Source organism: Hyla sarda, chromosome 9, assembly GCF_029499605.1.
Source record: "Hyla sarda isolate aHylSar1 chromosome 9, aHylSar1.hap1, whole genome shotgun sequence".
Lineage (NCBI taxonomy): Eukaryota > Metazoa > Chordata > Amphibia > Anura > Hylidae > Hyla > Hyla sarda.
The window spans coordinates 84,134,261-84,206,349 of record NC_079197.1 but is presented as its reverse complement, the minus strand read 5'-3'; positions in this window follow the sequence as shown (position 1 = coordinate 84,206,349).

Genomic DNA, 72,089 nt, shown 5'->3' with positions numbered 1-72,089 from the left:
TTCAGATTTTCTCTCAAGCTGAGGTTTTAAAACAACGCTTTATACAAAAGGGCTATCCTAAATCGCTTCTTACTAAGGCATATATGAAGGTGAAAGATAAAAAACAATCTGATTTGGTTACATCTATTTCTAAAAAATCCAGTTCTGATCAGCTTCATAACCCCTTTAGATACAATTTTGTTACGAATTTCAATATTGAGGCATCTAATATCAGAAAAATATTAACTAAAAATTGGCCCATTATTCAAAATGATAAAATTCTAAACCAATTAATTCCCCCCGTCCCTAATGTCACCTACAGACGTTCCAAAAATCTCAGCAATTTATTAGCCCCCAGCAGATTTTCCGAATATCGTACACCACAGAATTCCTGTTCTATTAAACCATATTGTTTTCCTTGTAAAAAAAAGTCGCTGCCTCTGTTGTGAATGGATTATCCAAACTGATACTTTTTCTTCCTTTTTTACACAACAAACATTTAAAATTAAGGATTCACTAAATTGTGACACCACTTTTGCTATCTATTTATTAACCTGTGGTTGCGATCGCCAATACGTTGGCCGTACCACACAAACGGTGCACTCCAGGATGAACAAACACAGATGGAACATAAAACATGGTTTTTTGTTGCATAGTTTTTCCCGTCACTTCACTCTTTATCATCAAAAAAACACTGAAACTTTAAAATTAATTATTTTAGAAACTATCCCCATTCATCTACCCAATAGAATACAAAGACTGAACAATCGCGAATCCTTTTGGATTCACAAACTACATACTTTGCACCCTCAAGGTTTTAATGAATGTATCGATACAGTTAAATAATTTGATAATTTGGGATTTAAAAATTTCCCATCTTTCCATATGGATTAATTTCGAAAATATTGTACCTTGATTTTCTCTTCGTTCCTTCTGTACTGTTCACCCTGGAGCGCCCCACGGTGTATTTGTTTATTCCTTATGTTTTATTATTTAAGTTTTGTTTATTTTTCTTTCTTTTTTACATATAAACACTTTTGTATTTTTAATTTATTCATTTCTGGATTCTTGTACGAATATTCACACCCTGCGTTTTCGCCGGTTGCTGTATTCAATACCGCATTAGTTAATTGAGTTCATCTTATTTTCTAAATAGTGTTCATACATTTCCTTTTTGATCCGTTGCGGTTTGGTTTATCGCACTGTCATTTATTTATTTTTTACTATTTTATTTTTTAATAAGGTAGCGATATACAATTAAATAATAATTTTTCTATCTCTTGAATCAATTGACATAACTCTTTATATCATATATATTTTTTGAAATAATATCTAACTTGTGTTGTTGAATGCCGCACCGGCTATTTAGCGGTGCGACCTCTTGAGTCGCTTGTGGTGTTACATTCACATCACATGCGATAATTATAATTATATTATATATATAATTATATACATATGTTTATAGGATTGCATTGTGCTTTCATATTGCTGTCTTATTACTATTTTTGTGATTTCTGTTTATATTTATTTATATATTTTTTTCATACATTGTCATATGGATATGTAATTCTATGTAACAACTCTTTTCAAAAAGCACTCTAATGGTTAATTCCTGGAGGTATATATACCTGTTACCAGCCTCCCCTTGTCATGCCTGATGAAGCTGCGCATGCGCAGCGAAACGCGTTGCATCTAATAAATCCATTGATTTTACTTGGCTGTCTGATGGTTCCTCTCTGCGCCAGACAAACTCCTGACTCCCTGGTCATTCGCCTTTGATTCTATTATATAAAGGGCACTGTCATTTGAATAAACCTTTGCTATGTCATTCTATAGCAAAAGGTAGGACTCTTTGTAATATGAATATTTAACGATAACTGCTTAGTTATTTATATATATATATATATATATATATATATATATATATATATATATATATATATATATATATATATATATATATATATAAAAAAAAAATAGCTTTATATCCCCACCACTAGGGGGTCACTATTACTATAGTACACTAAATGGTCTTTTTTTTCAGCAGTTTTGATACTGTCCGTAAAGCACAGCTGTACTTATATGATCCTGCAGCTCTGTGCTGACTCTCTCCTGGCACAGTAATATATGCATATTGAGTGCAAGGAGGGAGAGAGGACAGGCTGTCACATTTCTGTGTGTACAACAAAGCTTTGTTAGAGTAATAAGAAGGCAGATTGATGGCTTTACAATGCTAACATATTTATGTTAAAGAAGAAGTCATGTCCAGTATTTTTTTTTCTAATTTTACACTTTACGATCTATATTCTAAATTAATCCAAAAATCTTGGATACTAAGAATCCAAAAGGAATCTCTGAAACACGGGCTGGAAAGTGGCGCTGAACCGGTAGGTGGAAGTGAGTAGTCACAAACCACGGATAAAATAAAAGAAAGTCTCACCGAAAATAAAATCGGACAACACGTTTCGAGAAGTATCCTCTTACCTTCCTCAGGTCAGTATGTTACAATAATGTCAATATACAAATATATACACAGTGATGCCCCAGAAGGTCCACTAGTGGACCTTCCCTCCCTAAAGGAAGACCTCTGGACAGGTCAAATAGAATCCCCAGAACATGTTCCTATTCTAATTTAAAGCACATCTCTTAAAGGGGTACTCCAGTGAAAAAACTATTTTTTTTTAAATCAACTGTTGCCAGAAAGTTAAACAGATTTGTAAATGACATCTATTTAAAAATCCTTCCAGTACTTATCAGCTGCTGAATAGTACAGAGAAAGTTGTGTAGTTCTCTTCTGTCTAACCACAGTACTCTCTGCTGACACCTCTGTCCATGTCAAGAACTGTCCAGAGCAGGATAGGTTTGCTATGGCGATTTGCTCCTGTTATGGACAGTTCCTGACATGGATAGAGGTGTCAGCAGAGAGCACAGTGGTCAGAGTTTTTAAATAGAAATAATTTACAAATCTATTTAACTTTCTGGAGCCAGTTAATTTTAACCCCTTAACGATGAAGGACGTATATTTACGTCCTCCGCCGGCTTCCGCGATATGCCGCGGAGTCACGCGGTGTCACCGCGTCATATCAGGTCGGCCCTGGCGGCCATCAATGGCCGGAACCAGCAGCTAATACTGGACATCACCGGTCACGGTGATGCCCTGTATTAACCCTTCAGATGTGGCGGTCAAAGTTGACCGCCGCGTCTGAAGCGAAAGTGAAAGTATCCTGGCTGCTCAGTCGGGCTGTTCGGGACTGCCGCAGTGAAATCGTGGCATCCCGAACAGCTTACAGGACACGGGGAGGGCCTTTACCTGCCTCCTCGGTGTCCGATCGGCGAATGACTGCTCCATGCCTGACATCCAGGCAGGAGCAGTCAAGCGCCGATAACACTGATCGCAGGTGTGTTAATACACGCCAGTGTGTGCAGTGTTATAGGTCCCTATGGGGGCTATAACGCTGCAAAAATTTTTTAAAAAAAGTGTTAATAAAGATCATTTAACCCCTTCCCCAATAAGTTTGAATCACCCCCTTTTCCCATAAAAAAAATAACAGTGTAAATAAAAATAAACATATGTGGTATCTCCGCGTGCGTAAATGTCCGAACGATAAAAATATATTGTTAATTAAACCGCACGGTCAATGGCGTACACGTAAAAAAATTCCAAAGTCCAAAAAGCGTGATCAAAAAGGACGATCAAAACAAAATTGGTACCAATAAAAACTTCAGATCACAGTGCAAAAAATTAACCCTCATACCGCCCTGTGCGTGGAAAAATTGTCATCTTCTGACCCATATAACTTTTTTAACGTATACATTTTCCTGCATGTAGTTATGATTTTTTCCAGAAGTACGACAAAATGAAACCTATATAAGTAGGGTATCATCTTAATCATATAGACCTACATATAATTTTTTCAGAAATATGCACAGCGTAGAAACGGAAGCCCCCAAAAGTTACAAAATGGTGTTTTTTCTTAGATTTTGTCGCACGTTTTTTTTTCCGTTTCACCGTGGATTTTTGGGTAAAATGACTGTCACTGCAAAGTAGAATTGGTGACGCAAAAAATAAGCCATAATATGAATTTTTGGGTGGAAAATTGAAAGGGTTATGATTTTTAAAAGGTAAGGAGGAAAAAACGATAATGCAAAAACTGAAAAACCCTGTGTCCTTAAGGGGTTAAACAAATTGTTTTCCACCGGAGTACCCCTTTAATGCTGTTAACAGCTCAGGCAAGATGGCTGACTTTATAGTAATGTACTAAAATGAAATTGAAAAAAAAATATCGTAAAATAGAAACAAAACAGAAACATGTTTCAGTATCTGGTTCTGGGTCTTTTTCTGCCTAATGCTTTACACTTCAGTTCTGCTTTTTTTATGTAGGCTGTTGTGAGTGTGTGTTTTACACGGTAAGATTTTAATTGTAATCGTTGAATACAAAGCCAGGAATTGATTTGCAAAGAGAGGTTCCAAGTCTTTTCTTAACTGCACTCCATTTGTGGTAAGTTTCTGGCTTTCTTTTAAATAACTGGAATTGAAAACCTGAATAGGTGAGTTTACATATCTGAAAGCTTATGACATAAGATCACTGCAACAAAAGTGGATGGGGCTTTAACATCTCTAAACTCCTATCCCCACCCAAACTGAAGTTTGCTAATTCCAAATCTATAACATACAGTGGTCTCTCAAGTTACAATATTATATGGTTTCATGGTGACTTTTGTACTTTTTTGGATGACATGGGCACTTTCCAATTCAAAAAAGTTTGTTGTACATCTTGGCTAAACATAAACCTTTTTAAAGGGGTACTCCGGTGGAAAACTTTTATTTTTTTTTTTTTTTAAATCAACTGGTGCCAAAGTTAAACAGATTTGTAAATTACTTCTATTTAAAAAAAAAAATCTTAATCCTTCCGGTACTTAGGTGCTGAATACTACATAGGAAATTATTTTCTTTTTGGAACACTGAGCTCTCTGCTGATAGCATGAGCACAGTGCTCTCTGCTGGCATCTCTGTCCATTTTAAGAACTGTCCAGAGTAGAAGAAAATCCCCATAGCAAACATATGCTGCTCTGGACAGTTCCTAAAATGAACAGAGATGTCAGCAGAGAGCATTATGGTCATGATGTCAGCAGAAAGCACTGTGGTCCAAAAAAAAGAACATTTCCTCTGTAGTATTCAGCAGCTAATAAGTACTGGAAGGATTAAGATTTTTTTAAATAGAATTTACACATCTGTTTAACTTTTGGTCACCAGCGGAGTACCCCTTTAATATACTTAATAAAAAATCTATTTCATTTTAATAGATATCATGCTGTACGGCTGCAGCATCAGCTAAATCACAAGCAAGGACAAAATCCAGTGAGGGTGGGGATTGGCACTCCTCTGTGCTCACTCCTGTCGTGTCAGACACAGAGGTGGGGAGGTTAAAGAGCAGCCTGCAGTGCTTGGATGAAGAGACACAGCACAGCAGACTCAGGAAGGAAGATGAGTCATGCAGCGTGAGGACACGCCTCCTGCAAAGCACAGGATTACAAACTAAGTGAGCAACAGAAAGAAGATATTTGTGAGAGAAATGTAGATGCTAGACACACAATGAACAGGATTACAGTAGGTATTGGGTAACATAACATATATTTTTTTTTTTTTTTTTTTGTGGGATATGACAGGTACTTAAATAAAAACAAGTAGATAACTATTACAGATAAAGCAAGCCCTTACATTTAAAAGTAAGAAAGTTGTTGGAAGCTGTAAATCACTGTCTATTTAGAGGACAGGAGATTCTGTACTGTACACAAAGGCCTGGATTTATCAAAATGTGTGAGGGAAAAACTGGAGAGATTTTGCCTATAGCAACCAATCACAGCTCAGCTTTCCCTTTACCAGACCTTGTTAATATATGAAAGCTGAGCTGTGATTGTTTGCTGTGGGCAAAATCTCTCCAGTTTTTCTCCCACACATTTTTATAAATCAGGGCCACAATTTCCCAAAAAAGTAAAATGGAGCTGCTGTCACCTGGTGTCCAAAGGAGAAGTTAACCCTGACAAAGGTATAGAATAGTACAGAATATGTAGTACCCGATTGTTCTGTAGGGAGGCGTTACAGCCAGTGAGTACATGCACATTGGTAATACAGTGGGGCAAAATAAGTATTTTGTCAGCCACCAATTGTGCAAGTTTTCCCACTTAAAAAGATGAGGCCTGTATTTTTCATCATAGGTACACTTCAACTATGAGAGACAGTATGAGAAAAAAAATCCATAAAATCACACTGTCTGATTTTTAAAGAATTTATTTGCTAAGTATGGTGGAAAATAAGTATTTGGTCAATAACAAAAGATCATCTCAATACTTTGTTATACACCTTTGTTGGCAATGACAGAGGTCAAACATCTTCTGTAAGTCTTCACAAGGTTTTTACACACAGTTGCTGGTATTTTGGCCCATTCCTCCATGCAGATCTCCTCTAGAGCAGTGATGTTTTGGGCCATCCCTGGGCAACACAGACATTCAACTCCCTCCAAAGGTTTTCTATGGGGTTGAGATCTGGAGACTGGCTAGGCCACTCCAGGACCTTGAAATGCTTCTTACGAAGTCACTCCGTCATTGCCCGTGAGGTGTGTTTGGGATCATTGTCATGCTGAAAGACCCAGCCACGTTTCATTTTCAATGCCCTTGCTGATGGAAGGAGGTTTTTACTCAAAATCTCACGATACATGGCCCCATTCATTCTTTCCCTTACACGGATCAGTTGTCCTGGTCCCTTAGCAGAAAAACAGCCCCAAAGCATGATGTTTCCACCCCCAGGTATGGTGTTCTTTGGATACAACTCAGCATTCTTTCTCCTCCAAACACAACGAGTTGTTTTTACCAAAAAGTTCTACTTTGGTTTCATCTGACCATATGGCATTCTCTCATTCCTCCTCTGGATCATCCAAATGCTCTCTAGCAAACTTCAGACGGGCCCAGACATGTACTGGCTTAAGCAGGTGGACATGTCAGGCATTGCATGATTTGAGTCCCTGGCGGTGTAGTATGTTACTGATGGTAGCCTTTGTTACTTTGGTCTTAGCTCTCTGCAGGTCATTCACTAGGTCCCCCCATTTTCTAATACTTGCTCCCACAGTTGATTTGTTCTGTTTATTGCAGATTCAGTCTTCCCAGCCTGGTGCAGGTCCACGATTTTGTTTCTGGTGTCCTTCGACAGCTCTTTGGTCTTGGCCATATGGGAGTTTGGAGTGTGACTGTTTGAGGTTGTGGACAGGTGTCTTTTATACTGATAACAACAAGTTCAAACAGGTGCTATTAATACAGGTAACAAGTGGAGGACAGAGGAGACTCTTAAAGGAGTTGTTTCAGGTGTGTGAAAGCCAGAAAACTTGCTTGTTTGTAGGTGACCAAATACTTATTTTCCACTATAATTTGCAAATAAATTCTTTAAAATCAGACAATGTGATTTTATAGATTTTTTTTTCTTATTATGTCTCTCATAGTTGAAGTATACCTATGATGAAAATTACAGGCCTCTCATATTTTTAAGTGGGAGAACTTGCACAATTGGTGGCTGACTAAATACTTTTTTGTAAAGCAGATACAGGAGGCACTCACTACTGGATTGCGTGATGCTTAAAATTCTTCTTTATTTTAAGAAATGCAGCAGCAGACAGGACATGTGTGGACGCAGCACACTACAAACAGGTAACCGCTATTTCACAGCCCCTATGGGCGCTTCATCAGGTGTTCTGATGAAGCGCCCATAGGGGGCGCGAAATATTTGTTACCTGTTTGTAGTGTGCTGCGTCCACACATGTCCTGTCTGCTGCTGCATTTCTTAAAATAAAGAAGAATTTTATGCATCACGCAATCCGGTAGTGAGTGCCTCATGTATCTGCTTTACATATTTCCAGTTGAACCTTGCTTGAAGGATTGAGCACCCAAAAACCGGGACGTGTACGAGGTCCAATTGTACTATACCAGCTGTTATCTGCCTATAAACTGTGTGTGCAAGCTGTATGGTCGGAGGAAGTGCACCTGCTGCACGAAACGGAGCTTTGTCGTCTTTGTAACCCCCCCATGTCTGTGCCCTACCCCTATTCATATGTGAGTATTTAAATAAAGCAAGAAGATAAAGAAGATTGGTGAGTGCCAGCTATTTTTCTACACCTCTTGTAACTGAATTTATGGACCCTCTATATGTAGTCAGAGCACCACAGCTTCAACAAGCATTGCCCAGAGAGATCACATAGTTCTCCTTATTTCTACAGTGCCGTACGCAGTTTCTAATACCGAGCAAGCTGTACCTTTGTTGAAGCTGTGCCGGCCCTTCTTGCTTCTTCATTTCTAAATACTTTTTTGCCCCACTGTATGTATTTACCAGTAAAATACCCATTCTAATTGGTCAGTTCTTCCAGCCATTGACACTTTTCACAGATCTGGACTGAACGTAGCATTGTATGTGGAGTCTGGTTTCGAGTTACAATGGTCCAGAAAAGACCATTGTATCTTGAAAAATATTGTAACCTGAGGCAATGTAAGTTGAGGGATCACTGTACTTGCATGTTTCCGCTATAATCCTGCACATGCTGTAAGTGAGTGCTGACCGTGTATACTGGCACATGTTTACAGAGTATATTACAAGGCTTTACCACCTGTGTTGCCATCACTTGTCTGAAGTATGTCTCCTATTACACGAGATGTCACCGCCAAGGAGCAATGATTTTTTTTTGACTGGTCAAAACAACCCTTTTAGCTGAAGAACAAGCGTTTGCTCATTCGTCGGCTGATCGCTGGCCTTATTACGCAGGTCAATATCTGCCTATTCAGCTGATAATTGCCCTGTATGCTAAGACCCTTAGTCCTATATATTGTGGTGCTTCACCCCTTCCCGCCCCAGGACATATGCATACGTCCCAGTTGCCTACATGTAAGCGCAACTGGATGTGTATGCAAATGTCCTGGTGATATCCTGATCAGCACGATGCATTGCAGGATATCCTCAACAGGATCGCGTTGGTTTCGGCAGCATTAACCCCATAGATGCCGTGATCAGTCCTGATCACAGAATCTATGGGGTTGACAGGGGAGAAGGCTCCCCCTGTTCACCAAGGGCGATCCTGGTATTCCGTTGGTTGCTATGGCAGCAGGAGGCCAGCTGATGGCCTCCTGTCTGCCTAGTGCGGCAGCCTGTGAGGTCTAGCCATAGGCTGGATTGCACAGGCTGCATGTCAGTGTAAGGCTTCTTTCACACTGCTGACAGCTGCTGGGAGAGCTGGGCAGAATAGCGGGAGAAAAAATACTGCATGTGCCGTCTTTCTCCTGCTATTCATAACGGCGGCCCCCATAATAATAAATGGGTGCCACTGGGACCTGTTGTTTTCCATTGCTCTCCATCATGAAAATGGACGTTAAAAGTCAGGGGGAAAAAAAAGAAGCTTTGACGGCCGTTCTCTATGGGGAGCAATGGCAGTGTGTTAAGGGGCCTTATACCGACTGTCATAACATGACAGCACAAAAGGGGAACTAAGGAGGAAAGGGAAAAAGAACATAAAGCTATATAAATTGGGTATCACCATGATTGTACTGACCCACAGAATAAAAATAACATAATTTCTACCATACAGTGAATGCCATAAAAACATATTTTTTAAATGCCAGAAATGTTCACATTTTTCACAATATTTTGGAATTTTTCACAAAAAATGCTGCATGAATCAACAAAGATTTACCACTATTATAAAGTAAAATATGTCACGAAAAAACAATATCAGAATTGCATCACTAAGTAAAAGCATATCAGAGTTATTACCACTTAAAGAGACACATGTCCGTTTTGAAAAATTAGGCTCGGTCATTAAAGGGGTGCTCTTTTACGGTAAAAAAATTCTTTTTTTTTTAACTCAACTGGTGCCAGAAGGTTAAACAGATTTGTAGATTAGTTCTTTAAAAAAAAAAATCTTAATCCTTCCAGTACTTATCAGCTACTGTTTGCTCCACATGAAGTTCTTTTCTTTTAACCCCTTAAGGATGCAGCTCATTTTCACCTTAAGGGCGCAGGCCTTTTTTTGCAAATCTGATCACTGTCAATTTAAGCATTAATAACTCTGGGATGCTTTTCCTTTTCATTCTGATTCCGAGATTGTTTTTTTCATGACATATTCTACTTTATGTTAGTGGTAAAATTTTGTCGATACTTTTGTTGCATCTTTTATTGGTGAAAAAATCTCAAATTTGATGAAAAATTAGAAAATTTTTGCATTTTTTTACTTTGAAACTCTCTGCTTATAAGGAAAATGGATATTCCAAATAAATTATACCTTGATTCACATATACAATATGTCTACTTTATGTTGGCATCATGAAGTTGACATGTTTTTACTTTTGGAAGACATCAGAGGGCTTCATAGTATAGCAGCAATTTTCCAATTTTTCACAAGATTTTCAAAACCAGAATTTTTCAGGGACCAGTTCAGTGGATTTGAGGGGCCTTCATATTAGAAATACCCCACAAATGACCCTATTATAAAAATTGCAGCCCTCAAAGTATTCAAAATGACATTCAGTAAGTGTGTTAACCCTTTAGGTCTTTCACAGGAAAAGCAGCAAAGTGAAGGAGAAAATTCAAAATCTTCATTTTTTACACTCGCATGTTCTTGTAGACCCAGTTTTTGAATTTTTACAAGGGGTAAAAGGAGGAAAATCTTACTAAAATTTGTATCCCAATTTCTCTCGAGTAAGGAAATATCTCATGTGTATATCAAGTGTTCTGTGGGTGCACTAGAGGGCTCAGAAGGGAAGGAGGGACAATGGGATTTTGGAGAGTGAGTTTTTCTGAAATGGTTTTTGGGGGGCAGGTCACATTTAGGAAGCCCCTATGGTGCCAGAACAGCAAGAAACCCCCCACATGGCATACTATTTTGGAGACTAGACCCCTCAGGGAACGTAACAAGGGGTCCAGTGAGCCTTAACACCCCACAGGTTTTTGAAGACTTTTCGTTAAAGTTGGACATGTAAATAAAACATTTTTTTCACTAAAATGCATTTTTCCCCCCAAATTTTACATTTTTCCAAGGAGTAATAGGAGAAAATGTCCCCAAAATTTGTAACCCCATCCCTTCTGAGTATGGTAATACCCCATGTGTGGACGTCAAGTGCACTGCGGGCGGACTACAATGCTCAGGAGAGAAGGAGTCACATTTGGCTTTTGGAAAGCACATTTTGCTGAAATGGTTTTTGGGGGCATGTCACATATAGGAAGCCTCTATGGTGCCAGAACATCAAATAAAAAAAGCACATGGCATACTATTTTGTAAACTACACCCCTCGAGGAATGTAACAAGGGATACAGTGAGCCTTAACACCCCACAGGTGTTTGGCGACTTTTAGTTTAAATTGGATGTGTAAATTAATATTTATTTATTTTTTCACTAAAATGCATTTTTTTCCCCAAATTTTACATTTCTACAAGGGGTAATAGGAGAAAATGAGTATGGAAATACCCCATGTGTGGATGTCAAGTGCTCTGCTGGCGCACTACAATGCTCAGAAGAGAAGGAGCGCCATTGAGATTATGGAGAGAGAATTTGGTTGGAATTGAAGTCAAGGGGCCATGTGCATTTACAAAGCCCCCCGTGGTGCCAGAATAGGGGAACCCCCCCCCCCCCCCCACATGTGACCCCATTTTGGAAACTACACCCCCCACAGAATTTAATAAGGGGTGCAGTGAGTATTTACACCCCACTGGCGTTTGACAGATCTTTGGAACAGTGGGCTGTGCAAATGAAAAATTACATTTTTCATTTTCACGGACCACTGTTCCAAAAATCTGTCAGACACCTGTGGGGGTAAATGCTCACTGCACCCCTTATTACATTCAGTGAGGGGTGTAGTTTCCAAAATGGGGTCACATGTGGGGGGGGGACCATTGTTCTGGCACTATAGGGCCTTTGTAAACACACGTGGCCTTCAATTCCGGATACATTTTCTCTTCAAAATCCCAATGGCGCTCCTTCTCTTCTGAGCATTGTAGGTCGCCCACAGAGCACTTTACATCCACATATGGGGTATTTCCATACTAAGGAAAAAAAGACCCCCAAAATTTGAAACCCCATTTCTTCTTTTACCTCTTTTTCATTTTCCCATCCAAATTTAACGAAAATTCGTCAAACATCTGTGGCGTGTTCAGGCTCACTATACCCCTTGTTACGTTTCATGAGGGGGTGTAGTTTCCAAAATGTGGTCACACATGGGTATTAATTTTTTTACGTTTATGTTAGAACCGCTGTAAAATCAGCCACCCCTGTGCAAATCACCAATTGATGCCTCAAATGTACATTGTGCGCTCTCACTCCTGAGCCTTATACACAAAAAGAAAATCGAGTTCAAACAACTCCTTAATTAAAATCATGATTTTATTAGTACAAATTTTAAAAAGCAATGTGAACAGACGCCAATAATTGAAATTGGGATTAGGTTAGGTTCCAGTACAAAAAAGTAGGGCTACTGCCAGCTGCAATGGGCTAACATATAATATGATGTAACAAGTAATTAATATAATATCTCAGTCTGTAAGAGAACTGCACTGCATATCAGTTATTGCTACTAAAGTGCTCTATATACGGTATTCAAAGTATACACTGACCACAATTGTGGGTATAATAGGATATAAATTAGTGCAAACAAATAAAAATAGATTTCAACTCGCATGTGCATATGTATACAAAAATATAATATTGCGCAATGATAGTGTGATAATATAGTGGTAACACAAGCGCTTATCTATGGATCCATGCAGACTGCCAAGAGACACAGAGACTAGTAAGATAAAGTGCATATAGTAAGCTTACCCATGTTAGGCTGCAGAGCCCAGACCCCTACGATCGTTTCGGTTTCCCTTTATCAAGAGGTACTCTAAAGGGAAACCGAAACGATCGTAGGGGTCTGGGCTCTGCAGCCTAACATGGGTAAGCTTACTATATGCACTTTATCTTACTAGTCTCTGTGTCTCTTGGCAGTCTGCATGAATCCATAGATAAGCGCTTGTGTTACCACTATATTATCACACTATCATTGCGCAATATTATATTTTTGTATACATATGCACATGCGAGTTGAAATCTATTTTTATTTGTTTGCACTAATTTATATCCTATTATACCCACAATTGTGGTCAGTGTATACTTTGAATACCGTATATAGAGCACTTTAGTAGCAATAACTGATATGCAGTGCAGTTCTCTTACAGACTGAGATATTATATTAATTACTTGTTACATCATATTATATGTTAGCCCATTGCAGCTGGCAGTAGCCCTACTTTTTTGTACTGGAACCTAACCTAATCCCAATTTCAATTATTGGCGTCTGTTCACATTGCTTTTTAAAATTTGTACTAATAAAATCATGATTTTAATTAAGGAGTTGTTTGAACTCGATTTTCTTTTTGTGTATATGGTATTATGAGTTCTCCTGTGTCCATGCAGGAATTAGTGTGCCCCCGATTGTATGCCATAGAGGCAGGGGGTGATCATGCACGTTTAATGCTAGGACCTGTATTAACACTCCTGAGCCTTGTTGTGCGCCCGCAGAGCATTTTACGCCCATATATGGGGTATTTCCCTATTCAGGAGAAATTGCGTTACAAATTTTGGGGGCACGTTATCGCCGCCACCGGTCAGGTAAGGGCCCTCCACCGCCGCCGGTCATGCTGCAGTTCCCCCGTTCTCCCCAGATTACCGTCAGTGGGCAGGACGGGGGAACCGAACTTAAACCGCCCCCGATCTGCTATTGGTCGTCGCTTCTTGACAACCAATAGCAGGAATAGGAGGGGTGGCACCCCTGCCACCTAACTGCTATCCCTTCAGGGGGACCCCTGATTTTTCGGGTCACCGGACACCGTTCTCAGGACTCCCTGGGCATATGCACGGGATGCCTGCTGATAGATATCTGCAGTCATCCCGGTCCGGTCCCCTACCGGAATTCCCACGGGCATATCCATACGCCCTCCGTCCTTAAGGACTCAGGATGCAGGACGTATGCATATGCCCTGCATCCTAAAGAGGTTAAATGTATTTTCTGTCGACCATAGTGTTCTCTGCTCAGGAACTGTCAACAGCAGGAGCAAATCCCCATAGAAAACCTATCCTGCTCTGGACAGTTCCTGAGACAGAAAGAGGTGTCAGCAGAGAGCGCAGTGGTCAGACAGAAAAGATAGTTAAAAAGAAAAAACTTCCTGTGGAGCATACAGCAGGTGATAAGTACTGGAAGGATTAAGGTTTTTTTTAATAGAATCTACAAATCAGTTTAACTTTCTGGCACCAGTTGATAAAAAAAAAAATTTTCACCAGAGTACCCCTTTAAGATAAAAACTGTCTGTGTCCAAAAAGGGGTATTCCAGGATTTCTTTTTATTTGACTATGCTACAGGGGCTGTAAAGTTAGTGTAGTTCATAATATAGTGTCTGTACCTGTGTGTGCGATAGTGGTGTCACAATTCTTCTGTGATTATCGCCCCAATATTTATTTCTAACATCATACAAAATTACTCATGTCTGGGGATTAACCAGGGTGCTGTGCATCGAGACCTGACATCACTAGTCAGGTGATCAGAGGAAGCCTATCCTGCTTCAATTTTGCAACAGCTGTAGGCCCCTGGTTAGAAAACACTGTTTTAACCCCTTAAGGACGCAGCCTATTTTGACCTTAAGGACGTAGCTGTTTTTTTGCAAATCTGACCACTGTCACTTTAAGCATTAATAACTCTGGGATACTTTAACTTATTTGATTCTGAGATTGTTTTATCATGACATATTCTACTTTATGTTAGTGGAAAATTTTTGTCGATACTTGCATCATTTCTTTGTGAAAAAATCAAAAATTTAGCATTTTTCGAACTCTCTGCTTGTAAGGAAAGTGGACATTCCAAATAAATGATATGTTGATTCACATATACAATATGTCTAGTTTGTGTTTGCATCATAAAGTTGACATGTTTTTACTTTTTGAAGACATTATAGACCTTTTTAGTTTAGCAGCAATTTTCCAATTTTTCATGAAAATTTCAATATCGGATTTTTTCAGGGACCAATTCAGTTTCTAAGTGAATTTGAGGGTCTTTGTTAGAAATACCCTATAATGGACCCGTTTATGAAAACTGCACCCCTTAAAGTATTCAAAATGACATTCAGAAAGTTTGTTAACCCTTTAGGTGTTTCACAGGAATAGCAGCAATGTGGAGGAGAAAATTCAAAATCTTTTTTTATTACACTAACATGTTCTTGTAAACCCATTTTTCTTCATTTTACAAGGGGTAATAGGTAAAAATGTCCACCAAAATATGTAGCCCCATTTCTTTCGAGTAAGAAAATACCTCATGTGTGGATGTAAAGTGCTCTGTGGGTGCACTAGAGGGCTCAGAAGCCAAGGAGCGACAATGGGATTTTGGAGAGCGAATTTTGCTGAAATTGTTTTTGCGGGGCTTGTCACATTTAGGAAGCCCCCATGGGGCCATAATAGCAACAAAAAAAACACATGGCTCACTATTTTGGAAACTACACCCCTCAAGGAACGTAACAAGGGGTATAGTGAGCCTTAACACCCCACAGATGATTTACGAATTTTCGCTAAAGTTGGACATTTTATTTTTTTCTCTAAAATGCTGGTGTTATCCCAAATTTTTCATTTTTACAAAGGGTAATAGGAGAAAAAGTCCCCCAAAATTTGTAACACAATTTCTTCTGAGTATGGAAATACCCCTATAAGCGCCATTGGGCTTTTGGAAAGAGAATTGGGTTGGAATAGATGTCGGGGGCCTTGTGAGTTTACAAAGCCCCCGTGCTACCAGAACAGCGGAACCCCCCCACATGTGATCCCATTTTGGAAACTACACCCCTCACAAAATTTAATAAGGGGTGCAGTTAGCATTTACACCCCACCGGCATTTGACAGATTTTTTGAACAGTGGGCTGTGCAAATGAAAAATTACATTTTTTATGGACCACTGTTCCAAAAATCTGTCAGACACCTGTGGGGGCGTAAATGCACACTATACCCCTTATTACATTACATGAGGGGTGTATTTTCCAAAATGGGGTCGCATGTAGGGGGGGTCCATTGTTCTGGCACCATGGGGGCTTTGTAAACACACATGGCATACAATTCCAGCCAAATTCTCTCTCAAAAAGCCCAATGGCGCTCCTTCTCTTCTGAGCCCTGTAGTTCGCCCGCAAAGCACTTTACATCCACATATGGGGTATTTTCTTACTCAGAAGAAATGGTGTTACAAATTTTGGTGGGCTTTTTCTGCTATTACCCATTGTGAAAATAAAAACTTTGGGGTAACACTAGCATTTTAGTGAAAAAAAATCAGATTTATCATTTTCACGTCCAACTTTAAAGAAAATGCGTCAAACACCTGTGGGGTGTTGAGGCTCACTATACCCCTTGTTACATTCCGCGAGGGGTGTAGTTTCCAAAATGGGGTCACATGTGGGTGATGTTTTTTTTTTGCGTTTATGTCAGAACCACTAACTATCAGCCACCCCTGTGCAAATCACCAATTTAGACCTCTAATTTACATAGTGCGCTCTCGCTCCTGAGCCTTGTTGTGCGTCCGCAGAGCATTTTACGTCCACATATGGGGTATTTCCGTACTCAGGAGAAATTACGCTACAAATTTTGGGGGTCTTGTTTTCCTTTTACCTCTTATAAAAATAAAAAGTATGGGGCAACCAGCATATTAGTGTAAAAAAAAAGTTTTTAAACTAAAATGCTGATGTAGACCACAACTTTTCCTTTTCATATAAGGCCTCAAATGCGCCCCAAAATTTGTAGTGCAATTTCTCCCGAGTACGGAAATACCCCATATGTGGCCCTAAACTGTTGCCTTGAAATACGACAGGGCTCCGAAGAGAGAGAGTGCCATGCGCATTTGAGGCCTAAATTTTGGATTTGCATAGGGACAGACACAATAGTGTTCCCCAAACAGGGTGCCTCCAGCTGTTGCAAAAACTCCCAGCATGCCTGAACAGTTAATGGCTGTCCAGCAATACTGGGAGTTATTTTGCAACAGCTGGAGGCTCTGTTTTGGAAACACTGCCGTATGAGACGTTTTACATTTTTGTTGGGGGGGGGCAGTGTAAGGGGGTGTGTATGTAGTGTTTTACACTTTATTTTGTGTTAGTGTAGTGTAGTGTTTTTAGGGTACATTCACACGGGCAAGGGTTCACATCAAGTTTCCTGCTGGGAGTTTGAGCTGAAGCAGAAAATTTGCTGCAGCTCAAACTGGAAGGGAAACTCGCTGTATACTTCCGCCCGTGTGACTGTACCCTGTACATTAGCATGAGGGGAGCTAACCTTCAACTGTTGCAAAACTACAACTCCCAGCATGCACTGACAGACCTAGGAGTTGTAGTTATGCAACAGCTAGAGGCACACAGGTTGGGAAACAGTGAGTTAGGAAATTGTTTCCAGTTGTTGCAAAACTAGAACTCCCAGCGTGCCCGGAGAGCCGAAGGACATGCTGAGAGTTGTAGTTTTGCAACACCTGGAAGTGCACAGTTTGGAGACCACTATACAGTGGTCTCCAAACTGTAGCCCTCCAGATGTTGCAAAACTACGACTCCCAGCATGTCCTTCGGCTCTCCGGGCACGCTGGGAGTTGTAGTTCACACGGGCCTTTGGCTATCTGGGCATGCTGGGAGTTGTACTTGTGAAACTATGCAGCAGTGAAGATCACTTACCAGATTTTCACAGCTGCATTCTGCGGCCGCCCGTCCTCCTCGCCGCAGGTCCCCCGATGTCTGCCCCTGTCTGCCGCCGGTCCCCTGCTGTGTGCCGGCGGTCTCCTGCTGTCTGTCGCTGTCCCCAACAGTAACCACCGTCGCCATCTTTTCTGCCTGGACTTCCAGAGCGGGGATCTCAACTTTGATCCCCCGTCCCTTCCCTGCGATTCGCCGATCGGCCAATCGCAGGGGATAGGAGGAGGTGGCACCCCTGCTATCTCGCTCCTATACTTTAGGATAATCAGAGCTGTCTCTGACATCTCCGATCACCCCTATTTTCCGGGCTATCGGGTCACCAGAGACCCAATCACCCTGGAAAAGCCATGGTTCGCTTGTCAGAATTGACCTGCTAATCACGTCAATCGCCGATAAGGGGGGGTCTCAAGAACCCCCTAGGCGATATGCCGGGATGGCTGCTGATAGATATCAGCAGTCATCCCATTCCGATCACCGTGCCCGGAGTCGCGGTGATTCAGGATAGCTGTGCTGTAAATATACGGCGCTGTGCGCTAAGTACTTCTTAGCCACGCCGTACATTTACAGCCCTCGACCTTAAGGGGTTAATGGGTGTGGTGGCTGATGTGTGGGAGGAAGGAAAATGACCTCATACTTGCAAGCATGGAACTGTGGGATGTGTAGTTTAGAGAACAAAATGCAACAGGAAATGCCTAGTTCTGTCAGGTAAGTACTAAAATCACCTTATGGGGGATAACCCCTTTAAGGGGTTAATGGTTCTCAGTGCATACCCATTTGTAGTCTTATATCAGAGGACAGGAAGTGAGTAGAAATAAACATTTCCAGACTGAATCAGCATCTTTGAACCTATTTCATGATTACTGTAGTTTGAGGAGGTGACCATTTCTTTACAACATTATTACTGTGTTAGTATCTGAACATTTTCCACCTGACATTTCACTTGTTTAGTCACTTGAAAGCTGCATATCAATCCAGTTTATATGTTGTATATGTGAAATGACAGCATTTGTGACTTTAGTAACAAAACAACATGGCACAGAACACATGTTCTTTTGCCTAGTCATTATATAAGTAAGATTTATCAGAAAGTGGATTTTTAAAATAATTTGTCATCAGACATACTATAGACCATCTAGGCTACGTGCACACACAAAGTATTTCTAGTTACGTTTTGTTCAGCAGGAATAGAGCCAAAACAGAAAAATCATACTCTATAGTAGGGCTTGACAAATCCCAGGTAGCCATGGCGACTAAGAATTTAGTTGTGGCGCCTATGTCTGCAGACGAAGTGTGCTTAGCATCCGTCTGGTGGAGACGCTCCTGCTATAGTGACCTGTATGCCCACTGACTTACCTTCAATAAAGAAGTTTTGAAGTGGACCGGTATTGCGACATTCTTTGCTTCTACGTTTTCAAGATTTGTCTTGCTCTACATATGTTAGCACTGCAGCAGGTCCCATCTAAAGTTCCCACCCCATTCACCTGATCCACAGTTGATTCACATGTATTGAGCCATATACAGACGCCTGTTTGAAGTGCCAGTCAGTGCTTTTCTTTTACGTGGCGCCAATGTTTTTGTCAGCCCTTTCCAATAGGGGCTGTATATCTTGAGGATGCAGGAATGTATACCCCTTGAGGATGCAGGAATTTTTCATTTTTGCACTTTTTTTTTCCTCCTTACCTTCTTAGTATAACGCTTAAAATTTTCCACCTACAGACCCATATGAGGGCTTGTTTTTTATTTTTTTTATTTGTTTTTTTTTTGTGCCATCAGTTGTACTTTGTAATTGACATTAATCATTTTACCACAAAAGCTAAGTCCTAAACCAAAAATAAATTATTTGTAGGGCGAAATTAAAAACACACCATTTTGTAACTTTTTCCGTTTCTACTCAGTGCACGTTCCGATAGAAATTACACGTTATCTTTATTCTGTAGATCCATACAATTACAATACCCAATTTAGGTTTCATTTTATTTTACTACTTAAAAAATTATAACTTTTTGTATGAAAATTGGCATGCATGAAATTGTTCTTTTCTGACCCCCATAATCATTTTTGTGCGGTTATTTGCAGTTTTTATCGGTACCATTTTTTGTTTTAATGGGAAATTTTGTTCACTTTGTATATTTTTTTAATGGTAAAAATATGCTATTCTGGACCTAAGGATTTTTACGTATAAGCCATTGACCGTGCAGTTTAATTAACTACTTAAGGACGTACCTCTACGCCCTTGTCCCACTCCACCTTTTGTAACACAGGCTCAGGAGATTGCATGTAAGGCTAGGTTCACACTACGTAATCTCTGGGCAGAATTTCTGCCAGAGATTTGGCCAGCAGCACGAAGACGGCAATGCATTTCTGAGTGGATCTTTTGGGAGATCTGCTCAGAAATGCATTGACATCTATGGGGACTGCAATGCAGTCCACGCGGTCCTAGTGCCGCCAAGTTGTTCTCCGGCAGAAATTCTGCCTAGAAATTCCACAGTGTGAACCCAGCCTGATAGTTCCCTTTTTGGACTATAATAGTGTAAAAAAAAAAAAAGTTAATAAACGTGTTTTAACTCCTTCCCTAAAAAAAAGTCCCATAGAAACAAAAATGCTATCGATAAAAACTAGAGATGACGGCGTAAAAATTGAGCCCTCATATAGCCACGTATATGAAAAAGTTAGAGGTCGGAAGAGCAGATTTTCGTACAAAAAGTTATAATTTTTTAAAAGAAGTAAAATAAAATAAAACCTATATAAGTTGGGTATCATTTTAATCGTATGAATCTACAGAATAAATATAGGGTGCACGAAAAATACACTGCGTAGATTCAGAAGCCCCCATAAGTTACAAAGTCATTAATTTCGGCCTACAAATAAGTTTTTTGTTTTTTTTTGTTTGTTTTGCCAATGATTTTGTGGTGACGTTATTGATCTCATTACAAAGTAAAATTGTTGGCACAAAAAACAAGCCCCCATATGGGTCTGTAGGCTGAAAATTGAAAGCGTTTTGAAGTGGAAAAAAACAAAAAGTTAAAAACCTGATGTCTTGAAGGGGGTTAACATAATATTTTAATAGTTTGAACATTTACACACATGGCAATACCGCATATGTTTACTTGAATAATTGTATTAAAAAAATGGGAAAAGAGGGGTGATTTAAACTTTTATTAGAGAAGGGGTTAATTCAAATTTATTAACATTTTTTTAACTTTTATTTTTTTCTAAAATTGTTTAGTCCCCATAGGGGACTACAACATGCAATCTTCAGACTGCATACACTATTCACCATGATGTGCAATAGCATAGCATTGACCAGTATTATCAGAGCTCCATTGCTACAGGCAAGCAGGTAAGAGACTTCCCTTCATACTAACAACTGATTGGGATACCACAATTTTGCCACAGGTGTCCCGATCAGCTAACCCGAGCTACCAGAATGTGTTTTACAGGATTTTTAATGGTCTATTCACATGTACAGTATTCTGTGCAGATTTGACGGGCAGATTTAATGCACAGGATTTTCTGCTGCAGATTTCAATGTAAACTGAACACAGCTTGAAATCCTGTGCATCAAATCTGCGCAGAATACTGCACGTGAGAATAGACCCTTAGACATTGCAATCAACTTTGATGAAGGAGTCTAAAGGGAAAAGTGATCAGACCCCCCTCTTTGGCTATGGGGGTCATGTGGATCTGCTGCTCATGTAACACCAGAGTGCCATCTGGAGGTAGAAAGGGACATCAGCTTAGGAACAAAGGTGGAAGTAAGTAAAACTGTCTTTTTTTTTCCACAGATGAGGGGACACTAATGAGCGGGACACACAGGGGAAGATGAAGGGGACACAAATAATTGTGACATAAAAAGGGGGGCATTAATGATAGTGATTCACACAAAGAGAGATAAGGGGGGGGAATGATAAACCTAAAACATGGAGAGATGAGGTAACATTAATGATCATGACACATGAGAAGGGCCACTAAGTGGGACACATGGGGGGGGGAAGACACTAAAGACTGACAGTGAGATGAGGGGACATTAATGAGGGTGACACAGGGAGAAATGAGAGGACACTAATGACTGACACAGGGAGAAATGAGGGGACACTAATGACTGTGACACAGGGAGAGATGAGAGACACACCTAAGGTGCAGGCTACAGGATAATTCCAGTGCTACCAACAAACCACGGATATTAATAACGTGATGCATTTCAGTCTGTCTGACTCCTCCAGACATGTTTAAATGAATCAATAACATACAAATATGTAGGTAAAGTAACAGGTAATCGGAAGTAACATAATTTCCTTTTTCGGGGACAAAAATTATACATATTTCAAATCGTGAGGTAAAAAAAAAAACATAAAATCACTAAAGATAACTCTAGGATGTTTTTTCTATAGTTTCATGGGGCCATAAATGTAGGACTCAAGTCAATAAGCTGTAGCACACAGGATGGTCTTGCTGCGGCAGGCGGCACCCAGGTCACCACCCCTGGCACAACTCGACCACACAGGTGGCTGAGGAATATACGAGGCACAGGAGGAATACAGCAAGTTGTGGTCTGGAAAGCAGAAGGTCATGGCTGGCGGCACAGGTGCAAAGTCAGAAACGTAGCAGGAGGTCTATAGGCAGGCGGCACAGGACAATGGAGTCTGGAACATGGAAAGGCAAGACAAAGGAAAGCTTTCTCCCAGGCACAAGCTCAACAAAGATCTGGCAGTGAGTGGGAGGAAGTGCAGAAATTTATAACCACAGCGCATGTGAAAATAATAATTACGGGCGCACTGGTCCTTTAAATTTTTGAGCTCCGTTGTGTGTGCACACTAGGAGGAGGGGGCACGCGAGCCGGGGCTGCGAGAGCACAGAAGAAACAGCAGGGAGTGGAGGTGAGTGACGGGCTGGGATTCACAAGCGGGCGCGTCCCGCGATGCGAATCTTCGCCCCAACGGCTGAGGAGGAAAGGGAAGGGGAGTGCTCACACCAACGTGTCTGGCCGGAGCGCTAGATGTAACTAAAGTATTTAGTTTTAAAATCCAAGAGGACTCGCGATTAATGAGTCTTTGATAGTGATTGAGATGTTCAGCTGAAATACTCTAATAATCAGTTTAATGCAATCCTGGTCACTGCTATATGTGGACATAATGTGACTGGATACACTATGTTGAAGAAGTTTTTTTATTAATGTTATGTCTAAGTTTATTCATGCGGGCACGTACTGATTGTATAGTAAAGCCCACATGTTGTAAACCACACACACAAGTTAAAAGATAAATTACAAAAGAGGATGAACAGTCTAAATGTTCTTTCAAAGTAAAAATTTCACCGGTCGGCAGGAATCTAAACATTTTATTCCTCAGGAATGGATATCCATCAACAGAATAAAAAACTGGATTTTTCACAACAAAAAGTCACACTTGTTCCAAGAGTAACCATTTCATTACTCACATTTTCAGATTTCTTAAAGGAAATCTGTCATCAGTGTCACCTGCTCTAACCTGCAAATGACACTGATGACAGATTAGTGATGTCAAGGCTGCTGTTGGAGCAGTGGAACCCAGCAGAGAACAGCAGCGGTAGCATCACTAAGCTCCACTAATGCTCCAAGTTGGGCCCGGAGTTGAAGATATTGAAGAGGATTGCCAGAGAACCATAGAACGGGACAAGGTAAGAATCATCATCATCAGTATTACCTTCAATACCTGTACCGACAGGTTAGTGCAGGTGACACTGATGACAGATTTCCTTTAATGATTTTTAGACAACGGGGAGCTAGGTGATTGCGAAGAGTGTTTGCTCACCTAAATGTCAAATATGTTTTTTTTAAGGATTTTATTCAGTATTGGGTGCATAAGAACTACGGGCCAGTATTTATTCAGAATATCCTTTATTTTCTGTGTATCACAATTATACCCGGTGATAAAATTAAGTTTAAACTTACTGACATTATTCTTATTTACTATAATATTTTTAGACCCATTCAATTTTCCATTCTGTTTCACAAGTTCCATTTGATTCAATGCACCAGCTTTTGCAAATGCATTATTAAAGGAGTAGTCTAGTGCAGACTATACCAACTCCGTTGTGCCAAGGCTAAAAAAAAATAATTAAAACAAACTTACACTCCCCCTCCTGCACTACAGCTGATCGGTCCTCCGGTCTCGTCTTCTGCCTTCTTTCTGTGCACGGATCGTAACATGGCGTTCAGCCTATCACCGGCTGAGGCGGAACCTCACTGCGGCCGGTGATAGGCTGAGCGCCGTGTGACAATCCGTGCACAGAAAAAAGGCAGAAGACAGGACCGGAGGACAAAACAGCTGTAGCAGTAATCCGGGGGAACGCAGGAAGATGAGTGAAAGTTTGTTTTCATTTTATTTTTTTCAGTCGGGGCACAATGGAGTTGGAATAGTCTGCACTAGACTACTGCTTTAAGGATTTTCTTTGAGTATTTATTTTCTCTAAAGCGGTCAAATAAAATTTTAGACTGTTCATTATAATCTGATGTTGAGCTAAAAAAAAAAAATTCTGATTCTACAGTACTGCACATAGGAAATGTTGCAAAGTCATTTTGGGAAATGGCAACTATTAAACCCCAAAAAGCTATTAACATTTACACTATTAGGCAGAGATTTATCAAAACCTGTGCAGAGGAAAAGTTGCCCACTTGCCCATAGCAACCAATCAGATTGCTTCTTTCATTTTTAACAAGGCCTTTAAAATGAAAAAAGTGATCTGATTGGTTGCTAGGGGCAACTTTTCCTCTAGACAGGTCTTGATAAATCTCCCCCTTAAAGTGTACACATGTCAATATTTAGCATTCATTATTTTTTAAAATCTCAGGAACTAAAAAAAACATTTTTTTCTGTAGAAAAATTAAGAGTAAAGGTTAGGCCCAATCAGTTATTATTAATGTGCTCTAAAAATACATGGCTTCATCTAAAGACCCCCTCCAAAATTGAACAAATAGTCTATGAAACGCTTAAAATACAAAATGTTCTTAAAAAAAACAATGGGACTGTGCGATGCAAAGGTACTCTAAAAACCTAAATGTTTAAATTAGTATAACTTGGGGTGGAATGAGTACCCATCGCACAGCCCCTTGTCTGCCTGTAAATTAAATGATCAAAAAAAATATATGATTTAAAATAAACCAATTAAAATCCAATAAAAACTGTGATTGCCCATCACATAAATAATCATCCAGAAAAATGCTAAACCCTCTTCCAAAGATATATTATAAAGCTTGTGAATAAGCTGTGTTGAGTCTTTTAGATAAGCAGGTAAATCTTACATGTACTGTTGTAAAAATAAATCCATATAATTTGAGAGATGACTGCTAATTGCACCTACTCCCGAAATTATTGGTGTAACACCCACGTTTCAGAAGACAGGAACCCCGGTGGATGTGGATCCGCTGGACCTGCATGGCAGATGACTCAGACCGTACGAGGGAGCGGAGTCTAAACGTGCTGCTGTTTTTCACCAGAGCCCGCCGCAAAGGGGGATGGACTTGCTGCGGCAGGCGGCACCCAGTTTGCTACCCCTGGCACGGCTTGACCACACAGGCGGCTGAGGAGATGAGAGGGACAAGGCAGCTCATAGTCAGGATAGCAGAAGGTCATTAGGCAGGCAGCACAGTAGCGTAGTCAGGACCTAGCAGGAGGTCAGTAGGCAGGCGGCAGAGGTGCAAGGTCAGGTCACAGAGCAAAGGATCAGATACACGGCAATGCAATAACAGGAATGCTTTCTCTCAGGCTCAAGGTAACAAAGATCCAGCAGGGAAGTGAGGAGGGTGGAGGAATTTATCAATGAGCCACAGGTGAATTAGTCTAATGAGCACACTGGCCCTTTGAATTTTAAAGCTCCGGTGCGTGCGCACCCTAGGGGACGGAGACGCGCTCTGGAGCAAAGAGGCAGAGGCTGGGGAAGGAGAAGCACCAGGTGAGTGATGGACTGGGGCTCACATGCGGGCACGTCCCGCGATGCGAGTCCGAGCCCCACCGGCAGCAGCAGGTAGTGGGACCATGTATTCACGGCGAGCGTGTGCGGCCGGAGCGCATAATGTAACAGTACCCCCTCCCCCCTTTGGTCTCCCCCTCCTTTTATGAGTCAGGAAACTCCTGAGAAGGTCACGGTCCAGGATATTCTCCTCTGGCTTCCAAGATCCCTCCTCAGGACCGTAACCCTCTTAGTCCACCAAAAAAGATTGTTTACCTCTCACAGTTTTTGTAGCAAGAATCTCTTTAACCTTGAAGATGTCAGAAGAGCCGGAAACAGGTGTGGGGACAAGATTCTTCTGAGAAAAACGGTTTATGACAAGAGGCTTGAGGAGAGAGACGTGGAAGGAATTGGGAATACGTAACGTAGCAGGTAGACTGAGTTTGTAGGAGACACGGTTGATTTTCAGATTCCAGATTGATGTCCAGACAGTTACAAATGGCTCGCCAGAATTTAGAGACAAATTGCACACCTCGATCTGAAACAATATGCTGAGGAAGACCATGTAAAGGAAAGACATGCAACAAGAAGTACGCCAGCTGCAGGGCAGAAGGAAGACCTGGTAGAGGAATGAAATGAGCCATCTGGAAAAACCGATCTACAATGACCCAGATGACAGTGTTACATGTGATTAAATCCATGGCGATATGGGACCAGGGAGTCTCTGGAATGGGTAAAGGCTGTAAGAGTCCTGCAGGTATCTGTCGAGGAGTTTTGTCATGGGCACAAGTTTCACAGGAGCAAACAAAATCAGAAACATCACGTTCAAGATGGGGCCACCAGTAGTGCCGGGAAATAAGAAGTAGAGTCTTGCGTATTCCAGGATGTCCTGCTGTCAAGAAAGAATGACCCCATTTCAGGACCTTGCATCTCAATCTGGCGGGCACAAATTATTTCCCCAGAGGAACTTGCTGAATCTTGGCAGGAGTGGCAGGAATCAAACGGTCAGGAGGAATAATATGCCTAGGCATGGAGTCCAAACCAATGGCGTCAGAGGACCTGGAGAGAGCATTAGCCCTGATGTTCTTGTCTGCTGGACGGAAGTGAATGAAGAAGTTGAACCTAGAAAAGAACAGTGACCACCTTGCCTGGCGGGGGTTCAAACGTTGAGCAGTATAGAAGATTCTTATGGTCGGAGTAGATGCTGACCGGATGAGAAGAACCTTCCAATAAATGTTGCCATTCCTCCAAAGCTAGCTTGATAGCGAGGAGTTCACGATCTCCAATGGAGTCATTCCTCTCAGCAGGAGAAAAGGTCTTGGAGAAGAACCCACAAGTAACAGTCTTGCCATTGGCGTTTTTCTGAATAAGAACGGCACCCACTCCAATAAATGAGGCATCACCCTCCAAAGCAAAGGGCCTATCCGGATCAGGTCTTGTAAACACGGGAGCAGAGGCAAAAGCAGACTTTAAATGGGAGAAGGCCTCTTCAGCCTCTTGAGGCCAAAATTTAGGATTAGATGCCTTCTTAGTGAGGGCCACAATTGGAGCAACCAAAGATTAAAAATGTGGGATAAATTGACGATAATAGTTTGCGAATCCCAGAAAGCGTTGAATAGCACGTAGGCCCAAAGGACGAGGCCAATCCAATACTGCAGACAATTTATCTGGATACATCTGCAGGCCCTGGTGAGAGACAATGTAGCAAAGAAACAGAAGACTAGATTTCTCGAACAGGCATTTTTCCAGTTTGGCGTAGAGAGGATTCTTCCGTAATCGCTGAAGAACCAAACTAACATGAGTACGATGCTCCTCTAAGTTTGGAGAGAAGATCAGGATGTAATCTAGGTATACGACAACACAGGTGTAGAGAAGATCACAGAAGATATCATTGACAAACTCTTGAAAAATGGCTGGAGCATTGCAGAGACCAAATGGCATTACTCAAAATGTCTGTCACGAGTATTGAAGGCTGTTTTCCATTCATCTCCCTTGCGGATTCAAATGAGGTTATACACTCCACTTTGGAGAAGTCCAATTTGGAGAAGACCTTGGCACTACATAGACTATCAAAAAGTTCTGAGATAAGAGGTAGAGGGTAACGGTTCTTGACCGCGATTTTGTTGTTTGTTTGGTCTCAGGAACCAATAGAGGGTATTTCATTCCACGACGAGTGGTACTAGGCAGAAGATCAATAGGGCAGTCATAAGGACGATGTGGAGGCAGAAACTCGGCCTGTTTCTTGCAGAAAATGTTTGAGAAATCTTGGTAAGGTGGTGGCAGGCCAGGTAAAGGAGGAGGACGAAAAACAATTTTAGACTGAACTGACTGAAGGCAAAGATTTTGACAGTATTGTCCCCATCGAATAATCTCTCCAGTACTCCAATCCAGTTGCGGAGAATGGCGTTGCAGCCAAGGAAGGCAAAGAAGAATCTCTGAAGTACAGTGTGGCAGAACATAGAATTCAATATTTTCTTTATGCAATACACCCACTTGCATGACAAGAGATTCAGTACAGAAGTGAACCATACAGTCCAGATTTTGTCCATTAACAGAGCAGATGAACAAGAGCTTGGCAAGCAGAGTGTCAGGAAGATGATACTTGTGGACCAAAGAAGCATCAATAAAGTCACCTGCTGGTCCAGAATCCAAAAATGCTGTAGCACTGAAGGAAGACTTGGCAGAAGCGAAGACTTGTACTGAAATAGTTAAGCAAGGAGAGGTGGTATTCACACCTAGGGATGCCTTTCCTTCGTGATCTAGGTGCAAGCGTCTTCCCAGATACTGTGGACGAACAGAACAGTCTTTGAGGAAGTGTTTGGGGCTAGCACAATACAAGCACAAATTCTCACTGCGTCGTCGTGATCTCTCCTGTTGACGGAAACGACTTGCGTAGCCGACTTGCGTAGCCTCTTGTCGACTTGCGTAGCCTCTTTGGCAAGAGGCACATCAAACTGTAGAAGTGAACGTTGAAACACGGGTGCCAGGTGAGGATATCTCCGTGTTTGGGTAGGTTCCCTCTCTAAGCGCAGTTCTTCCTGCCTCTCAGCAAAATACAATACAGGAATTTAGGTGCACTACTGTGGTAGGTGCCTACCAATCAGGACTCCATGGCGGGGAATATGAAGTTTAAGTGCAGACATTTTATAATCCCCACCAGAAGGCCAGCTTGCTGTGGAGTGGTGTGGCATGCTGCCTGCTTCCTTGTTTACTTGTTTAAAGTACTCCTCCGGTGGAAACCTTTTTTTTATTTTAAATGATGGCAGAAAGTTAAACAGATTTGTAAATTAATTCTATTAAAAAAATCTTAATTCTTCCAGTACTTATTAGCGGCTTTATACTACAGAGTAAATTCTTTTCACAACCACAGTGCTCTCTGCTGACACCTCTGTCCATATCAGGAACTGTTCAGAGCAGGAGAAAATCCGCAAAGCAAACATGTGCTGCCCTGGACATTTCCTAAAATGGACAGAGGTGTCAGCAGAGAGCACTGTGGTCGTGACAGAAAATAAATCCAAAAAGAAAATAATTTCTCTGTAGTATACAGTCGCTAATAAGTACTGAAAGGAATAAGAATTTTTAATAGAAGTAATTTACAAATCTGCTTAACTTTCTGGTACCAGTTGATAAAAAAAAAAAAAGTTTTCCACCGGAGTACCCCTTTTAATAAGTTACAATCGCAGTGGGTCTCAGGAGTGAGACCCAGTGAGATTGGTCCCTCAGTCCCTGTACTACTACCCCAACATGGAACACCACAGCGGCCACCACAGCCGCCCGCAGACTACTTCAGGCAGGGTGGTACTAATACTCGCATCATGGAACACAGTCTGTTCCACAATGGGAGTAGTAGTAGTACCACAGAGCTGCAGAAGTCCTGGGCGGTTGTAAAGTTTAAACAAACAGGACAAAACCGTGGTTGGCTGCAGTTTTGTGCACGAAAAAAGAATTCACAAAACCGTACACGTACAAGAACTTACACAACTGGATACTTCTAGTTGTATAAGTTTTTGTATAGTAGGTCAATGAATATGGTTTGCTATATGGTTGTGTATGGTTTTCATTAGATAACCGTATACGGGAACTGTATAGCAAAAAACCTGATGTGAATACACCCTAAGCCCACCTCCTTTACTAGTCACATGTTTCATGAAATATTAATGGTAGTATGATGTACTGTCATAGTACGCCACCCTTGCTATAGGTCTGTTTGTGAAATATTGTTGTAAAGTTAAAGGTGAGAATTTATAATTTGTGAAATTTTTCTCCACTTTAGGTTGCGCTTTCCCCTCTGTGCCAATATCAAATGTACCAAATTTACCATAATGTTGTGTGATGTGATGAATTTTTACTACCACTAAGTGAAGTTAAAGTGTGCAATAAATGTGAGGCATTAAAAATTTTGCCATGCCCTAATACCTGTCAGAAAGCAACAACTGGCAATAAAGGTATAACTGCACCCAATTGAGTCCTGGAGATGCGTAATACATATGCCAAGGTGAAGATGACCATAAAAAATAGCCCAAATTATACCAAAAGAGCAATGATAAATTGCCCAAAGAGCTGAATGCAAAACATCTTATCCTCAGTTTCTATGCTCTCACTGCGTTTCGAAATGCCTCTGGAAGTGCCAGCAACACAATGGCCCAGATTTAGTAATTTGTCTGGTTTTGCGCTCATTTTGTCTCAGACAGATCCATAAATCTGGGACAATATCTGCTTAAGGAGCTTCAATAAATGGATTTTCATGGTTGGGCAACTGCACAAAACCTAGGACTACCATGAAATGGTGTGAAACATTCCACCAATCGGTTTCACAACCTGAGAGAGTCTAACAGATTTTGGGAATATGGGTTTGGTGGATGCCAAGAGAATGCTCCTGAATTGCATAGTGCCAACTATAAAGTTTTGTGGACCAGTTCTTAACCCCTTAAGGACCCGGCCATTTTTTGCACATCTGACTACTGTCACTTTAAGCTTAACTCTTAGATGCTTTACTTTTCATTCTGATTTCGAGATTGTTTTTTCATGACATATTCTACTTTATGTTAGTGGTAACATTTCGTCGATACTGGCATCATTTCTTTGTGAAAAATTCCCAAATTCATTGAAAAATATGAAAATGTTGCATTTTTTTTAACTTTGAAACTCTCAGCTTATAAGGAAAATGGACATTCCAAATAAATGATATATTGATTCTCATATACAATATGTCTACTTTATGTTTGCATCATAAAGTTGACATGTTTTTACTTTTGGAAGACATCAGAGGGCTTCAAAGTTCTGCATCAATTTTCCAATTTTTCTAAAAATTTTCAAAATCAGAATTTTTCAGGGACCAGTTCAGTTATGAAGTGGATTTGAGGGGCCTTCATATTAGAAATACCCCATAAATGACCCCATTATAAAAACTACCTCAAGGTATTCAAAATGACATTCAGTAAGTGTGTTAACCTTTTAGGTGTTTCACAGGAATTGCAGCAAAGTGAAGGAGAAAATTCAAAATCTTCATTTTTTTACACTTGCATGTTCTTGTAGACCCAGTTTTTGAATTCTTACAAGCGGTAAAAGGAGAGAAATCTCCCTAAAATTTGTAACCCAATTTCTCTTGCGCAAGGAAATATCTCATATGTGTTTGTCAAGTGCTCTGTGGGTGCACTAGAGGGCTCAGAAGGGAAGGAGCGACAATGGGCTTTTGGAGAGTGAGTTTTTCTGAAATGGTTTTTGGGGGGCATGTCACATTTAGGAAGCCCCTATGGTGCCAGAACAGAAAAAAAAAATGCATGGCAGACTATTTTGGAAACTACATCCCTCAAGGAAAGTAACAAGGGGTACAGTGAGCCTTAAAGGGGTTGTGCGTGGCCCTGACTTTCGGAGCTCCGCTCACAGCATCCGGAAGTTCATTACTCCGAACGCTGTGTGCGGGCTCCCATGTTCGCGGCCGCCGGGCGTGACGTCACGCACGGCCCCTCGTGACGTCTCGCCCGCCCCCTCAACGAAAGTCTATGGGAAGGTGGCGCAACCGGTGTCACGCTCCCTTCCCATAGACTTTGGTAGAGGGGGCGGGCGTGACGTCACGAGGTGGCGGGCGAGACTTCACGAGGGGCCGGGCCGTGACATCATGCCCGGCGGCCGCAAACACGGAAGCGCGCACACAGAGTTCGGAGTAATGAACTTCCGGACGCTGTGAGCGGAGCTCCGAAAGCAGGGCAGCGCACAACCCCTTTAACATCCCACAGGTGTTTGATGACTTTTTGTTAAAGTCGGATGTGTAAATGAAAAAATATATATTTTTCACTAAAATGCATTTTTCCCCCCAATTTTTACATTTTTACAAGGGGTAATAGGAGAAAATGGCCCCCAAAATTTGTACCCCATTTCTTATGAGTATGGAAATACACCATGTGTGGACGTCAAGTGCTTTGCGGGTGAACTACAATGCTCAGAAGAGAAGGAGCGCCATTGAGCTTTTGGAGAGAGAATTTGGTTGGAATAGAAGTCGGGGGCCTTGTGCATTTACAAAGCCCCCCCATGGTGCCAGAACAGTGGACCCCCCACATGTGACCCCATTTTGGAAACTACACCCTTCACAGAATTTAATAAGGTGTGCAGTGAGCATTTACACCCTACTGGGGTTTGACAGGTCTTTGGAACAGTGGGCTGAGCAATTGAAAAATAAATTTTTTAAATTTCACGGACCACTGTTCCAAAAATCTGTCAGACACCTGTGGGGCGTAAATACTCACTGTACCCCTACATTATGTGAGGGGTGTAGTTTTCAAAATGGGGTCACATGTGGGGGGGAGTCCATTGTTCTGGCACTATGGGGGCTTTGTAAACACATGGCCTTCAATTCCGGACAAATTTTCTCCCCAAAGCCCAATGGCGCTTCCTCTCTTCTGAGCATTGTAATTCGCCCGCAGAGCACTTTACATCCACATATGGGGTATGTTCTTATTCAGAAGAAATGGGGTTACAAATTTTGGGAGGCTTTTTTCCCTATTTTCCCTTGTGAAAATGAAAAATTTAGAGTAACCCCAGCATTTTAGTAAATGTTTTTTTTTTCATTTTCCCATCCAACTTTAATGTAAATTTGTCAAATACCTATGGGGTGTTAAGGCTCACTATAACCCTTGTTATGTTCCCTAAGGGGTGTTTATAAAATGGGGTCACACGTGGGTATTTATTTTTTTGCGTTTATGTCAGAACCGCTGTAAAATCACCAATTTAGGCCTCAAATGTACATACTGCGCTCTCACTCCTGAGCCTTGTGGTGCGCCCGCAGAGCATTTTACGCCCACATATGGGGTATTTCCGTACTCAGGAGAAATTGCATTACAAATTTTGGGGGTCTTTTTTTTCCTTTTATCTCTTGTGAAAATAAAAAGTATGGGGGCAAAATTTTTACACTAACAGGCTGGTGTAGACCCCAACTTTTCCTTTTCATAAGGGGTAAAAGGAGAAAAAGCCCCCCAAAATTTGTAACACAATTTCTCCCAAGAACGGTAATACCCCATATATGGCCCTAAACTGTTTCCTCAAAATACGACAGGGCTCCAAAGTGAGAGAGTGCCATGCGCATTTGAGGACTAAATTAGGACAGTCAGGCATGCTGGGAATTGTTGTTTTGCAACAGTTTGAGGCTCCGTTTTGGAAACATTGCCGTACAATATGTTTTTTATTTGGGGGGGGGGGGCAGTGTAAGGGGGTGTATATGTAGTGTTTTATCCTTTATTATGTGTTAGTGTAGTGTAGTGTTTTTAGGGTACATTCACATGGGCGGGGGTTAACAGTGAGTTTCTTGCTAGGAGTTTGCACTGCAGCGGAAAATTTGCCGCAGCTCAAACTTGAAGCAGGAAACTCGCTGTAAACCCCTGCCTGTGTGAATGTACCCTAAAACACTACACTACCCTGTACATTAACATGGAGGGGGGGGGGGGGGGGTCAAACATCCAGCTGTTGCAAAACTACCAATCCCAACATGCACTGACAGACATGCTGGGAGTTGTACTTTTGCAACTGCTGGAGGCACACTGGCTGGAAATTCTTCAGTTAAGTTCTGTTATCTAACTCAGTATTTTCCAACCAGTGTGTCTCCCAGCATGTACTGATCTCCGAAAGGCATGCTGGGAGATGTAGTTATACAACAGCTGGAGGTACGCAACTACAACTCCCAGCATGGCGATGCAGCTGTTTACTGTTCGTGCATGCTGGGAGTTGTAGTTTTGCAAGATTTAGAGGGCCACAGTTTAGAAACCACTGCACAGTGATCTCCAAACTGTAGCCCTCCAGCTGTTGCAAAACTACAAATCCCAGCATGCCCAAACAGCTGTCTGGGAATGCTGGGAGTTGTAGTTTTGCAACATCTGCTAGGCAACTCACCGAACCGAACGTTAGCCCCCCCCCCGCCCTTGATCTGCCCCCTCACTCTTATCCCTTCAGGGGGATTGTGGGTGTCTTGGACACTCCCAATCCCCCTTATTTTCTCGGTCAACGGAGACCTGTATGACCCGGAATCGCTGCAGATCTCCGGTCTTTAACCCCTGCACCCCTGCCACCTCACTCCTATTCCTTCAGGGGGATTGTGGGTGTCTTAGACATTCCCAATCCCCCTTATTTTCTGGGTCATCGGAGACTCGTATGACCCGAAATCGCCGCAGATCACTGGTCTGAATTGACTGGCGATTTTCGGTGATCGCCGACATGGGGGGGATCTCAGGACGCCCCTGGGCATTTGCACGGGATGCCTGCTGATAAATATCAGCAGTCATCCCGGTCCGGTTCTATTAAAAAATCTTAATCCTTCCAATAATTATCAGCTGCTGAAGTTGAGTTGTTCTTTTCTGTCTGGCAAAAGTGCTCTCTGCTGACATCTTTGCTTGTCTTGAGGACTGCACAGAGTAGAAGAGTTTGCTATGGGGATTTGCTTCTACTCTGGACAGTTCCCAAGACAGGAGTCATCAGAGGGCACTTAGACAGAAAAGAACAACTGAACTTCAGCAGCTCATAAGTACTGAAAGAATAAAGAGTTTTTAATAGAAGTAATTTACAAATCTGTTTAACTTTCTGGAGACAGATGATTGATATATTTATAAAAGGTTTTTCCAGGATAACCCCTTTAAGGACGCAGTGATTTTTCATTTTTGCATTTAAATTTTTTCCTCCTTGCCTTTTAAAAGCCATAAGTCTTTGAATTTTCCACCTCCAGGGTTATAGGAAGCTTTATATTGTAGGTTACTATGATAACAGCGAAACACAGGGGCCCTTATTTACTAAGAGTGGAGTGTAGGTTTCTTTGTGGGTTTTAATTCCCTACAATTTATTTTCCACTTTCCCTACACTTCGCTTTTTTTTACACATGCTCTGATCTGCCGGGTTTTCCTCAACTGAATTCCACCACATTTTCTGTGGAAACCTTAGTAAATATGTTGGGTTTTTGTGAAAATGTCGGGAACACGCCCCTTTTCGGTGACCACGTCCCCTTTCCCGGCGGCCATGCCCCCTTTTCAGGTTTTCTTAGCAAAAAAAGAGTTAGTCAGGTTTTTTTCAATTCTGGCGCAAAGTCTGGCGCACAACCCGACAAAACATGTCGGGTTTGCAATAGTAAATGAGGGCCAAGGTCTTGTTTTATTTAATTACTTAAAAAACTAAAATTATAATTTTGTAAGAAAATGGTATGCTTAAAATTGTCCTTTTGACTGTCATAACTCTTTTTGGTCCCACGATCTGTAGTTTTTATTGGTACCATTTTTGTTTAGATGGGACATGATTACTCTTTATTTATAGTTTTTTCTGCTATATAACCTCTTCCCACTAGTGGACGTATGCATACATCCCAGGTGCTAACATGTTTGTGCAACTTCATATATGCATATGTCCAAGTAATCCCCTGTGCTGCTGCACATGGTCCAAGTGATCTGTGGTCGGACCCGGCTGTCAGTCACAGCCAGAATCCTGCTGCAGCTGCCGTGACTAGGAAATACTTTATTACTTTGTGACACCAGGGCACCGTTAGCCTATACACGGTCTGAGGTTGGAGACAGCTTCTCCTGGGCCAGACAGGGGGAGTAAAAAAAACACACACACTGCCTTTTACTGAGCAGGGTGCAGATGGTATAACACGCCAACAGTATGGTGCAGAGTGGAGAGCATGCTGTGTAACCCCTTGGGAGCCCTGTTGTCTTGCTGGGACTTATGGTGCTTTTCACCCAATAGATTAATACTGACTTGATATAAGACTGAAGATTCTTCAAGGTTGCTAGGGTTCTGACAAGGTCCTGTAGCTTTCTCCGCCAAGGCTTGAATTTTCTCCGTGTGGGTGATTCTTGCAGAATGACCTGAAATGAGATATGTTCTGGGCCTTCCCTCAGAGCTTCTCCACATACGTAGAATAAGTCGGCAGATAAGAACCATTTGGCCCATCTAGTCTGCCCAATGTACAACTCACACCTTTACCACACGTGTGCTCTGCTTAGACCAGTGACTAGCACTGAACTTGAACTGGGGCAACTGCTCCCCCACTACACTATATAGCTTAAAATTTAGGGGTTCCCATTAGGCATACAGGGTCACATGGGCTTGCACTGCTCCACTATTAAAGGGGTTATCCAGGAAAAAAACTTTTTTTTATATATATCAACTTGCTTCAGAAAGTTAAACAGATTTGTAAATTACTTCTATTAAACAATCTTAATCCTTTCAGTACTTATGAGCTGCTGGAGTTGAGTTGTTCTTTACTGTCTAAGTGCTCTCTGATGACACCGTTCTCGAGAACTGTCCAGAGTAGAAGCAAATCCCCATAGCAAACCTCTTCTACTCTGTGCAGTTCCCGAGACAAGCAGAGATGTCAGCAGAGAGCACTGTTGCCAGACAGAAAAGAACAACTCAACTTCAGCAGCTGATAATTATTGGAAGGATTAAGATTTTTTAATAAAAGTAATTAACAAATCTGTTTAACTTTCTGGAGCCAGTTGATAGAAAAAAAAAGTTTTTTTCCCCTGGAATACCCCTTTAACCCCTTCCCGCAAATGGACGTTCATAAACGTCCTAAGTGCGTTTCCTGTCTATAATGCGGGACGGTCCCGGCGCCTATTCACAGCCGGGACCCGCGGCTAATAGCGCACGGCTGCGATCGTTCGGCCACGCGCTATTAACCCTTCCAATGCGGCGCTCAAAGCTGAGTGCCGCATCGAAAATGAAACTAAATGCTTCCCGGCTGCTCAGTCGTGCTGATCGGTAAAATCGGGAGGCCCCGATCAGCTACCGGGAGAGAAGAAGGTCTCTTACCTTCTCCGGCGGCGTCCGGGCTCCGATTGATTACTCCCAGCCTGAGTTACAGGCTGGAGCAATCAATCACCGATTTCACTGATTGTTGCCATGCAATGGCAAGGCAGCAGTCTGTGAATGAAATCAGCCATTGCAAGCTGATAGGTCTCTATGGCACCTATCAGCTTGCAAAAAAAAGTGTAAAAAAAAAAAAAAAAGTTAACCCTTTCAGGTGTTCCCTTCTGAATTAATAGTTTAAATCACCCAGCATTTCCTAGTAACAAAATAAAACAGTGTAAATAAAAATAAACATACACATATGTGGTATCACCGCGTGCGTAAATGTCCGAATTATAAAAATATACCACTTTTTAAACCGCACGTTCAATGGCGTACGCGCAAAAAAATTCCAAAGTCCAAAATAGCGCATTTTTGATCACTTTTTATACCACAAAAAAGTGAATAAAAAGTGATAAAGTCTGATCAGAACAAAAATGGTACCGCTAAAAACTTCAGATCACGGTGCAAAAAATGAGCCCTCAAAGCCCACTGAATGCAGAAATATAAAAAAGTTATAGGGCTCAGAAAATGACAATTTTAAACTTATAAATTTTCCTGCATGTATTTATGATTTTTTTCTGAAGTAATGCACAATCAAACCTATATAAGTAGGGTATAATTTTAACCGTATGGACCTACAGAATAAAGATAAGGTGTCACTTTTACCGAAAAATGTACTGTGTAGAAACGGAAGCCCCCAAAATTTACAAAATGGCATTTTTTCTTCTAGTTTGTCGCACAATAAAAAAATTTCCATTTTGCCGTGGATTTTTTGGTAAAATGACTAATGTCACTGTAAAGTAGAATTGGTGGCGCAAAAAATAAGCCATAATACAGATTTTTAGGTGTAAAATTTAAAGGGTTATGATTTTTTTTAAAGGCAAGGAGGAAAAAATGAAAATGCAAAAACGTGAAATCGCTCAGTCCTAAAAGGGTTAAAGGGGTTCTCCGGTGCTTACACATCTTATCCCCTATCCAAAGGATAGGGGATAAGATGCCTGATCGCTCCGGGGACTGATTACAAACGGGGTGCAGCGTGCATGATCACGGGCGTCCCCAGCAGCGGGACTACCATGATCAGGCATCTTATCCCCTATCCTTTGCATAGGGGATAAGATGTGTAAGCACCGAAGAACCCCTTTAAAGGGTACCTCTCATCAAATAAACTTGATATATTTTAGATTAATGAATGTTGAATAACTTTCCAATAGCATGTTAGTGAAAAATATGCTTCTTTCTATTGTATTTTTCCTGATCAGTCCTGTCAGCAAGCATTTCTGACTCATGCTGGAGTCCTAAACACTAAGAGCTGCCAGCCTGCTTTGTTCACAGCCAAACAGGCTGTGAACAAAGTAGGCTGGCAACTCTGAGTGTTCTCCTTTGTTAACAAAGCAGACTGGCAGCTCGTAGTGTTTAGGACTCCAACATGAGTCTGAAATGCTTGCTGCCAGGACTGGTAGGGAGACCCCTAGTGGTCATTTCTTCAAAGTGGAAAATTAAATAGAAAGAAGCATATTTTTTAATAACATGCAATTGTAAAGTTATTCTGCATACATTAATCTATAATATATCAAAAGTTTTTTTGATGAGAGGTACCCTTTAAAGGTACAACACATATAATACTGTATAACGCATAACATAGGACATAGGAAAATATATTAAACATCTGATAATGCTTAAGCATAATAACAATGACCAGTCTGTTAGGGGGGCCCTACACCTGTGCTGCAGGTCCGAGGAAGTCCAAAGCCCACAGGACAGCCTTTGGTGCTGGGACACCACAAGCGCAGCTCCAGTGCTCGCTTCATGTACGGGACATAAATGTACGTCCTTGTGTGTTAAATACCAGTTCTCTAGGACGTACATTTATATCCATTGTCCTTAAAGGGTTAAACTTCCTATGGGAGGAGCTTATTCACATTTATTAAAATATTGTTTTACATTTTAGTAGTGCTGGGCGGTAAACCGGTTCATACCGAATACTGGTGTGTTTTTTTCTGTATGATATGGATTTTTCCCTATACCACAATACCGGTCGGGCCCCTCCTCCCCCTGCAGCGCTATCCCCACATCGGAGTACAAATTATGTTACCCACAGGAGCTGCTCTCCTCCTCCTGTGAGCCGTGGTGCTGTAAATGAATGAGTTGTGAGCCGCAGCGCTGGAAATGAATGCGTTGTGAACTGCAGCGCTGGAAATGAATAAGTTGTGAGCCGCGAGCGCAGGACTTCTGTTCGGAGTACGGAAGCTGTCACCTTCCCCGGCAAGCGCTGAAAGCCAGTGGACCATGGGCGCTGCAGAACTTCTGATCAGAAGTTCTGCAGCACCCGTGGCCCATGTACACCTCAATGCCCAATGATATATCGTATTGTCTGCAGGCTAGATGTGGGCCAACAGGAATCTAAAACCTTTCAATTCTACAGTTTTCCTGGCATGTTTACTCTATTAAGTCTTTAAAAGGATCTCCAAGATTTATCCAGCATATGATTGAGCATCATAATAGCAAACACTGTAATCTGGTTTTTCAAGGTAATGAAAGAGTTAAAAAAGAAGGAGGGTGCAGATAAATGGAAGGCCCTCCCCAAGCCGAGGCCAAATTAATTATAAGATTGAAGGCAATTTGGGCCCCGATGAGAGACTAGAATATAGTGTAAGAGCATGTGATTTGTTTTTAAATGCACTACATTTGTTCATATATTCTTTCTCTGTATACACTCCCTCCTGCCTACATCACTCAGGTGTTTGATTTAAGCAATGACGAAGTGCAGGGAGGTAGGATCTGAAGAAGTGTGCAGCGCGCACATGCAACAGCTGTCACCCATTTCTGTTAACAGGCTGCGCTCCTGTCCGTGGATATGCACCTTATATTCTCCACTGAATAAAGTTCTGCTTATATCTGCAGATGATTGAGTGCAACCAATTTCTTCTATTGTTTGATTCATATGTGGGTCCCGAATTTCTTGTCATTAATGCACCCCACAGCGGCAGAGTAATACATAGCATTACAGGTCTGTTGTTAAAGACACACTTGCCGGGGGGGGGGGGGGGGGGGGGGGGTGGTGGCTGAAAAGACTGTAGCTAGGGCAGTTGTGCTGACTACTGTGACTGTACTCTCATGGTTATTCAGAAATGTGTTTAGCAAAGACATGTCCATCAAGTTCGACCTTTCTCAGATCAATTATGCATAATTCAAAGCTAAATTATTGATAACCCTCAATGTCATTTATTATTTGATAAGCATCTTGCGCTTTTTTGAATGCTTTTATAGTATCTGCCATAGCTGAATCTTGGGGTAGGGTACTTTTAGTGTTTGGCTTCTGTATTTGTTAAGAACCATTTGCTATATTGGGGTACTCCGGTGGAATTATTATTATTATTATTTTTAATCAACTGGTGCCAGAAAGTTTAACAGATTTGTAAATGACTTTTATTAAAAAAATCTTAATTCTTCCAGTACTTATTAGCTGCTGAATACTACAGAGGAAATTCTTTTCTTTTTGGAATACAGAGCTCTCTGATGACATCACGAGCACAGTGCTCTCTGCTGACATCTCTGTCCATTTTAAGAACTGTCCAGAGTAGGAGAAAATCCCCATAGCAAACATATGCTGCTCTGGACAGTTCCTAAAAGGGACAGAGATATCAGCAAAGAGCACTGTGTTCCAAAAAGAAAATAATTTCCTCGATAGTATTCAGCAGCTAATAAGTACTGGAAGGATTAAGATTTTTTAATAGAAGTAATTTACAAATCTGTTTAACTTTCTGGCACCAGTTGATTTAAAAAAAAAAGTTTTCCACCGGAGTACCCATTCAACCCTTTTGTGATCACCCTTTTGTTTTGGCCCTTTTGCAATGCTACATTCTAGGGCTTTGTTTGCACATTGTATTTTCCTGTTGTTTGTATTAAAAGGGGTACTCCAGGAAACTAAACTTATTAGACACTTATCTTCTGTGCCAAGGATTGCAGGGGGTCTGACCATAAGTATAAAACATTTTTCTAGATTTGTACATGTTATTTTTTGATTCTGTTTATGTGATCGAAAAAATTTACCCCTAAAATGAATGCACTATATGCAAAATATGTGTACATTGTGAGACGTTTGAGGTCGCTAAAGAGCCATCAACAAAGGCCCTGTCTTAATTTTAAATGTTCCAACTTCCCTTAGCTTTTAATTCAGGAGTCTGTACATAATTAAAAAAAAAGTTAGTTTCCAAAATGGATAGGGCCAGGGAAGAACAAGCTATACTTGACTAGGGGATATTATAGTTGCTATGTTCCCCCACCAACCACCACCACCCCAACTACTCCTCCCCTCCGCAACCTTCAATTGCCCCTTTCCCAATAAAGACTGAGACAAGATGGTGAAAAATGGCTACAGCAGCCCAATTTATTAACAAACCAATTAAAACATTGTAACAATAATAATTCGTATGACCATGATACGTAAAAAAAAAAAACAACTAGTAACAGTAGAGCAGGAAAAGGACCTGAAGGCACCGTCCTACGAACCTAGGGCCTGCTACTTACTCCTGGCCGTAGATCACCTGACCGAGGAGCACCAATTATGCAGCCGAAAACCCTCCCTGGGGCACCATGCCCACAGAGACTTCACCGCCAGGCTGGGAACCACTCCCAGCCCACCTCCACACTCCGATCTAAAACCGCCATGTTGTCCGCTGATGCCTCCAGATCCCACTTCTGACCCCGCTGCTGCGACAGACAAACAGTCAACAACCAGGGCAGCCGGGTGGGAACTTGTTAGCTGGTCACGTCTCGACTGTGATCGCTCACCCCGTCCCCAACCTTTTAACCCCCACTTAACCCCTCCTTAAAACATGCCTAACTTCCCTAGCTTAACCTTTCCATACCCGCATAATCCTCCTGTCATATGCCCCTCCAGTCCTATGCTATCCCCTCCAGGGCTTCCTTGACTAGGGGATATTATAGATGCTATGTTCCCCCACCACGACTACTCCTCCCCTACACAACCTTCAATTGCCCCTTCCCCAATAAAGACCTAGACAAGATGTTGGTGGAAAATGGCCACAGCAGCCCAATTTATTAACAAACCAGTTAAAACATTGTAACAATAATTATTCATATGAACATCATACATAAAACTAGGAAACAACTATCCCTGAGTAACAGTAGAGCAGGAGAAGGACCTGAAGGCACCATCTTACAAACCTAGGGCCTGCTACTTACTCCTGGCCATAGATCACCTGACCCAGGAGCACCAATTATGCAGCCCAAAACCATCCCTGGGGCCGCTGGTCCACAGAGACTTTACTGCCAGGCTGAGAACTGCTCCCAGCCCCCCTCCACACTCCGATCCAAACCTGCCATGTTGTCCACTGATGCCTCCAGATCCCACTCCTGACCCTGCCACAAAGGCAAGAAGTGACCAACTTACTTCTCACTGTTCCTTCACAACAACACCCTCTCCACAGCCTCCCGCAATTCTATAATCAACAAATCCATTCCTAACTAGTTCAAGTGCACTCCGTCAGAGGCCAAAAACTCAGATGCCCCCTCCTATAGCTCTCTATGGCGGACTACAAGCCTCTCATTCCTCGCCACAAACTTGCTCACCACGTTTTTTTACTTTAATACGTGCCTCATTCAAAGCCACCACAGACCGTGCCTGCCTCCACTTCCTCTTAGTCACAATCTCCGACCACACGACAATGAACCCGGGAAAGGAGGACCACAGGCAAAACAGATCTAGTTTAATGTTTCACGTAAGGTCACAGGACCCCAGATCACCCCCCCCCCCCCCCCCCAGGTGAATCCCAAGCACATCCGGGGGCCTTTACATCCTAACAAAAAACTGAACCCAACCCAACAACTCCGACCAGCGCATCCCATCTTTCCCCAGCCAAAGCACCTGCACCTCAGAGCGAGGAAAACCACTCTGACTCCCAGCTGGGCGCATCTCTGCCCGCACCCCACCCCTAGTGACATAAGAATGTCTGACGAGCCACACCAATCCCGGGCCAGCATCTGCAAAGACAAAACAAAGAAAAACAATACAGATAAAAAACCCACAACAAAAAGGGTCACCACTTACAACTAATGCGTACGAACATAAACCCTAAACCCTATCTTGACACAAAAGAAATGGGGAGAGCACTCTCAATGGTACAATACACCAAAACTAGATACCAGTACAATGATCAGTAACTGTGTAGACAAGAGCAACGAGAAATCCGGATCCAATATATACAGATGCTACCTGTGGGGTGCATATATGCAGATAAAGTATCAAAGCATGCAAAAGGAAAAGGGTGTATATGCACTTACCGCAGGGAAAGTATCACCACGTCCGGGATGACGAGAGCAGGTTGCAGCGGTGAGGAGCGCTCAGAGGTTATGCCGGCCGTTTTGTACGATATGATTTACTTCTTCCGGCCTCAGATCCACGTCATCGCACGATGACGTAGATCTGAGGCTGGAAGAAGTACGTCATATCGTACGAAACGGCCGCCGTTGCCTCTGAGCACTCCTCACCACTGCAACCTGCTCCCGTGATCCCGGACGTGGTGATACTTTCCCTGCGGTGAGTGCATATACACCCTCTTCCTTTTGTATAAACCCTAAACCGCTTCCACTCCCACCTCTCAATGCGCTTGATTGCTTCTGGCCCCAAACCCCACAGAGCCGCTTCAGTGGCCACCCCAATGTGAAAGGAGTGGGAACTATACTCCTCCCCCGCACATCCTGCCTCCCGCAAGCATTTTCTAAACACCCCCCCCCCCAAAAACTGAAATCAGGACAGAAACCCCCCATTCGCATGCATCAAAAGAGGGCCCGCCCCCCCCCCCCCAGACCTGACCTCCAAAAAATCTCGGTAACACACCACCGGCGCTAAATGCACCACGGACCAGGTCCTTGCTGATTAACAGAACCCCTCCACTAAATAAACATCCGAGGCAAGTAAACCCCCAACCCGCCTCTTAATAGGTGCCATCAGCTCCGAAGTGCGGAAAGCCCCCCAAAAAAGCCAAACTAAATAAACGCTGCTCATACTCTGAAAAACATACCCCGCCCAATAAAGCCCCCAAATGCAATAAAAGCGGAAAAGATACCGGCACCACGTGTCCTGAGAAACTGCCCCCTTTTGAAAACCCCTCAGCACCTGCCGCACCAAAAAAGCCTTGGACACATCCCCGCACGCAAATCCCGCAACTTAAACAAAAAAGCCAAGGCCGCCATCCAGCACCCGATCCCAGACGGAGAGGCCCCTTCGCAAAAAGCCCTCCCAAACAAAAGAGCTGCCTCCCAATCCGCGGGAGCGCCCGTAAGAGCCAATCCGTCCACCAGTGGCTATAGGACCCCCAGATAGCCCCGCACACCAATCAACAAACCAAACCCATGGCCACAGTTATACCAGACTCCACACTTCTTGGCCTCCGGTGCCAGCTCTCGAAACCAGTCCCACTGCAACTGAGAGAGAGCGTCAGCGACTTAATTAGAAATCCCATGCACATGCAAAGCGACCAGATGTGAGTTAAGCTCCAAACCCTGAAGTACTAGAAGGTGAAGTAAACTAACCCCCATTGGGGAGCTCGCCGTTTGACTGTTAATGGCCTGAACCACCCCCATGTTATAGCAATGGAAACAAATCCTCCAATTGTGGAAAAAAATCACCCCACACTTCCATGGCCACCACAATCGGAATAGCTCCAACAGATCTAGATTCCAAGTAAGCCCCTGCTCCCGACAAGCTGTCCGCCACTGCCCTACACACTACCGACCCTGCAAATACGCCACAAACCCACAGCCACCAGCAGCATCAGTGAACAACCCCAAATCACTACTCAAGACCAGCTGCTCCATCACCACCGACCGTCCATTATACTGGCCCAGAAAATCCATCCAGACGCCCAAGTCAGCATGCAACCCCGCCAGAAACTGAACATAGTTGCCTACCGCAGTAGCTGCAGCAAGGCAACGGCAAAAAACCCTCTCTATGGGCATGATCTGACAAGCAAAATTGAGATGGCCCAGCAGAGACTTAACCTTGCGAAACTGCAACTTACGCGCCTGACACGCCCATGCCATAGCTCCTGCAGCTCATCCAGCTTGTCCTCGGGAAGCTGGCACTCCATAACCAGGGTATCAATCCCAATCCCCAAAAACGTAACCATCGTGGCAGGCTCTTCCGTTTTCTCCGGTGCCAACAGGACTTTAAACCAAATCGGTACCCGCTCCATCACTTGCAGCAAAACAGCACAGAACCAGGATTCATAAACAAGAAATCATCAAGTTAGTGCAACACAGAGTCCACTTGAGACTCCCGCTGCACAACCAACTCTAAAAAAGGTACTGAACTGTTCAAAAAATTGAGCACCCCATCGGCAGAGGTCCACAAAAAACGATCCCCCAAACAACAACCTAGCAACGAAAAAATTTCCGGATGAACCAGCAACAAACAGAATGCCGCTTCGACTTCCATCTTTGCTAAAAGAGCCCCTCGCCCATAATGTCGCATCCACACCAGTGCAAATGAAGTATAAGACACTGCACAGAGGGCCGGATCACTGCCATCATTCACCAACCCCCCCTGCCGAATGCGAGAGGTGGTGAATAAGGCAAAACTTATTGGTCTCCTTCTTGGGAACCAGCCCCAAAGAAGAGACCCGCAGCAACGGCGGAAACTCAAACGGCCCAGCCATCCTGCCCAAAGACACCTCTTTAAGCAATTTCTCTTCCACCACCGTCGGCCGAGCCAATGCCGACACCAAATTGCGCACCACCCTCCTGAAGGCACCACCCCTGAACACAGAATACGAAACACATCCAAAAAAACAAGCCATAACACATCCACCACTGCCCCTCTTCTGGTCAACCTCTCCAGCCCTAGCCTTCCCCCGACAGAAAGAGCAGGACAGCCCGTGTCACCCCCCCGCAACTGGAGCATTCGTGTTTGAAACAACACTCCACTCCAAACTTGCAGCTCCCTTCATTAAACTGCTAGCATACCCCACGCCCTGCCGACAGCCCCCCTTCCAACCCCAGAAAAGCTGGCGCCGTCACGAAAGGACTGCAGCCCCAACACCCCCCCCCAAGGTGCCACCATGAGCCGCATCCAATGCCCTATATCCTTGTGATCCCAATGCAACGAAGGGCGCACCGCCATCTGCTACAGGAGTTGTTTGTAACATAGTTCATAAGGTTGAAAAAAGACTATAGTCCATCAAGTTCAACATATAACCCTAATGAGTCCCTACTGAGTTGATCCAGAGGAAGGCAAAAAACCTTCATACTCGACGTAAAAATTTCATCCCAACTCCAAATCTGGCAATTAGAATTGATCCCTGGATCAACCATCTGTCCCTATAGATCTAGAATCCATAACCTGTAATGTTATAACTCTCCAAAAATGTATCCAGACCCCTTTTACATTCTTTTACCGAGTTAACCATGACCACCTCCTCAGGCAGAGAATTCCACAGTCTCACTGCTCTTACAGTAAATAATCCCCATCTGTGCTGGTGTAGAAACCTTCTTTCCTCTAGACGTAGAGGATGCCCCCTTTTTATAGATACAGTCCTGGGTATGAATAGATCATGGGAGAGATCTGTGTAAGGTCCCTTGATATATTTTTACATAGTTATTAGGTCTCCCCTAAGCCTTATTTTTTCTAAACTAAATAACCCCAATTCTGATAATCTTTCTGGGTACTGTAGTCCTCCCATTCCCTGTGTTACTCTAGTTGCCCGTCTTTGAACCCTCTCCGGCTTCTCTATACCGTTCTTGTACACTGGTGCCCAGTACTGTACACAGTATTTTATGTGTGGTGTGACTAGTAATTTGTAGAGCGGTAGAATTATTTCCTGGTTGTGGGCATCTATGCCCCTATTGATGCACCCCATGATTTTATTTGCCTTGGCAGCGGCTGCCCGACACTGGTCACTACAGCTAAATTTACTGTTAACTAAGACTCCCAAGTCCTTTTCCATGTCAGACGTCCCAAGTGTTCTCCCATTTAATACATAATCCCAGCTCGGATTTTTCTTCCCCATGTGCATAACCTTACATTTATCAGTGTTAAACCTCATCTGCCACTTCCCAGCCCAAACCTCCAACCTATCCAGATCCATTTGTAACAGTGCACTGTCCTCTATTGTGTTGACCACTTTAGAGTTTAGTATCATCTGAAAAGATTGCTACTTTACTATTCAACCCCTCTACAAGGTCATTAATAAATATATTAAATAGAACAGGACCTAAGATGGACCCCTGTGGTACCCCACTAGTAACAGTCACCCAATCAGAATACGTACCATTAATAACCACTGTTATCACTGAGCCAGTTACTTACCCACTTGCACACAGCCCCATTCTTCTCATTTTATGCACCAACCTTTTATGTAGCACCGTATCAAATGCTTTGGAAAAATCCAGATATAGGACATCCAGCGATTGCCCCTGGTACAGTCTGGAGCTCACCTCCTCATAAAAGCTGATCAAGTTAGTTTGACAGGACCAATCCCTCATAAAGCCATGCTGATATGGGGTCACACATTTATTTTTATCAAGATATTCCAAAATAGCATCCCTTAGAAAACCCTCAAACAATTTACTGTACATACAACGAAGGTTAAACTAACAGGCCTATAATTCCCGGAGTCACCTTTTGACCCCTTTTTAAATATTGGCACCACATCTGCCATGCGCCAGTCCTGGGGAACAGTCCCTGTTACAATAGAGTCCCTGAATATTAAAAATAGGGGTCTGTCTATTACATTACTTAATTTCTTTAGAAAACAGGGTTGAATGCCATCTGGACCTGGCGATTTGTCTATTTAGATTTTTTGTAGGTAGCACTGGACTTCTTCCTGGGTTAGACAGGTGACCTGTACTGGGGAGTTTACCTTATCTCGCTGTATTTCACCAGGCATATCATTTTCCTTGGTAAAATACAGTGGAGAAGAATTTGTTTAATATATTTGCTTTTTCCTGATCCCGTTTATAATTTTTTAAAGGGTCAACACTTTCATTTTTAACCTTTTTGCTATTTATATAGTAAATGAACATTTTGGGGTTACTTTCACTCTCTTTGGCAATTAGCCTTTCTGTCTCTATTTTTGAGGCTGTTATCTGTTTTTTTTACATATTTTAAATTTTGCTCTATAGTTTAATACTTCTTCACTGCCATCCTGTTTTAGTAGTTTAAATGCTTTATTTTTGTCATTTATTGCCCCCTTAACATTTTTATTCATCCATATTGGTTTTCTTTTAGTTCCGACCCTTTTATTCCCATAAGATATATACATCTTACAGTGATAATTTAAGATATTTTTAAAAGTCTCCCATTTAGTGTCAGTATTCTTGTTTTTGAGGACATTATCCCAATTCATATTGTTATGAGCTTCTCTGAGTTGCACAAACTTTACCTTTCTAAAGTTCATTGTTTTTGTGGCCGATACCACCGACATTCTTGCTCCTCCACCTTCTACATCCACTTACCCTCAACCAGCCGGACCTTCTCCAAATTAAATTTCTCAAGAGGCAGCAGGGAAAAAATATCCCTATACTCCCTCTTCCATATGTTTTCCTGGACCTCCACCTTGAGGTGCGCACCAAAGGACCCACAAAGCAAACATATACCTCACTCGAGCGGCGTCCGCCAAACGCACACTTCTCCCTGGGCCCGGGGCCTGCCACAATCGGGGGAGATCCCAACTGCTCCCCCTCCGTCCCACCAGATGCAACCACCCCACTAATTCCCCTGCCACGAACGCCCTATCCACCACCCCCGCAGCCCCCCACACTGGAACCTGGGACCCACTAGCCCCTGACCCGCCACCCCGCAGCAAGGCTTGAATCCCGCTAAGAAAAATTTGCAAACCGGCCAACCCACCCGGATCCCCCCAAACCTGGAAAACAGGAGACAGTGGTGCACCCATCGACGCCGAACCAGCGGCCACATCTACCACCAAGGTGACTCCGGACATTCAGGACTTGACTCATACCCGCAGAGGAAGGGGCCCCACCACAGCAGAATGGGCAGCAGAAGGTAACTCTGCTGGGCCTGCTCCCATTCCCCGACATCCACCTGGGAGCAGGTCGTAGAAAGACCAGGTTTCGAGAGCGAGCGAGAGCGCTGGCTGCTGTACTTAGGCCCGGGCTCTCCAACTGGCAGGATAGCAGCAGGGGAAATAGAGGACAGCTACTCCTCCAGCCTCCAGGGCCTATTCCCTCGCCCTCTGCAGAAGATCATCCAGGGACGCCATGAGGTAGGAGCTCTTCACCAACTTGTTAGCTGGCCACATGCTGTCTGTGATCCCTCACCCCGCCCCCAGCCTTTTAAACCCCACTTAACCCCCTCCCTAACACATGCCTAACTTCCCTAGCTTAACCCTTCCATACCCCCAAAATCCCCGTCATGTGTCCCTCCTGTCCTATGCTATCCTTTATTTTTAGTGTAATATGTGTGACAGGGAGTACCTCATGCAGGGAGTCTGTGGTTGGTGTGTGTAGGTTGGAGAGGTATGAAGCAGATTAGATCCTTCTTACCAGTGGTCTGTATAGACAGGCTTTGAGAGAATATGCAGAACATGTCTTTTCTACATGCCTTAATGCCCACCTCTCTATGGGAAACCCTGTGATGGCATTAGTAACATCACAGGCTTCCCTAGCAACTGCCTTAATGTGAAGGCAAAAAGCCTGTATTTGGCAGAGCAATGCTTAATATGACAATAGTGACAAGGAAATTATTATTTTAGTTCCCTGCCACAGTGCAGGATGGGGCTGACAGTGTGACAGTTTATTTAGTCCATTAATTTACATGGGGTGGTCACCATGTGGTTATTATGTGAAACACCACCAGGAGGAAATTGCCCCTGGTCCTCACAATTGGACTGGGATCTGAAGCCCTATTATAGCCATCTCAATAAGGCCTGAATTATCAGCTACGAACGAAAGAAGCGCAAAATTATATATATAATATATATATATATATATATATATATATATATATATATATATATATGCTATAGCAGATGATAATGCTTCATGTTTTCATGAAGATGTCTAGGGACAAGTTGTTATTCTAACCTTACCAATTCACACAAGTCCTACTTTTTTTAACCATATCTTGGATGCCATGGGTTTCAGCAATATTCATCACCTTTGTGTATCTTAATATTAACTTCCAGCTAGAAACAAATGTTTGTAGATCACAGTAGTTGATAAAATGTTTAATACCTCAGTATAGACAAGAGGTATCTTTCTGAAATAAATAGGAAGATTTGACAAAAGGTTCTGTCACATTTCTTCCTTCCTTTTTTCTATTTGTGGGTTTTTGAGTCATACTTCCAATGTTCCTCCAATTATACTTATGTCCAACGGAACATAAACAGAAATAAACCACTTGAGCATATGAGCCCTTGTTGTTGTATAAATGGATAATAAAGGTTACAATGCTCTTCCCTCTGCTCTCACTGAGTTATATGCGGCTTCTTTAATTTGAGAGGCAGGAATCTTGAATGATAAATAATTTAATTCCTCCTATGAACACTCAAGTGGATTTTTGTTTTATTTTTATGTATTAGAGGAAGAAATAATAGAGACCAGATGTATGATACAGGCCCTCATATATGAGTAACATCAACATGGGAAAAATTACCTGACATCACTAGTAAGGTGATCAGAGGGAGTCTGTCCTGCTTCAATGGGGGGAGCGACCGCTGGGTGGGAGAGAGATCATTTTGCAACAGCTGTAGGCACCCTGATTAGAAAACACTGGTGTATTGCATTGAAGGGATCACAGGTGTGTTTCAATGGGTGGGGTGGCTGATGTGTGGGAGGGAGGAAAGTGACCTCCCACACATCAGCATATGGATTATGGAACTATGGGATGTGTAGTTTAGAGAATGAAATTCAACAGGAAATACCCAGTTCTGGCAGGTATGTACTACTAAAATCCCCTTATGGTGAATAACCCCTTTAAGTAAAGTGCAATACAAAAAGAAAAACACAGCTGCACATCCACCATTTGTAATTTGATCTACTTGTTTCTCAGCATAATTTCAAAAACTAACAGGTTGTTAGCATACATTTTGATCAAAAAGTACAAGCCCACTCGCCACGTCAAGGCCACCTCATTAGAGTGGGTCCCTAACCTGACACTGGCGTAACGCCCGGCAGTGACCACTGCCTCCGAGACTCCATGCCCAATGGGGGGAGCGACCCAGTGGCCTGGCAGTCCCACTACTGCCTGACCAAGCCCCTGGCTCTGGGCCACTCCACCCCACAGATAAAGCATCACAGAAACAATGTCCGCCACAGAGAACCACACCAGTATGAAACCTACCATGTGCACACTGCCAGAGGGCTGGGAGAATGGTAGGAGGAAACCCTTATGCAGTTTCCTGCTAATTAAAAAAGCCTAGGCCAAATGGGTGGAGCGGAGTGCTGGCCATGGAAGAAGGGAGAGACTACAAATGTCTAACACAAAAAGAGAAACACAGCTGCACATCCAACATTTGTAATTTGATCTACTTGCTTCTCAGCATAATTTCGAAAACTAACAGGTTGTTAAAATACATTTTGATCAAAAAGTACAAGCCCACTCGCCACATCAAGGCCACCTAGTTAGAGTGGGTCCCTAACCTGACACTGGCGTAGCGCCCGGCGGCGACCACTGCCTCAGAGACTCCATGTCCAACGGCCTGACCAAGCCCCTGGTTCTGGGCCACTCCACCCCCAAACAAAGCATCACAGAAACAATGTCAAACCACTGGGTCGCTCCCCCCATTGGGCATGGGGTCTCGGAGGCTGTGATCGCTGCAGGGCGCTACGCCAATGTCAGGTTAGGGACCCACTCTAACGAGGTGGCCTTGACATGGCGAGTGGGCTTGTACTTTTTGATCAAAATGTATACTAACAACCTGTTAGTTTTTGAAATTATGCTGGGAAGCAAGTAGATCAAATTACAAATGGTGGATGTGCGGCTGTGTTTCTCTTTTTGTGTTGCACATTTGTAGTCTCTCCCTTCTTCCACAGCCAGCACTCCACTCCACCCATTTGGCCCAGGTGTTTTTAATTAGCAGGAAACTGCATAAGGGTTTCCTCCTACCATTCTCCCAGCCCTCTGGCAGTGAGCACATGGTAGGTTTCATGCTGGTGTGGTTCTCTGTGGTGGCCATTGTTTCTGTGATGCCTTGTCTGTGGGGTGGAGTGGCCCGGAGCCAGGGGCTTGGTCGGGCAGTAGTGGGGCTGCCTGACCACTGGGTCGCTCCCCCCTTTGGGCATAGGGTCTCGGAGGCAGTGGTTGCCGCCGGGCGCTTCACCAGTGTCAGGTTAGGGACCCACTCTAACGAGGTGGCCTTGACGTGGCGAGTGGGCTTGTACTTTTTGATCAAAATGTATACCAACAACCTGTTAGTTTATGAAATTATGCTGAGAAGCAAGTAGATCAAATTACAAATGGTGGATGTGCGGCTGTGTTTCTCTTTTTGTGTTGCACATTTGTAGTATCTCCCTTCTTCCACAGCCAGCACTCCACTCCATCCATTAGGCCCAGGTGTTTTTAATTAGCAGGAAACTGCATAAGGGTTTCCTCCTACCATTCTCCCAGCCCTCTGGCAGTGAGCACATGGTAGGTTTCATTCTGGTGTGGTTCTCTGTGGCGGCCATTGTTTCTGTGATGCCTTGTCTGTGGGGTGGAGTGGCCCGGAGCCAGGGGCTTGGTCGGGCAGTAGTGGGGCTGCCTGACCACTGGGTCGCTCCCCCCGTTGGGCATGGGGTCTCGGAGGCAGTGGTCGCCGTCGGGCGCTTCACCAGTGTCAGGTTAGGGACCCACTCTAACGAGGTGGCCTTGACGTGGCGAGTGGGCTTGTACTTTTTGATCAAAATGTATGCTAACAACCTGTTAGTTTTTGAAATTATGCTGAGAAGTAAGTAGATCAAATTACAAATGGTGGATGTGCAGCTGTGTTTCTCTTTTTGTGTCGCACCTTTAAGTAAAGTGCCATCCCTCTTACCCATGCCCCTTACCCATGCCAGATTTATTGAAAGGCTTTTCCCTGTGGTGTTATGCTGTTAAATAAAGTGCCATTCCTCTTACCCATGCCAGATTTATTGAGAGGCTTATGCAGCAGCCTCAGAAATGTACGCCAGCTCTGATCTTGCATAGATTTTTACTACAATTTACACCTGCTTGTAATAAAGTCAGAAAACGGGGAGGCCACATCCCCTTTCTGCCATACCAAGCCCCCTGCACGCCCACTTGACAATTTGCTACTTTTTGTCATGAATGTGTCTGGCTCAGCCTATATAAATCTGGGCATTCATCATAACTGGTCAGTATTATGAAATGTAGGTTGTAATGTATAATAAAAAGAGTCCTTTCTAGTTATGAATGAGATATTTCTTGAATGGGAAGATGACATCAGAGAATCACCTATTGTTTTAATCACGTTATTATGTTAAACATATTTTTAAAGAATTTTTGGTGATGTTTTTCATGTTTTCCATTTTACTAATTATAAAATTAACCTGAAGTCAAGCTGACACTTCCAGTTCTGTAAAGATCATTTTTCAGCAGTGTCCTCCTAATTACAGGTAAAGGTGACAATATTTAATTGTGCCCTAAGCACAGTTAAATAGAAAACAAATCCTAGGAATACCCCTTTAAGGCAGTACTTTAGGAAATGATTGACAGCTACATGTGCACACTGTCTAGCAGGCGCATAAGCGGGCCAGGCTATGGAGTGTGAGTAACCATATGTCTATAGCGTACCTCCAAACCGTTCCAGGTCCAGTGGGACATTGCTGGATTTCAGATTCTTGTTTGCTGTCCTGGGAAGTTTGTGTTTTTTTTTTTGTCCCCACAGTGTTAATGTGCCCAAATTTAGTCCTGATATTATATTAGCACCTGTAGCGCGCCACATGTGTGGCTCCACTGTGTCACAAGTGGCAGCTGGCCAGGCAGGCAGAATAGTGGCAAACTGACACTACAGATAGCATGAGATGCAGTATAAGAGGCACTATGACCACTGCTAGACAAGATGGCTACAGATGCAGGCTGGCTGGAACAAGCTGCAAGGTAAAATGTTTTACCTGTGGAAACTGCCCAGCAAATTACTGCATTGTAGAACTGCAGCAGTTTGCTGTAAAACATGTTATGCTTTGTTATGAGACACACTAGGGCTGCGTGTGAACCCAGTTTTAATCTATTTTTCTTCTGTACGATACGTTAATACCAAAGACATTCCGGTATTGCTTTGTTTAAAAGATGTAGGCAAAAGAAATGCAGATGACAAATGAATTGTATGATTTGGATATGGGATATGTTAGCGGAGGCCATTTCTTGTGTAGCCTATGCGGTAACTTATTGGATTCAATGATGTTACTCATTTCCAGCACCAGGAGGTTGCACACTAATTAAGAGATCATTGATTGTGTCTTATTGTTTTGGTAGGTGCTGTGTGGGTGTTAATGTGTATATCCTACATCTAACATTTCACGCCTGTGGTGACCATTAGTATATTTATCAAGCTTAGATTAGTGGCAGGAAGAAGTAATTTGGCTATGTGCAGCACAAGGGATGTTAGATTAACATATCCATCTGCTGTCTGTACCTAGTATCCAGTAGTATTAACACTAAAATGGCTAATGTGCCACTTGTTGTAGAAGCTATTGAAATTAGGAAATCGTATTTCTTATATATTTCTTCTGCTGTTTCTTCTGCTGTTATTTTTCTATTTTCAAAATACAATAGACTAAGGGAAAAAATAGATCCTCTTCAGACTGTAAGAACACTAGGGGTTAACAATAGCTGTCGTAGCAGGAGATTCCCTGGCAGCCCCTCACTGTGCTTGTGTGTAGGCGGAGGACAGAAGCTGTTAACATGTCATTATATTGGCCTGAATCTCCAGAAATGTCAAGGTGAGGGGTGTGCAGAGCTTCCGATAAGGCTACCTATCATGCTGGTGGATGACTCACAAAGCACATCTGATGGCGCATGTGGGGATGAGCTGTGGTTGTCGCTGTCAGGAACTAAACATATAAGGACAGGGCACAGCTGGCATGTTAGACACATTTTAATGGGCAGCAGGTAGATTGTTTTTCACAGCAAAGAAGACCTTATTTATCCATCTTATCCACCTCATGGAAAGTCTATTTCATTTTTGTATTGTCTTTTTTATATTTTTGTATCCATGTATTTTTGTATCCGTGAATTTTGGCTCTCTTTAAAAATTGGCTGGTAAATAAATTGAATCTATAAATTTGATTCCACACAGAGCTGCATATGGAACATCAATGATCCTGGAGTGCAACTTCCCTAATGTATCAAAAAATGAAAGTGCAGACAATACTGTATCAAATGTTGACAATTCTGCTGTCTGAGCAACTGCGCCATCACAGGTTCGATTCCCGGCAGGGTCCACTCAGCCCTTTACCCTTTTGAAGTCGATAAATGGGTACCATTAAATTGAGTATTAAAGGGGTATTCCTGGTTTATTCATCTTATTCCCTATCCAAAGGATAAGATGTATGATCGCAGGGGTCCCGCTGCTGGGGACCCCTGCGATCTCGGTGCAGCCCCCCGCCATTCTGTGCCGGGCACTGCTTCCCAGATGCCCCCTCCTATAGAATTCACATGGAAAATTTGCATAGAACATTTGCATAAAAATTTGCATTTGAAAAACAAAACAAAAAAGAAAATGAATATTCATCATTACGAATATATAGCACTATATTCTAAATATTTGCAAGATCGTGAAGTGCCGATATTTTCGATAAAAATTTGCATTACGAATAGTCGTGCTCAACACAATATATCATCATTCATTTGGATTCTAATATTTTTTGTCAACAGGATTGGAGGCACCACACTAAGGGCATCCAAAACATGCAGGAAATGAAAAATAAAAATGTTTATTTTTGTCTAATAAACAGAAATTCGACTTCACGTATGTTGCACACTACAGTGTGTATCCATAGACCCCATCAACTGGCATAGCAAATGAGAATTATTTTGGCCTACATTTGGGTGATTTCCAATAAGGCTTATGTACATTTACTGAATGAAACAGTGAACACTTCTGTGCTAATATAATAATGTATTTAATTTTTCTTATTTTTTGTATGATGGATGCCAATAAGTGGCAGTGTTATGGATAATAGATACAAAATGAAGATCATTCTTCTAAGATGGTGATTGCATCCTGTACTATGCCCTGTGTGACCATCCCTTTTTGGCACAAAGAATATATGATGCAATGCCTAAGTAGTCTGTTAACCAATTAGAATGCTTATACAAGGTGCTACGCCCTATTGAAGGATATAGCTTGTGTGTACGCAATACAAAAATCAGAGAACCATTTTTACTCTATCATGTGTCAATGTGTTTTTTTCTGTGCACATATTATCTAATTTGTCTCAGGACATCAACCTAGAGTGGTCACTTGGAATGCATCCTAAACAGCAGCCCTCATGGGCATACAACGGAGGTATGCTTCAGGAGTCCATTGATTTACAGTGCAAAAAGAGACTTAGCCAGAGATAAAGACTGAAAAATTCTTGCCTACATTCACACTAAGGCTCCATAGTGATTTAACTCTTGTAATAATCGAGTGTGTGTGTGTCAGGAACAACATGTTTATGTGATGCCATGCAAATCATTTCCCCCCCCCCAACTTACATTGACATTTTGAATATTGCATGCACATTTACATGTGATCTTGCATGAGATCATTACATAACACTCCTGCCCTAGGCACTTGGACTAAATAAACCCCATTAGGACGATTCCATAAGCATCAGAATTTTTCCATGCAGATCAGTGCAGTGCAAAGAAAAATTGCATGAGATACATGTGGATTTTTTTAGCTGATTTATCATGGATCTCACAGAAAATGGTTAAATCAATCACAAATCCACAACATAATGAGCGATTGTGCTGAAAAGTACAGGTAAAATTTGCAGCGGTTCTGACCCATGTGGATTTGACCTGTTCACTTGAATCTGAGCTGCAATTATGTGGCAGGATAAGCCCTTTAAAATTAATGATTCCACTCAAGTCTACAGTATGTTGTGCAAATAAAGTAAAAATTGTTCACAGACGAAGTGTTATACCTGAAACGCGTCCACGCTGTCTTTCTGTTGCTGTTTTAATGGCTGTCCCGCATATTCTGCAGGTGCACACCTGCTGGTGTTGTAGACAAATACTGTTTTAAGCATACTGGATTGCATTGTCCACCCCTCATGAGTGCATATAATATACGTACATCTAAGTGGTGTACTATTTTGTTCCTGTTCGAATCTTATAGGCCTAGATACTGTGAAAGGCCACGCAAAAGTACACACCTGCTGGTGTTGTAGACAAATACTGTTTTAAGCGTACTGGAGCGCATTGTCCTCCTCTCATAAGTGCATACCACATACGTGCATCTAAGTTGTGTACCATTTGGATCCTGTTAAAGTCTTAAGGGCCTAGATACTGTGAAAGGCCAGCCAAAAGTACCCACCTGCTGGTGTTGTAGACAAATACTGTTTTAAGCGTAGTGGAACGTATTGTACTCCCCTCATATATGCACTAAGTATGTCAGGCAGAGAAGTGCCAGGACGTGTACAAAGGAGTGGCAGAGGACTAAATTAATCAGGCAGAGGATGCATCAGACAAGGGGCGAGAGGCAACAGGAGTCGTAGCGAGAGGGCTGAGCTCCCGGTATCAGCTAGCGGTTGTGTCTCGACCAGCAACCCATCTGCTGTCATCGATTGGTTAACATGGTCATCCACTTTAACACAAATGAAATCTGACACCCCCAGTCAACAATCGATGGGTTCCTCAGACACAACCCTAAGGTGACAAGGCCTGGGAGCAGTCTCTGTCCTCCCATTACCTCTATCCTATGCTGTTTCCTCCCCCACAGAAGTAGCTTATGCTGTGGGTTCAGCTCCACTATTTAGTGAGGACGATCTACTAGAGGACAGTCAGCAGCTACTGGACAGCCAAGAAGTGGAGGAAACATCCGCCGCTTCCTCCACTAGGCGGGCAACAAGTGATGAGGAGAGTGGTGTGAGTGTTCAGGCTCCTGAAGCAGACACTTTTGAGGAACCTGAGGAGGACATCAGTGACGTGCAGACACAACTCGATGGAGTTGGGTGCAGAAGGGGCATCATCAGGAGAAGAGGGTTGCAGGTTGCCCGTGAGGCAGCAGCTGAGCCAGCAAGGCGGTAGCACGGTTGGCAGTCAGCATGGTGGCAGAAGTGGAAAGTCTGGAGCCAAACGTGCCCAGGGTAGACCACCTGCTTTGCGGCAGCCTACCTTCCCGGGAGGTAGTGGAACAGGGGTTCCTGGAGTTGGTGGCAGCAGCAGTCAATCAGTGCGGACTGTTGTGGGAAAATCAGTAACTCGGCGGTGTGGCAGTTTTTCATCAAGCATCCGGACGATGTAGACCTGGCCACATGCAAGATGTATTGGTAGAAGATGAAGAGTGGCCAGGGCCCCAATGTTGGCACCACGGCTCTGCGTCAGCATATGCAGCGTCACTCTAAAGCAGCTTGGGAGAACCGTGGCTCCGGTGTGGTGGTCCAGCCTGCTGCATCACCCAGTGGCACGCCACTCCCTATTTAATCCAGCCAAGGCTCCACCACCTCAGCCGAAGGGAGCTGTGTGTCTTACCCATCTTCTGCCACTCCAGATGCTCCTTCTCCTACTTCGAGTCAGTCATTCTGCCAGCAATCCATCGGCAAAGCCATGTCCAAGACACAACAGTATGTACCCACTCATCCAAGTCGCAGAAGCTGAATGTACTCCTGTCCAAGTTGCTGGCCCTTTTTAAGTGGTGGACTCTGCACCTTTCAGAGAACTGATGGCTTGTGCTGAGCCAAGGTGGAGAGTCCCAAGCCGTCATTTATTTGTGAAGAAGGCAGTACCAGCCCTGCACAATTTTGTGGAACAGAAGGTGGGCCAGTCCTCGAGCCTGTCGGTGTGTACGTCAAAGTGCACGGCAGTGCTGACATGTGGAGCTGTAACTACGGTAAGGGACAGTACATGTCCTTTACGGACCACTGGCTGAATGTGGTTTCTGCACAGCCACAACAGCAACTTGGACAGGTCACGCCGCTTCCGCCTTCATGCTCTCAGGCCCTTGGTCCTGGGACAGTGTGCGACTCCACCTCCTCATCCTCCACCGTGTCCTCAGCCTCCACTGCATGGACAAGTCTCATTGCCCCTTCAGCATACCATGTGTGCAGAGCACAGCGGTGTCACACTGTTTTTCACCAGGTTTGCCTTGGTGAACAGAGTCACACAGAGGAGGAACTGCTAAGTCATTCAAATGATGACCTAAGAAATCGAATCATGGTTTACTCCATGAAAACTGGAAAGGGGAACCATGGTGACCAACAACGGTAAGAACATCTTGTCCGCGCTGCTTCAAGGAAGCCTGAGCCATGCGCCCTGCGCCAGGCACACGTGTTCAATGAGAAGAAAACTTTGCATGCACTTCAGCCACTTGTACACTGCAAAGCACACCCTCCTTGAGCTGCAGCATCAGAACGGCATCCCCCAACATAGTCTGATTTGCAATGTTTCCACACGTTGGAATTCCACCCTCCATATGTTGGACAGACTATACGAACAGAGAAAAGCCATCACTGATTTCTTGATGATCCAAGTGGATAGGGGTACTCCCCTGTGTAACTTCAATGTCAACCAGTGGCAGCTCATACGTGACAACTGCTGTTTGCTCAGTGCTCTTTGAGGAAGCCACATTATTAGCCAGTAACCAGGATTATGGGATAAACAACGTCATTCCATTGCTTCATCTACTACAATACTTGTTGGAAACAATGGCTGGTCAGGGCACTGGAGACATGGCGCCTACATCTCACGGCCACATGAGCCCTGTGGGGGCTGAACTGGAGGAGGAGGGGGAGGGGCACAGTGGAGCACAGTTTAGGTTTTACAAGATGAAAGGATTTTCTAGTCATCTGACAGGAAAGAAGGAGCAGGAGCAGCAAGAGGAGCTAGAGGGTTATGAGGAAGGGAAGATAGAGAACCCAGACACACCGTGGCAGTATGCAGTGGAGATGGAGGCACAAATGGTCACTTGCACAAATGGCACGATGCATGCTCACTTGCTTGAGTAGTGACCACTGAATTGTGACCATTCGGCAGCCGGATGACTTCTGGCTCTCCACCTTATTGGACCCTTGCTACCGGCACAAAATGGGGGCCTTTTTTATACCCACTGAGAGGGAGGACAAACTGACCTACTACAGAGACATTCTATGTAGTCAGTTGGTGGATACCTATCTGCGCCATCGTCCATCTTGTGGCCGCAACTAGCAGAGTTTGCCCGGCCAGTAGTGTGCCATTAGACCGGGTGTTTAGTGTGGCGGGGGCCATAGTAGCCCCAAGGAGAAATTGCCTGTCCATGAAAAACGTGGAAAGACTGACCTTTGTGAAGATGAATCAGGCATGGATCATCCAGGATTTCCACCCACAAATGCCTGATGCATCAGAGTAGATTGACCATGGTACGGCACCACCACTTCACAAATATGGATAATGCTAAACATATGTAAGGTGCTGCTCCCCAGTTACATACATTCCTCCACGTCAGACCACAAGTAAGTATTGAGGATATGCATAACGTAAAGCTTTACTTTTAATAATATTCTTAGGATAAAATATAAAATATAATTTTTTTTTAAATCAAACCAAAGGAAAGGTGTGCAAAAAACACCATGTGCCACCTACACCACCAAGTATTGATGTGATGCAAAGACCTCTAAAAGGTGGAAGGGAACAACCTATGGTCCATTGTAACCGGTGGGGGTAAAAACTTCCCCTGTAAAGCCCTACTCTCGCATTATTAACTGCCTTCATGGCAGGTGTTACTCGTCTTAAAAAGGGCGGCCCCACACAGGAACCTCTCCCTATTTCCCCCTACAAACACTGCCACTGCCAGGGTTTTAAGATGGAAATAGGGAGAGTTTCCTGTGTGGGGCCGCCCTTTTTAGGGTGAGTAACACTTGCCAAGAAGGGAATTAGTAGGGCGAGAGTAGAGCCTTACAAGGGAAGTTTTTACCCCCACCTGCTACAATGGACAATACGTTGTTTCCTTCCCCCTTTTCGAGGAGAGTGTTACTTGTCTTAAAAAGGGCGGTCCCACAAAGGAACCAATCCCTATTTCCACCTTAAAACCCTGGGAAATGGCAGTGTTTGTAGGTGGAAATAGGGAGAGGTTCCTGTGTGGGGCTGCAATTTTTAGGGTGAGAAACACTTGCCAAGAAGGGAATTAATAATGCGAGAGTAGGGTCTTACAGGTAAAGTTTTAACCACCACCGGTTACAATGGATCATACGTTGTTCCCTTGCATCACATTAATACTTGGTGGTGTAGGTGGCACATGGTGTTTTTTGCACACCTTTCCTTTTGTTTGATAAAAAAAATAATAATGTGTCCATATATTTTATCCTAAGCATATTATTAAAAGTTAAGTTTTACATAATGCATATCCTCAATACTTACTTGTGCAAACTAACACTTTTACAAAAGAAACAGTTTTCTTCTGCTTACCTGCCTCAGCTACTATTCTGATCCTGCCACCCGCCTGATGCCACACATCTGATGCCATGTTCTCTTTTTTCATCCACCTTCGCCACTGGGTACTGGTATTGCCATCCTCCACACCACTCTGCCACCGGGTAACTTTCAGGACTCATGATGCTGCTGCCACCCTCCAGGCTGTCTCATTCTGCCACCATATGTTCTCCTCAGGCTGATGCCAGCTCCAGGCTGTCTCATTCTGCCACCATATGTTCTCCTCATGCTGATGCCAGCTCCAAGCTGTCTCATACTGCCACCATGTGTTCTCCTCATGCTGCTGCCACCTCCAGGCTGTGTCATTCAGCCATTATGTGGTCTTCTCATGTTGCCGCCACCTCCACGCTGTTTCATTCAGCCACTATATGGTCTCCTCATGCTGCCACCAACTCCAGGCTGTGTCATTCAGCAACTATATGGTCTTCTCATACTTCCGCCAACTCCCCGCTGTGTCATTCAGCCGCTATATGTTCTTGTCATGCTGTCGCAAACCCCAGGCTGTGTCATTCAGCCACTATATGCTGCAGCCACCTCCAGGCTGTGTCATTCAGCCACTATGTGGTCTCCTCATGCTGCTGCCAACTCGAGGCTGTGTCATTCAACCACTATATGGTCTCCTCGTGCTGCCGCCAACTCCACCATGTGTCATTCAGGCACTATATGGTATCCTCATGTTGCCATCACCTCCACGCTGTGTCATTCAGCCACTATATGGTATCCTCATGCTTCCGCCACCTCTAGGCTGTGTCATTCAGCTACTATATGTTCTCCTCATGCTGCCGCAAACTCCAGACTGAGTCATTCAGCCACTATATGCTGCCGCCACCTCCAGGCTGTGTCGTTCAGCCACCATATATTCTCCTCATGCTGCCGCAAACTCCAGGCTGTGTCATTCAGCCACTATATGCTGCCGCCAACTCCAGGCTGTGTCATTCAGCCACTATGTGGTGTCCTCATGCTGCCGCCAACTCAGTTGTGTCATTCAGCCACTATATGGTCTCCTCATGCTTCGGCCACCTCCGGGCTCTGTCATTCAGCCACTATATATTCTCCTCATGCTGCCACAAACTCCAGGCTAGGCTGTGTCATTCAGCCACTATATGCTGCCGCCACCTCCAGGCTGTGTCAGTCACTATGTGGTCTCCTCATGCTGCCACTACCTCCCCGCTCTGTCATTCAGCCACTATGTGGTCTCCTCATGCTGCCGCCAACTCCAGGTTGTATCATTCAGCCACTATATGATCTCCTCATGCTTCGGCCACCTTCGGGCTGTGTCATTCAGCCACTATATATATTCTCCTCTTGCTTCGGCCACCTCCGGGCTGTGTCATTCAGCCACTATATATTCTCCTCATGCAGCCGCAAACTCCAGGTTGTGTCATTTAGCCACTATATGCAGCCGTCAACTCCAGGCTGTGTCATTCAGCCACTATGTGGTCTCCTCATGCTGCCGCCACCTCCATGCTGTGTCATTCAGGCACTATATGTCTCCTCATGCTGCTGCCACCTGCACGCTGTGTCATTCAGCCACTATATCGTCTCTTCATGCTTTTGCCACCTCCAGGCTGTGTCATTCAGCCACTATATGTTCTAATCATGCTGCTGCCACCTCCACGCTGTGTCATTCAGCCACTATATGGTCTCCTCATACTGATGCCACCTCCAGGCTCTGTCAACCCTTAGGCTCTGTCATTGTGCCGCTCTGTGACAGTGATTCTAATAGCCACGCCTCTTATCTGCATGTCATACTGAATAACAGTATTATTTCATTAACCCTGCACAGGCCCTATGTGTGTTACAGTAACGCAAAGTCTTCTACACCCCTATTGAGGCTCTCTGTTGGCCAGAAATAGCCATTTTTAATAGCAATATGCCATGAATAAATTCAGAATGAAACAAATTTTTTATTTATTTGGCGAACCGTCTGAATTGAATTTTTCAAAAATTCACTCATCTCTAGTTATAACCTCTGGATTTCTATTAGCCATCTATCTGTTGGTTCTTGAATTGCATTTACTACCAATTAAAGGGGTTGTCCAGGAATAGAAAAACAGAGCTTTTCAAAAACCACTCCCCATCTGTCTCCAGGTTGGGTTTGGGTCTGCAGCCCAGTTCCATTGAAGTGAATGGAGCCAAGTTGTAAAACCACACACAACCTGGAGACAGATGTGGAGCTGTTTTGGAAAGAAATTAGCTGTCTTTTTCTATTCCTAGATAACCCCCTTTAAATGCTATCTGGAGGCCATGGCTCAAAAAGTACCCTGTAGTAAAGACTTCACCTCCATAGGGAAATGATGCCGGTTGGTTACTAGTGTTGCTCGCGAATATTCGCAATTCGAATATTATTCGCGAATATCGTATATTCGCGAATTCGCGAATTTCGCTAATATAGCGCTATATATTCGTAATTACGAATATTTGTTTCTTTTTTTCTTTTTTTCTTCACAGCACACATCACAGTGATCACCCCTCTCTGCTTCCAGCTTGTGTGGTGTAAAGAAGGCTCTAATACTACTGTGTGAGACTGCCGGACGAAAATTCGCAGATGCGAAAATGTGCATATGCTAATTTTCGCATATGCGAATTTTCGAGTATGCTAATTTTGTATATGCTAATTTTCGCATATGTAAATTTTCGCATGCGCGAATGTTCGTATATGCGAAAATAAAACGAGAATATTACGAATATGCGAATATTCGCGAATATATGACGAATATTCGTCCATATATTCGCAAATTCGAATATGGCCTATGCCGCTCAACACTATTGGTTACAAATGGCCCAACCAGACTTTCCCCACCTGAGTCCAAACTGTAGCGCCCAGTACTCCCTAGGACTTACAGTTGTGCCAAATTTTGTAACCACCAGACAATCACAAGAAGAATATAAAAAGCATGTTTCAATACTGGCAGGTACAAATAACAAGAACAGCACTCTAGCAATAGAATGGAACCAGATGTTGATGAAAGGATGATGGAAGAAACAAATGATGATGACAGTTAGGACATTAAAGATAATATGATGAATAGGAACAGTTACCAAGAAAGAAAATAGCTAGCTAACAAAAATCTTTCCTTAGATCTATCCCTCAAACTAAACATAACTGAAAACACCACTAAGCATCACAGTTCTTACAAATACCTTTATAATAATCCTGATCTGAAAAATGTCCCTTGTGGAGAAACAAGCAGACACTTGGACCCATAGCAAGAGAGACTGGGCAGAAGTTGTACAAAAGAGTTAAGCAACAATGTAAATGAATCAAAAGCTGCAACTTTAAAATACAACTTCAAAGTACTAAAAGAAAAACTAACTGAAAAACTTGGAAAATAAACTAAACTAGAACAAGGCACTGAAGAACACTCAAGAATGCTGGAAATAAACTCACAGGGGGAGATTTATCAAAACCTGTGTAGAGGAAGAATGGTGCAGTTGCTCATAGAAACCAATCAGCTTGCTTCTTTCATTTTTAAAGAGGCCTGTGAAAATTAAAAGAAGTGATCTGATTGGTTGCTATGGGCAACTGCCCCACTCCTCTCCACAGGTTTTGATAAATCTCCCCTACAGAGCAAGTGCTATAATTGTCATCTTACAGCAAAAGCCTGCGATCTTCAAAATTTACCTCTAATGACTGTCCTGGTGCAAGGATTTCTTTGCAAGTCCCAGCCTGATAATCAGACCTGACAGTTGTCATTTTTGGTCCTCAGAAACACAGACGCAGATGCAAAAATGTGTGTAACATGTTCATATAAAACTGGCCTAATGGATCATCTGTGATACAGTTAAATAGCAGCTGTCCCAAACAAACTAATAGACATGAGAAGACAGAATAGCAGGATGATTCCTGCTATCCCTGACACATAATTAGACTGTGCCAATGCAGCTGTTATTCCTTTAAGATTGTTTGAATCAGGAAAATGTGCAAATTGTTCACATTACATATCTTCATGTACTGTTTATGAACAGTTTACAATTATACCAATATCTATCAAAAAGTATTTTAATGTAGAAGCATATTAAGATCTCCTTTATTGCTTTTCATGTTTATGGGTGTGTCTGGTTACAAACTATCTATACTTAAAGGGGGTACTCCACCCATAAACATCTTATCCCCTATACAAAGGAAAGGGGATTAGATGTCTAATTGCGGGGGGTCAGGCCACTGGGACCCCCTACAATCTCCGGGTTGGCACTGCGGCATTCTGAACACGGAAGCTTGGAGATTCTGTGTTGTAGATGTCAGGCCACGCCCTCTCCATTCATGTGTATGGGAGGTGGCGTAATGGCTAGTACATACCGTGCTTCTCCGAAAATAAGACCGGGTCTTATATTAATTTTATGGCTTATATTAATTTTAGTCACAAAAAACACACTAGGGCTTATTTTCAGGGTAGGGCTTATTTATTTACATTGAACAACATTTAACGATATTTACCCCCCCATCATTATCATCATGTGATTGGTGCAGCTCTGCCCCCCCCCCAACGTCCCCCGGCACCAGTTTATCAGCCCAGTGCTGCACCCCACATCGGGAGACTAATCGTATGTCACCCGCGAGCACAGCTTCTCCCCCCCCCCCCCCCCCGCCAAATAATTATCACTACTTGTACTTTGTATTCCTGTGCCCGGGCTGCAAATATTAAAACATTTTTTTTTAACTCTACCTTCGTCCTCCGTTCCCCCGTTGCTAAGGAACCCGCCTCATGGTCCCTCCGCTGTTCTTGCTGCTTCCTGGCGATGGGAATGTCACAGATCCTTCAGCCTATCACCGGCCGCAGCGATGTCCCGCCTCGGCCGATGATAGGCTGAGATCACTGTCATGTAAGAAGCCGGCCGGCTCCTCACATGACAATGCGCTCAGCCTATCATAGGCCGAGGTGGGACATCACTGCGGACGGTGATAGGCTGAAGGCTCTGAGACGTCCCAACGGGGGAACGGAGGACGAAGGTATGTTAAAGTTTGTTTTTTAATATTTGCAGCCTGGGCATTGCCTAGTTCAGTGGTCTTCAACCTGCGGACCTCCAGATGTTGCAAAACTACAACTCCCAGCATGCCCGGACAGCCAACGGCTGTTCGGGCATGCTGGGAGTTGTAGTTTTGCAACATCTGGAAGTCCGCAGGTTGAAGACCATCGGCCTAGGTCTTATTTTCGGGGTAGGGCTTATATTGCACCCCACCCTGATAATTCAGCTAGGGCTCATTTTCAGGGTAGGGTGTATTTTCGGGGAAACAGGGTAGTTGTCATGCCTCCTCCCATAGACATGAATGAAGTGTGTGTGACAGCTGTGGTCACCCATCATGGAGTGGAGTTCGTTCCGTGCACCAGATGACTGGGGGGCTGAGCCAGAGATCGCGGTGGGTCCCAGTGGCTGGACCCCCATGATCAGATATCTTATTCCCTATCCTTCGGATAGGGGATACGATTTTTAGGGATGGAGTACTCCTTTAAAGACTGGTATGTAATGTTCAGGGGGCATAAAATTGCACTGAATAAGGAACCCCTCAGTTAACCTTATACAACTGCAAAAAGAGTTAACATTTCCAACACAGTTGCAGCTGTATGCATCCTATTGTTTATTGCCATCTCATGAATATGACACAGGTTGACGCAGTATAGACTGTAGAATGTAGGAGTAATAGTCAGTGAGTAGGTCTGTAGAAAGGGGATTTATCTCAGGAATCAGTGGTCTTAATTTCATCACTTTCTCAGCTAATGTGAATGATGTCACCGTATTGTGACAGAAAGCAGCAATTTAGTGGGAGGAACTGATCTGCCGTGAGTGTGATAGGTGTTATGTCCAAGGCTTTTTAGGTGTATGCTTAGGAGGAAACAATGACAAGGTGCTGTCTGTGGGAGAACAAAACCAAGAACATGGAATGACAGACAGGACTGATTCATATGACTGTTGTTCTCCCAGGGTTGCTCTATACGTAATCCAAATGCATCATAGACTCCTTGTTTATACTGTATGTCATTAGTAAAAGCATGAGAAACATGCTACCTATTGAAAACATTTAGGATAAAGAGTCTGTACTCTGCTGGTGACTCCTTGTAGCCCTACAGATTATTATCAGATTGCCTTCATTTAAAAAGTGGATAATTCAGGGATTGGTTCAAGACTTGACACCCAAGTTGGATTTATTTTTTATTTTTTGCAGTTCTCACAGAATTGAGGGATCTGTGTATGTCTCATTTTTATTAAATGTTTAAAAAACAATTACAGACACATCCTCTTTTTTAGCATTAGGAGATGTTAATAGGCTGGCCAGTGGATGGTGCTAACAGCTATGGCAAATCTGCTTAGATTGCTTTGAAACATATAGTTAGGGCTGATATTTAGAAGTCCCTTCTATATTCTATATGATCTACTCTTTATTAAAACATCTAATAAAAGGTGTGCAAATTTAGAAGAAGAAGCAGTAGCACTCCCAGATTGAGACGAAAAGCTCCAATTCTTTATTTTCCTAGGAGAAGATTTTTCAAAATCTGTGCAGAGGAAAAGTTGCTTAGTTGCCAATAGCAACCAATCAGATCGCTTCTTTAATTTTTTCAGAGGTCTTTTCAAAAATGAAAGAAGCAATCTGATTGGTTGCTATGGGCAACAGGTCAATTTTTCCGCTGGACAAGTTTTGATAAATCTCACCCCTATTGTCATAAGGAAGTACTACATTATAGCTATTCTACAGAGCCATCCTCAAGCTATTCTCTATAAAAGAGCTGAAATATTGCTATTTTCTTATGACACAAAGAGAATAAAGACTTTAAAGGGACTATTGGAAAATGACCTATTGTTTAAAGTGTAAATGTCATTTGTAAAAACTTTTGATATTTTAGGTAGACAACTTAAAAGGTTAGATCCCTCGGCATCTCAGTGCTGAAATCCTTTATGATCACTAGATCACTAGCCAGGTGAAGCATGCAGTAGTGCACTTCACTCCCCGGCTTTTTAAGAATGACGAACATTTAAAAAAAAAATTCCATTTATCTATATGTATCATAAGTTAATTCTAAAATACTGCAGTTTTCATTCTGAATGCCAAGCCTAAAGCTGGGTTGACTCATAGTAAGTCAGAATTTTAGTCAGTATTTTTAGCCAAAGCCAGGAGTGCTTGATTGTGGAGATAGCTTACCTCACCTTCAATTTACCTGTCCAGCAGAACCCGCCAGCAACACCTCCTGCTTCACAGAAACGAACACCAAGGAAAAGGATTGTCCAGCACCATGGTGAAGAATGCATAAATATGTGTTTATTCAGGAATCAACATCATAAGAAGAATAAGTACAGGAGCAGTAAACAACTAACACATTTCACACTAGATGTGCTTAATCATAGAGTGCAAACTTACTAGACAAAGACACCTTACAAATGATCACATGCTCGTGACTTAACAATACTGTGTAAAAAAAAAAAAGACAGGGGAAAAAAATCAGAGAAAAAAAACAAGTATGGATTACAACTAGAGATGAGCAAACTTTTGAAAAATTCGATTCGCCGAATTTTTCAAAAAAATTTGTTTTGTTCCGAATTTATTTGCGGTGAATCTATATTAAAAATGGCTATTTCTGGCCTACAGCGAGCCTCTGTTGAGAGCATGAGGAGACCATATAGTGGCTCAATGACACAGTGTGGAGGTGTTGGCAGCATGAGGAGACCCTATAGTGGCTGAATTACACAGCGAGGAGGTGTTGGCAGCATGAGGAGAACATATAGTGGCTGAATGACACAGCTTGGATGAGGCTGAAGCATGAGGAGACCATATAGTGGCTGAATGACACAGCGTGGAGGTGTTAGCAGCATGAGGAGACCATATAGTGGCTGAATGGCACAGCCAGGAGTTGGTAGCAGCATGAGTAGACACTAAGCCTTTACAATCCTTAAGATTATTAGATGAATTCTGAAATTTAAACCGTAGATTTTGGGTAGCTAGTGCTACCATAACAAAAGTTTTTATTCCCGGACTCAGGCCCAGCAGCATCAGTAAACCATACGTTGCCTGAATGGCACAGCCTGGAGTTGGCAAAAGCATGAGTAGACACCAGGGCTTCACAATCCCTAAGAAAAAAAGATGAAGTTTTAAATTTAAACCAAAGATTTTGGTGAGCTAGTGCTACCAAAAACAAAATTTTTAGGCCCAGACCCAGGCCCAGCAGCATCAGTAAACCGTATATTGGCTGAATGACACAGCCTGGAGTTGGAAGAAGCATGAGGAGACCATTGAAATATATAATATTTAAATGCAAGATTTTGAAATTTAAATGAAAGTGGTTGTGCGCTGCCCTGGCTTTTGGAGCTCTGCACGCAGCGTCCGGAAGTTCATTACTCCGGATGCTGTGTGCGGGCTTCCATGTTCGCGTCCGCTGGGCGTGACATCACACCCGGCCCCCTCGTGACGTCATGCCCGCCCCCTCAACGAAAGTCTATGGGAAGGGGGCGCGAACGCTGTCACGCCCCCTTCCCATAGACTTTGGTAGAGGGGGCGAGCGTAACGTCACGCCCGGCGGCCGCGAACACGGAAGCCCGCACACAGTGTTCGGAGTAATGAACTTCCGGACGCTGCGTGCGGAGCTCCGAAAGCCAGGGCAGCACACAACCTCTTTAAGGATTTTGAAATTGAACTTTTAACTCCCAAGTTTTAGTGTCCCGGGCCCAGGGGTGTGAGTACAAAGGGACAAATCTAACAAAGAGTCGCATGTCACATGGCAGCACAATGACAGAGCCTGGAGGTGGCATCAGTAGGAGGAGACCATATAGTGGCTAAATGGCACAGCCTGGAGTTGGCTAAAGCATGAGAAGAGACCAAATAGTGTCTGAATGGCACAGCCTGGAGTTGGTGGCAGATGAGGAGACAATAGGACCTCACAATCTCTAAGAATAAAAGATGAATTTTGAAATTTCCATTGAAGATGTATGTATGGTACCTAGTGCTACCATAAACATATATAGGTAATGTCCGAGGCCCAGCAGCATCACTAAACCATGTAGTTGCTTAAGGACACAGACAGGAGCTGGCAGCAGCATGAGTACACAATAGGGGCTCACAATTCCTAACATTAAAAGGTGAATGTTGAAATCTCTATTGAAGATGCATGTAAGCTAGTGCTACCATCCCAAAATTTAAGGGCCAAGCCCAGCAGCATAAGTAAGCCAAGTAGTTCCTGAAACACACAGTCAGGAGCAGGCAGCAGCAGTACTCAAGAGAGTTTCATAACCCTTAAGATTGAAAGATCAATGTTGAAATCTCTATTGAAAAGGTATGTTACCCCATGCTATCATCAAAGAATTTAAAGGGGTACTATGGTGAAAAACTTTTCTTTTTTAAATCAACTGGTGCCAGAAAGTTAAACAGATTTGTAAATGATTTCTATTAAAAAATCTTAATCCTTCCTGTACTTATTAGCTGCTGAATACTACAGTGGAAATTATTTTCCATTTGAAACACAGAGCTGTCTGCTGACATCACGAGCACAGTGCTCTCTGCTGACATCTCTGTCCATTTTAGGAACTGCCAGAGTAAAAGGAAATTCCCATAGCAAACATATGCTGTTCTGGGCAGTTCCTAAAATGGACAGAGATGTCAGCAGAGAGCACTGTGCTCATGATGTCAGCAGACAGCTCTGTGTTTCAAAAAGAAAAGAATTTCCGCTGTAGTATTCAGCAGCTAATAAGTACAGGAAGGATTAAGATTTTTTAATAGAAGTAATTTACAAATCTGTTTAACTTTTTGGCACCAGTTGATAAAAAAAAAAAAAAAAAGGTTTTCACCGGAGTACCCTTTTAAGGCCCAAGCCCAGCAAGATCACTAAACCATATAGATGCTGAAACACACAGCCCGGAGCAGGCATCAGCATGAGTTTACAAGAGGGCTTCACAAACCCTAACATTAAAATGTTAATGTTGAAATCAGTATGTATGTTAGCTAGTGCTAACATCAAAAAATTTTAGGCACAGGCCCAGCAGCATCAGTAAGCCAATTAGTTCCAGAAGTGTACATCCTGGATCAGGCAGCAGGATGCGTACATAAGAGGGCTTCACAACCCCTAACATTAAAATATCAATGTTGAAATCTCGATTGAGCATGTATGTTTTCTAGTGCCAACATAATTTTTTTTTAGGTAATATCAAAGATAGTCCCAGCAGCATCAGAAAACAATATATTGGCTGAATGACACTGACTGGAGTTGGAGTAAGCATAAGGAGACCAAATAGTGTGTGAATGGTACAGCCTGGAGTTGGCAGAAGCATGAGGAGACCATATAGTGGCTGAATGGCACAGCCTGGAGTTGGCAGAAGCATAAGGAGACAAAATAGTGGCTGAATGAAACAGCCTGGAGGTGGCAGCAGCAGCATCAGGAGTCCTGAAAGTGACCCGGTGACAGAGTGGTGCGGTGGGTGGCAATAACAGTACCCGGTGATGAAGGTGGCTGGAATGTATGTAACTGGGGAGCAGTGCCTTAAATCTGTTTGGCACTATCCATATTTGTGAAGTGGTGGTGTAGCACCATAGTCAATCCACTCTGATGCATCTAGCACTGG